At 38.1% G+C, this 66,160-nt stretch overlaps 1 protein-coding gene across 2 annotated transcripts; it reads right to left on the reverse strand.

The window, feature by feature from the left end:
- Nucleotides 1-2,902: 2,902 nt before the first annotated feature.
- LOC18438132 (SAP domain-containing protein) lies at nucleotides 2,903-44,037 on the reverse strand. 2 transcript variants are annotated; one of them, XM_011626607.3, is made up of 6 exons: nucleotides 43,901-44,037; nucleotides 32,243-32,288; nucleotides 21,656-21,785; nucleotides 10,106-10,185; nucleotides 3,401-3,501; nucleotides 2,903-3,219 (listed from the first exon to the last, which is right to left on the reverse strand). In XM_011626607.3, exons 1-6 carry the CDS (start codon nucleotides 43,976-43,978, stop codon nucleotides 3,142-3,144), a joined length of 513 nt encoding a protein of 170 aa, XP_011624909.1. In that variant the 5' UTR covers nucleotides 43,979-44,037; the 3' UTR covers nucleotides 2,903-3,141. The 2 variants fall into 2 exon arrangements, with proteins under 2 accessions (XP_011624909.1, XP_088724755.1); XM_088868629.1 differs by lacking the exons at nucleotides 32,243-32,288; nucleotides 43,901-44,037 and adding an exon at nucleotides 26,533-27,946.
- Between the last annotated feature and the right edge of the window lie 22,123 nt (nucleotides 44,038-66,160).

Genomic DNA, 66,160 nt, shown 5'->3' on the forward strand with positions numbered 1-66,160 from the left:
GTCTAATACGAGTTATCAATATATTTGTTAATCATTCACCCACACCCACTTTCGAAGATGGAATTGCCTTACAAAAACACATGCTTGCGGAAATTCAAATGTAGTGCAAAATTTGTGATCTCATACTTTTCGAATCATCTTTGATTCTCTTCCCAAGATCAATTAAGAGAATAATATGGCCTTAAAAAAGTTATCTTAATTTGCTTTTCCCTCAAAGTTTGGCTTAGAACCCTCCATTTGAGGAACAAAAGGTTTTAGCATTTTGAGCTCATGTACATTTGTCTTACCTAAATTGTCTTTGAAAATTTTAAGATGTTAAAGAAGTTTCCCCAAACTGGAGCGGCCACCTAACAAGTGGTGTAGCAGAAAGAAGACCACTTAGAGGGGAGTAATTTCGGTTTTATAGTTTTTAATGAAACAATCCTCAAAACTCATATTAGGATTATTTATTTGACCTTAATTTTTACATATACATTTTTTTTATTCTAATGAACAAAAAATTTGGAAACACAGCCTAAAAAGTGCTTTTCAGCTCATTTAGCATAGGCAGTTCATTTTAGTGAGACGCTTAAACCTAAGCCTTAGAAAGATTTTTTTTCCATTTTCAAATTTTTTAGAGGGTTTTATTATCATTTGATGAATAATATTAGAAAAAGAAAAAGTGATTTTATGTTTATAAATTTCTAAATCTTAAAATTTTCCAAATGGATAGTTTAAATTCATTGTTTGGGGTGGGGTGGGCTCATTTGAGCATATCTAAAGTGCAAATTAAATTTTATATTTTTGGGGATTGATTATTGAGATAAAGAGAGAGCGTGTGTGTATAATTTTTAAAGATATAAATACGGCAAATATAATTTTCTAGAAGTGTTGTCTCATTATATTACAATTGACATGTTAACGTGAAATCATTTCCCTTATTTAAAAGGGAATATTACAAAAAAAAACTCAAGAATAGACTTCCTACGCAACTTACCCCAACCAAACTTTTTTTTCTCACTTTTAACCCCAAATCTAACTTTTCTAGATATCCCCCAAGTCAATCAAAAAAGTCATTTTTTTTTTTACAAAAATGGCCATAGTGCCGGATTGCCCCCCATTTTGTGCCGGACCGCATGCCTTCCAAAAGCCCAATGTACCAGACCGTCCCATTTTATTCCAGAAGCCCAAAGTACCAGACCGTGCCATTTTATGCCCGACCGCATGCTTTCCAGAAGCAACGTTCCAAACCGCCTCCATTTTGCACCGAACCGCATGCCCAACATAACTGACCGCCCCTATTTTGTGCCAAACCACCCCCATTGGACCGCATGTTTTCCAAAGGGTATTTTGGTATTCATTTCACTTTTTTTATGACTTGAAGGATATTTGCTAAGACAGTTAAATTTAGGATAAAAAGTGAGAAAAAAGTTTAGTTGGGGGTAAGTTGCATATGAAGTCTATTCTTGTGGGTTATTGGTAATTTTTCCAATTTAAAATCAAGGGCAAGCCACCATGTGGATGTACAAGGCAACTCATAAAATTCTGACCATTATGGGTGGCAATGGACCCAACCAGACCCCAGACTCGACGAGTAGACCCAACCTCAGGTCCTGGAATGGGTCCAAATTTTTTACCTGAATACTATTCGGATCCAAGGTGTTCATATTATCACAATATTTGCAACATTTATGGTATTATTGGCCAAAGAAAAGAAGCTCATAGTCAAAATATATGATGGTTAAAAAAAAAGAGCAAACAAAAAACTCATATTCATAAGGCGGTCAAACCCAAGACCCAACGAATCCGGGTATGGGTCCAAATTTTGGATCCGAAAACCATTCGTATCTGGGTCCAGCCCGTTGCCACCCCTACTGACCACGCTTGCCAAAACCTCGGAAGCGCTCACCTCCGCATAACACCCGAATAAAGTTGCGCAGGCATTTAACGAGCTTCGGCATGCATTAGGCCTCTCCTTTTTCTAACTCAATACAATTACAATGGCTTCTCTCTCCCTCATCCATACACTGAATTTCTAACATGAGGCATCTTCTTCTTCTACCTCCTCCTTTGGGCAGATTATATAAGAAAATATTAGATAAGCTTTAAAAATTATATAAAAAAATATTAGATAAACTTAAAACAAAATGAAAAATGATGTTTTAAGAGTGAACCGACCGGTCGATATTGATACTTCTCAAAACCAATTCCATTCCAGCCAATTCCCTGTCTGGATTGAGAATTGCTGAATTTGCCTTGATGCGAAGACTATCTAATGATTTCGGGTTACATCTGAACTAGCCCTTTTTGTCGGAAAGCAAAAATTCAGCTTAAATCCTTGGTATTGGCAAATGTACAAACCATAAAAAATTTACCAATTCAAACAAAAAACCAGAAATCCTATGCCTTCAGTTTTTCAACACATCCACAATACTCCCTCAGAAAAGAAAACGACAATTCCCAACGTTCATTGAGACATGCTTGAAAATAGCTATTCATGCACCCAACATCCAGCCTTTTAAAATTGTAACTTAAATGTGGCAAAATTGTCACAAAAACAGAAATAATATCCAAAAAAGGGGAGAGAGTCTCCTGTATGTCAGTATGTTTTCCATCTCGGATGTTGTTTTCTCAACCATTTTGAAAACCAAAAAAAAAAAGTGATATGTAATATCATTTAACAAGAAACGTACTTCAAGTTACAAATTTTTGGAAAGGATTAAAATCGTTTTTTCACTTTGTTTTCTTTTAAATACTGTATTCTGTCTTTATTTTTTTCCTATAATTTTCTGCAAGTCACAAAAATTAATTAGATACAAACCAAGAATTAGCTCACCAAAAATTCATGACAAGAACTACCACTACACCACAAACCATGCTTGGAAATCAAATCTCTGTGAGACAAGGCACAAATAAACAGGACTATCCCAATAAAAGGCATAAATAAACAGGTGAGAATGGAAATGACATTTGTTTCATTACAAAATCCTAAGAAACATTCAAACAACCATCTGCCTCTTCCTATAACATCAGAAACACAACCTATAACATTTACACAATTACACAACAAAAGACCGACCATTATGAACCTACAGCAACAAAGATCACTCAAAAATTTGAAATCATATTGCTCATTGCCCGATTGTAGACCTCGTACCAAAACTAGTTTTCATCACAGTTATCAGATATCAGTTTGGAAGATTCTTCCTGGTCATTTTTCAAGCGTGCAACAAGTTCCTCCTAGCAGAAAAAAAAAAAGAAAAAAGGGGGAAGGAAAGTAAGTTATTTGCAGGTATAAACAAAGTAACAGCCCAAGCAAATGTAAACAAGAACTCTCTCAGTCGGACAAAAAGGTGAAACAAGAAAGTGATAAAAAAATCTATCAGGCCAGAAAAATAAGGAAATGGCTTTGTTCACTTGCCTTCTTGCCCTTGGTAGGTAAGTTTCTCTCTTTCAAAAGATAGCGCAACCTTTCAACAGTCAAATTTTGGATCTCTCTTTCAGAATAATTAATAGAACCCTCTGCAATAGCTCCAAACATTAGAAGGCCAAACAATGAACAGTAAGCAGTGGCATTATTTATTTCAAGTAAATGTGATATACATGTGCGTGTTCACATATGCAGTAATTCACTACACATGTATGTTAAGCAGCTAAACTATAACTACACAGCATCAGCATTGGAAGAAGCAGAATATATTTGAATCAATTAAACCATGACAACAAACAAAAAAAGAAAACCTTATGTCAAAAATAAAAAGAAAAGCTACCAAAAGTAGATAATAAAAAAACTCATAAAGAATATGGCCTGAGTGCAGTCTTAGAAGATAGTCCAAGTTAGGAGACATGGACTTCACTCTCATCTAAATAACTGTTAACTTCTAAAAGACTTGTGTACTTACCTAATAAAACAATTTGTGTTCTTACGAGTAGATTTGATCCTCTCATTTTCAGAAGTTCTCAACATGAGTATATTCAGACAGACTACTTACCCAAATTATTCCAAATTTTTAAGCTGAACGCTGAACATGACAAAAAGATAATTAAGGGAAACAATGACTGAAACGGACTTCTAAATATCAGAGTTTCCAAACATAAGTCCGCCAGTCAGTCTTTTCAGGTTTCTTCATACACAAATCATCTCAGAATATCAAATTAAATAGGGATTACAGAAAATGAGACTGTCACTACTAGTACACAATGACCACAAACACTCCAAGCAGCTGGAGATAACATCGGACAGCTGGGGTGTGCCATTTCCAAACACAAATTCTGAGGAAAAATTTCTCAGACAGCCTGATCAATGATACATGTGAGCAACATAATTTTACATTTGACAGCTAGAGGTGATTGTGACATTTTTCTATCAAAGGTAAACAGTCCTATTGTACACTTTGCCAATCAACCATTTTGATCTACCAATTATTGTTTTTCTTTTGATCCTCCAATACTTAGATATTGAATATTAAGTACCTTTTCACAATTTTAGAATGGTATATCTTTTTAATTTTTCATTTTTCTTCAACTTGGACATATAATATAGTGTCACCCTCTTTTGCTAGTACCTTGATGATGATGGCTGAGCAATAAGCCATTTGGATCTGGTAATGATGGGCCCAAGTTATGATAAATTGAGGAAGCTACTTTTAAAAAGAAATTTCAGTAAGCAGATAAAATTTTCAGATGTATAAAGAATTTTTTACTAACTATATGTCACATTATGTCAAACGTCGAGGCCAATCATAACTACAATGAAAGCAGAACCAAGCATAGATATATAGAACAGTATTATTCACTATTATTGAATCAGGGTCAATAGCATTTTTAAAATTTCAGGCTTACTGATATTTGAATAGTAGCATAAATGTATTGAATTACCCAATATATGTATCATGTCTAGAGCTGGAGAGAGAATCATTAGACACCTCGAATATCGCTAACCAGTGACTGGTTTGATTTGGCCCCCATTCACGAAAGACAAGGGTATGGACTGGGTCAAGCCTTAATTCTATAGCAGTGTCCATGTTACAGTGAAGTGCATTTCCATTCCCTAGTAGAGGCTACACTTTCAAGAGTAATGCTCTGGTTTTTCAACTATCCCCTGAGATTGCACTCTCATGGGCGCTTGGTACTATGAGAACCAGTTTTTTGGTAGTCAACCTTTTGGCTTGTTCATTGTAGGTGGCTCCATCCAGCTTTGTACTAGATTTGTGACAAGATGGCTTTCAACTCCTAGGGAATTCCTTTTCTTAGAAGATCATAGAGTTATGGTTCTCTAGGTCGATTTTTGTCATTAACTCCCTAGTGATGAAACTTGGGACTCTAGTAGTTGGACTTTCAACAAAACTTATCTAGTAACTTATGATGTTGGTGAAAGGAGATTGCCATTGTTATGATGAAACTTGGGACTTTAGTGGTTGGACTTTCAACAAAACTTGTCTAGTAACTTATGGTGTTGGTCGACAGAGATTGTCATTGTCATAATGTCATCTGTTGGACACACAAGCCATTCAACAAGGAACATCCAATTAAACTCATCGGCATCCAAAGTGATACAAATTCTGTGTGTCATCAAAAGTTGGGGCAGATGCTAGTTGTCAATTTGTCTCTTCTTTATCCTCTACTTGAAATGACCCCTCATCAGTTCTAGTTTTCTATTTGTTCTTTACTGTTGGGGAATGGAATAAATTTTCTTCCGAAATGTTTAAGATACTTGTATAGAAAAAAAAAACACTTATGGAAAATATGACTTGCATGTCCGGGACCATCTTGTGTCTCATGTGTAAAGAATGCAAACCCAGAATATGAAGGGGACCAGCACATCCATACAAGTATTCTAGCACTACAATTTACAAAATTCCAACAAATATGAAAACTGAAAATTTCGACAAATATAAATACTAAAAATACATGAAAAAATTATTCTGGCAACAAATTTTTAAATTTTTTCTAATAAGTGACTATCATTCATTTGTGTGGTACATCAAGTTGCACGAAAGATATAGAGAGAATGTAAATCAGAAGCCAAGGATTCAAGGAAGAGTGAAAAAAAAAAGACAACCTAAGGATTGGAGAAGTGTCTAGTCGAAGGAGGCCAGCAATCCTAAACTCTATACAAAGTGGTCTCACTGTAATCCTTGGCCAATTGATCTGCCTCTTTAGTATGTTGAAAAGATCTCCACCGTACATGCTAAAAGCGCGACTCCTCAAAGTAATCAGCCACCCCCTACTCAATTGTATAAAAAAAAAATTCGAAAAATAAAATAAAACTGCCTGTTTGCATTTGCGTATTATATGCAACAAACGCAAAATGTGACGTGCCTCATTCACTACCAGGTGACATCAGGATACCTACAGTACCCCAATATTTTGTGCAAAAAATGGGGAATATCCCCATCTTTCCCAGAAAGGTGTTTTAGAGCTGTATGTGTTTTACTTCATCAAGACTAGCCTAGTGCACGTATGCAAACAGGCCCTAAGTGTTTAAGTGGGGTTACTCACAAACTGCATTACCCAGACACAGGTGTTGGTTTTGGACATGTTTCTACGGTGTCTGACCCAGCAGCCCCAAAATCAGAACCAGGCAAGCGACGCCTGTACAACCACTTTTTCAAGAATTAAAAATAGTTCAAACAAAAAGTGAAGTGAAAAAGCAATAAAAACACTCTTTTTCAAGAATTAAAAATAGTTCAAACAAAAAGTAAAGTGAAAAAGCAATAAAAACACTCAATAAAAAGGCATAGGGCCATGTCGAACCTAGGATGGTAAAATTTAAAAGCACCAGAACTTGTAAGCCATCATTAAAATTATGCCACGTTTTAAGCAAAAATACACAATATATACGTTTCTAAATCTCTCTTTATCATTTCGCATACCAGACATTTTAAAACATGATATTTTTATGGCGTTTCTAGATAACACAGATCACAAAATAGTTATTAAGATATTCTAGGCAGGATACACTTTATCCAAATATTATTATGTAATCAGGAAGGTCTTTTATCATGAAATTATGAGAATTCATCATATTGGTAAAATATGAATTTAAAGTATAAAATTTGATTTCAAATTTCAAAACATCCTAGTTGCAACTTGTCAACTTATAAAATCTAGCCTTTCTTTTATTAATCATGTATCTTAAGCCACTATGGATCATATTTAACATGTTTTAAATATTTGCAGCCCATGCTAACTGTTTATTCTTCTACCCAGGCAAACCCATTCTTTACTAATTTTTGGGTGACTTGAACTTGCCCAACACTTCTTCTTCTTTTTCAGTTACCATTATGCTCTATCTATGTAGGCAATTGCATTATGCAACCTTTTAAGGTAACTTCAATAACATTATGTCTTCCTATATCTCAGAGTAACTTACTTTCCCAATATATTCTCCCTTAAATTACTTATTTGGTCCTATCAAATATTGAACAAGAAAGGGATGAACTGTAAAGGCCTATTTGGATACCCACAAACTTGTGGCCAAGCCTACCGGTAAGCAGTTATGCTCTTTGAAAGTGTATTGACTATAGAGAAACCCTAAAATAAGCCACCCATGTTTTGTGGGAACAATTTGCGATAAGCACAAATACGCGCTTATTGAGGCCGCCAAACTGGCAGTAATTGTTGCTTTAAATTTGTATTCACATGCGACGGGTTATACCTCATATTGGAAAGACAATATATTGTTTTAAAAATCCAAAGCTTCCTTTTCTAAAAGCCCACACGAATGGCACGCATGAACCATGTGTCAGGCCCCGTGTCAGGCCATGTCAACACAACAGCTTAAAATGGGGCGCCCATGTAACACATTTGAGCGAAAAAAGCTCAATTTGTAATTTTTTTGCTTGCTGCAATCAATGTTAGATAGGAGTTTGCTCTGAAGAAGAAATCCAACTTTTGAGAGACGCAAATTGACTTGACAGCACTTAGAGCAGGCCTCTGAATATCCACAAACCCAAGACCAACTATGAAAATGCAACATAGAGCTGAAAGCAAACATGCAGAACCAAAACAGGAAAACCTTTAGGCAATAAGTAGTAGAATTACTCTCTAAGGAATATGTGTGAATAACAACTTCATATCTAGAGAAAGATAAGGAGAAAACTTGATCAATTGTCACCTAGTCACCGGTATAATCATGGATCATCTGAGAACTTGGGTTGTGATAATTTCCCCATACACATGAATGTTTCTATAGCCACTATTAGTACAACTTGAAGGTTTCATGAAATATGTTAAATGTGCATGGAAAGAAAAGACAGAGACCTATTTTCATATTACAGTAAGTTAAAGCTTGTAATCAACATCTAGATGGTTTTGTAATACGCTTATCTGGTAGGACATTTTTTTAGAGGGTTAGCGTTTGTTAGTTCGTAACAATACATGTGTAATCATGATATTATACCATAATGTACACGTCCCTCTAACTTATGCATCACATGCACAATGTAGGAAAGGGGGTGTAAAAAGTTTTTTTGAAACTTTTAACTTTGAATTAAGGGGGGAGGTTCGGGGAGGGGAAGAGGGGGGTTGTAAAAAGTTGCATCTGCATGCTGTAGGAAAGCAGGGTGTAGAAAGTTGCATATGCCCAATGCACCAGTGTCGACATGATATGACACCAATACTGAAGCTGGAGACACCTAGGATATTTGTAAATAGAAAACAATAATGCAAATATAATAATATAAATATGACAAATAAAATTTGTCCACCATAATATGGTATGAGTACATCTATTTAGCGAAGTATACAAGGTATACTCTACTGTACGATTGAGTTGGACACTGCCGTCTGTATCCTGTCACAGATTTTGGGAAATGTATCCCACTCCTCATATCAGTGCTCACATCCGTATGTGTGCATCTTCAGTCCGTATTATGCTTACAACAAATGAGTCTCGACTGTTTCTGGCTCCCATTTTGGACACTTGCAAATTCATGCAGATATTTATGGAAATTATCTCATTCATTTCCCAGAATCACCCCCTACATTCACTTCCTAGTCTAGCAACCATGCTACCATTTTATTTCTTTTAAACAAAAAACCTACTTGCAGATGATGCTTTAGAAGTGGCCTAGGTGACCACCTAGGCAACCCTAGAGGTTGGCAATTGAAATCCACTTCCCCTATGCCAAAGCGACCCGATTGGGCCAAATTAACTGCAGGTGGCCACAGCAGCCCTCAATGGAACCCATGAGTATAAATAACCCTCAAGTAAGGGGAATATTGGTCCTTTCACCTCCTTTTAAGGAGGGATAAGGAGTAGGAGGGTTTTCCAAAACACGCATTGCATCTCTAGCCGACTTTTGGGCCACAAAGTCAGATCCTATTCAATTGTATTTTGAAAAGGTAAAGCACGTTTAAGTAAACAATGACATGAAGCCTAACCTTTTGGTTTCAAAACTTCAAAGTATCTTAGAAGAGGTGTGTATAAGATGTGTAGAGGCTATGTTTGCACCTCCAACATCCAAAATCTGGGATTACACAGAATGCCATACCCACACATCACTCACCAATATCATCACAGTGAGTTACATAAAACTACTAATGGTGTACTCAACATTTATTCAGCATACATGTAGCATGTATGCATACACAAATAAAGTTACTTTATTTTTCAAAATAATGCAAAAATATATGGAACCTTCCTTTTTCATTTCCTATTTCCGGCCACCTTGAACTACAGGTGCCACATAGGTTACCAAGGTGCTGCCTACAAAATTTTTAGTGCAGTGCTAGGGAAAAATAAGGGAGGTTAGCCAGAAGAGCTGTTTATCTCAATGGCATAACCGTAAATGATAACATTGATACGCATTACTTCTTTGCTACATTCAGATCAATACAAGCTGCACTGCGTTATCTCATACAGCAAACGCCATCCACATCGGCTGATTTAAGAGTATACATTATCAATTTATAAACAACTTCAGGATAGTTCAGCTATTGGTTTTTAGCCTCATCAGTACTTACAATTAAAAAAGCAAACTCAGCTTGAAGGTACATGATATTGAATATGCCGCCTTAAAGAAAGAGATTCACACCAAATAGAGCACTTCTTTAATAAACAAAATTGGATGACCATCTAATGTGTCAGAGGTTCAATTCTTAAGTTTTTTAGACAGTTTACCCTTTCTAGAACTACTAGAACCATTGGCTACATTTGCTCTCTTCACAGAAGTCCTGCTATCTACAGCCCTTTCTGCAGATCTGCCAAAAGCAACGCAAAGACGAATCAATAAAGGATGGCAACATTACCAATCAGAAGGAAAAAAGAAAGATGACAACACTATTTGATAAGAAAACGAAAATCAAGGGCACAATTTGATGAAATTGTGGCCACACAACATGCACACTCTGCAAAAAAAGTCCTATATGAGGTTCTCAGCTATAGAACACTAAATCTTTAATGAAGCTTGTATACGTCTCACTCTATAGTTGCAATAAACAAGTAAAATCTCCGAAACCTAACAGCAGTCCATTGTTCATTGTTGCATAAGTAAAATACTAAGTAGAAACAATTCCACCATCAATGGAGAACGAAGATTAACTCAAAAAACGTTATTTTTCATAATAGACTATGGGCTCATCTGGATGCCACCCCAACACATGTTTCAGCTTCGTTTGTTTGTTTGTTTTTGGTTTTTTTTTTGTGTTGTGTGTGTTTTTTTTTGGGGGAGCAGGGGGGGGCGGGAGATTTTAGGTCGCACCAAGTTTGTCATTGAGTGGCTCCTTCCATTGTCACTCTAGAATCCCATGTAGGAGTGGGTACATGGAAAATGCCGTTGTTCTCTAAGTGAGATGAAAATAAAAAATACTACTTTTCATCCCACTTGCAAAACACAGCATTTGTTGGAAGTCAAAACATACATTGTTCAAAATGTACCTTGCGGCCAAACGAGATAAAATTTACATTGCTTAGATAACCTTATTGGTGAAGGAGGAAACCATAACTATTTACATCATTTTATACACCAAGCACATGTTTCAGAGCTGATCAAAGAAATCATTAAATACCCAGATGTCAACAAACTCCCATAGCAAGCCAGTGACTAGAAGGCCCAAAATGATAATGTAGCTCACATGGGCACCTAAGGCACTACATTGTCTAGAATGTCAACAGCTAAAGCAGTTCTAAGCTAATAGGCATACGCTCAAAAAATTTAAAACTTAGCCCAAAACACTGAAAAATAAAAGAAAAGAACAAAAACGGGGAAAAAAAACAAGCATCAAACATATTAACAAGGACATGACTTCAAGGGGAGATCCTCTGAGGGATTACCTTTCATTTGAAATTTGAAATTGAAATCACAAAGCTTATAGAAATTGTGCAACTAGGATTTGGTCCGTCCATACAGCCCAACAAGTCAACAATGCATTGTCAGAGTAAGTGTAAAGAATGTGAAAGAGCACATCAATGTGGAGAATGGCCTAAGAAACATTATTGAGAAACTTAAGGAGTCTTTGTGTGTGTGTGTGTGTGTAAATATATATGTGTATGTATAAGTATGGAGTTGAGAACAAAGTACAAACTAGTGGTAACAGTCTTAAGTGTAGCCGTCGATATGACGACACTTCTAGGGCCATCCTCTCCTCCTGGCTCATTTCTTCCTTATCCATCTGTCTCCCCCGAGGTCATCTATCTTCCTTCAGTTTCTTCCTCTAACCTTGCCAAACAGTATAAATCCTCCCTGGTGGGGGTATTCCATCCCTAGAGAGACGACGCTAAAGGTATCAAGAGTTGGGCCAGGATGGGTGGCAGGAACCTGGCCGTCGATATGACTTCACTTTTGGGGCCATCCTCTCCTTCTGGCTCGTCTCTTCTTTATCCATCTGTCTCCCCCGGCCTCATTTCTATTCCTTTAGCTTCTTCCTCTAACCTTGCCAAACAGTTTAAATCTTCCCTGGTGGGGGTATTCCACCCCGAGTGAGACGACGCTAAAGGTATCATGAGTTGGGCCAAGGATGGGTGGCAGGAACCTGGCCTATCGTGTAGACAACTCTCTAATAAGTCTTTCTTGTTCTCCTTCCCTTCTGTGGAAGGAGCTCTATTCACACTTTGGAGCTCCACCAAAGTCTCTTTCAGGGGAGCTTCCCTATCTCTCTCTAGGTGGTCCGAAGATTAGGGTGCTTTTCGTTGCCAAAAAGTTTGGCTTTCGGCAACCTCTATCCCTCTCCACTCTTGGTGCCTTGACATTTTCAAAGCTATTGGTAACACGTGTGGCTCCTTTGTGGCTGTCCACTGGCATTCTATGGCAAGCGTCCTGCTAGGTTCTCTGTTGTTGATAGTAGACGTTTTAGACCCCCAAACCATCCTCCCTTCCTTTGGCTCGAAGTGGCGGGGGCTTACTTTCAGGTGCTGCTTTCTTGGTCTGTAGCCTCCCCACCTTCCCCTTGGTTTGTTTTGTCGTTGGACCATCACCTGAGCAGTCCAAACTCGCTGGCTCCTCCTTTGGATACTCAGGAGCCATGGATTGTTGTCTCGAGCAAACGTCGGATCAGAAATTTTGCTCATCGCCACTATCCTCAGCATCGCCTGCCTCAGGAGAGTTTGAATTAACCTGTTTGAGCTCCACCACGAGGTCACCCTACTCCCCAGGCCACTTGCACCGCCATCTCCGTATCTGCCCCCTCCACCTTGTCTCCTGGACAAACGGGCCTCAGACCCATTAGCCCCACCTCTGATAGCAGACATCACCACTGACCATGCCAAGACCGTTCCATTTTTGGACGACACACGTCGTTTCGAGGGGAACACAGTTGGGGGCGCCTCTGACATTCAGCTGCCCCTTTGTCAGCTTTCTTGTAATGTTTGTACCAGCCAACTCCCTTTCCGTGCTCCTTTCGTTGAGTACTCGTCTTTTTAGGACACCTTGTCAACCTCAATTTCCCACCCCTCAACCTCCATTCCCCTCCATCGGTCCCCTTGCGACCTTGTTGATGACATTGGTCGGGTGCAGGCTTTCTCTCCTGCCACCTTTCAACCCCTTGTACCCCACCCCAAAGCTACCTGTGCTGTTGGTCAATCTATGCCCCTCCCTTCCCTCTTCACCCCCATCCACTTCGGCTCCATCCCCTTTTATTATCACCTACCCCTCACCGATTTCGGCCTTCCCTCAACCTCGCCGCCTGATCCATCTTCCCCTACCACCCCTGTCCTTCATGCAGCACTACAGCTACCGTTACCTATGCCCTTGGGCGCCTCGCCGCCCTTTCACCTTTCCCTGGACCCGTTTGCTCCGTCACCCATTCCTCCTCCACCTCCTCCCCCTTTTCTCTCTCCCTTCAAGCGAAGTCCTTCTTGTCGCGTGCCTGCATCCCCTCCTCCCCTTATTGAATTTTTTCTCCAAGAACCCTAGCAGAGGAAGCCCACCCCCCCCCCCCCCCCCTGTGGATCCCGGTGTATCATCTATGGTGGCACCCCCAACCAATACGGATCCTCGTTTTTTCCCTGCCCCTCTTCTTCCTGTTTTGGTTGGGGTTCCTACTGGCCCTTTCAATGGGAAACCCACCCACCAACCACTATCCATCCCACCATCTCTTTTCGGAGAACCTTATCCCTCCGACCTACCCATCACCGCTATTCAATCTCCCCTTTTGTCGACTCCCCCGGACCCTTAGCTTTTGTAGGGTTCTGTCTCCCCCCTAACCCCCTTTGCACCCCCTATTGAACCAATTCTTCTCCCCGTTTTATCTCTGCCCCCTAAGGCCACTTCCCCCTCCTCATTCCCTAACCCTTCCACTTTTACCGTCCAGGAAGCAGTTGTCGATCTTCACAATGAGCCCCCTACCCGTCATGTCCTCACGAGGGTCCATGTGCAACCACCCGAGGTCTCCTTGGAGGACCATGGCAACTCTTTAGCAGAGGACCATGGAAACTCTTTAGCGGAGGACCCTTTCGGTCTCATATCTGGCATTTTCTCGCCCACCCCGACAAATGGTCTTCCATCCCTGGATCTGCCTGCCCTACCTTTGCCAGTTGTTGGATCGTCGTCACCTTCTCTCAATACTTCGTTGTCACCTTCAATGGACTATGGATACGTTGACGGTGTGGACCCAAGTCAGGGTAACATCCATGACGTCTTGAATGTGGTAGGCTTCCTCCACACAGAACCCGAAGGACCATTTCCTGAATTTTTCAAAGGCGTTACTCAATCAAAATTCCAGGTAAGCAAGAAGGGTAGTCACAAGCTCGCAAACTCGGCCTGCATCTTGAACTTTGACCAACCCTCTTCCTCAAACCCCTCGGTTTCCCCTATTTTAGCACAGCTTCCCTCCAAGGGGTTCCTGCTCAGACAATCCCTTCGGAACTCGCTTCTCTCTCTATCGTCTTAATGTTAATAGCCTCCTGGAACATTCAAGGACTCGGTTTGCCTAACAAAAAACAAGCCGTCAAGGATCTTAATCTTAGGTTCTGTCCTATTGTCTTGGCGCTGACTGAGACCAAACTCCCCTGCCTTCACTTTCTCATGTTAGACTTGTCTGGGGTCTCAAACCTTGCTAATGGGTGGCTCTCCCTGTTGAAGGGGCATCAAGGGGTATTTGGGTAATCTGGGATCCGACTGCCCACTCTCTGTGCTCATCTCTTGTAGCCAGATTTCTAGTTTCTATCTTGCTTTCTAAGATACCCGATGGTATGCTGTGGAAATTTACCGAAGTAGACCGGTTCTTTGGGATGAGCTCAATCTTGTTGCATCCCTCCCACACCCAGCTTGGTGCATTGTGGGAGATTTCAATGTTACTAAGTGGGCTTTTATGAGAAATATCTCCACTAGGATCACCTCGACAATGACTGCCTTCTCTGACTTTGTAGCCCATAACAATCTTCTTGACCTACCCATTCAAGGGGCTCAGTTCACCTGGTCCAATCATGCTTCCTCTCCTCTCTTCAAACTGGACCATTTCTTGGTCTCTTTACTGTGGGACTCTAAGTTTCTAGGGTGTGGCCTTACCCAAACCAACCCCAGACCACTGTCCCATTTTACTCAATTCTAACCATGCTGAGAGAGGAATCAACTTCTCAAGTTCGAGTTGGCTTGGTTGGAAGAACCCTCTCTTTTACTTAACTTCCCGGCTTGGTGGCAGCCACTGTCAGACATGGTTGAGGGCTGAAGTTGGTTACAAGATCCAACGCAAGCTCCAAATTTTGAAGGCTCACCTCAAGTCTAGGAGTATGCAGCTTCCGAGGTTTTTTGGGCCCCATAAAAGCTTGACCATGGCGGCTATCCAGGCCCTAGATACTGTGGAAGAATCAAGGTCCCTTACAGATACTAAATTTCAGCAAAGGGGAGAACTCAAACTTGAGTACCAAGCTATACTAAAAAGAGAGGAAATTTTTGGGTATCAGAGGTCCAGAATTAAATGGCTGAAGGCCGGTGACCTTAATACTAGCTTTTTCCATAAGACCACCAATTGTAAGTGTAGAGACAATACTATTTCACACCTTTTAGTGGGGGAAAACCTTCTAGACCAACCCCTAGAAATTGAGCAAGCAATCCTATCCTATTTCAAAAACTTGTTTTCTGCTCCGCATAACCCCAGACCCATCATGGGAGGGGAAGGCTTGTTGGTTGGAAAGACCTTTTTCAGAACCTAAGATACTTGCTGCCATTTCTTCCTTGGGCTCAGATAAAGCACCTGATGGGTACCCTTTAGCCCCTTTCAAATTCTTTTGAGAATCCTTTAGAGACAATTTCTTGGCTCTCTATGAAGAATTCCACTCTAGGGGGATAATCCACTGTGCTATGAACACCACTTTTCCTAAGACCGAAGGCGAAACCTAGCTTAAAGATTTTCCAAGGTCTTGGCCTCTAGGCTCAAATAGGTCCTCCCTTTGGTCATATCTCCAACTCAAAGTGCTTTCATTAAAGATCACCAGATATTGGATGGGGCCCTAGTGGCTCATGAATGCATACATCCCAAGCATTTGACTAAAGAACCCGGGATCATTGTTAAACTTGACTAGGAGAAGTCTTATGATCATGTCGACTAGGATTTACTTGAAGAAACTCAGTCTAGAATGGGCTTCGGTAGTAGGTGGAGAGCATGGATGAGAGCTTGCTACTCTCACCCTCATTTTTCCATCCTTATCAATTAATCTCCTAAGGGATTCTTCCCCTCTTCTAGGGATCTAAGACAAGGGGACCCCCTCTCCCCTTTCCTTTTTGCTATCTCAGAAGAAGTTTTCAGTCAATCGATCTCCAAAATGTATGCAGCCGGGCGCATGCAAGGTTTCTCAATCGGGAACCGAGGCCCTACGGTAACTCACCACCAATATGTGGACAATACCTTGGTCTTTTGTAATGCCTTAGCCGAAGAACTACACAACCTCTTTGTGTTTCTCAAGTGCTTCAATTATGCCACGTGGTTCAAACTCAATTTCGACAAATCCAAAATGATGGGGCTAGCAGTAGATCCCATCACCCTCTGAAGCTTTGCTAAAAGTTGGGGCTGTGGGGTAGAAGACCTACCCTCTATATTCCTCGGCTTACCTCTTTGCTTAGGGAAACCCAAAAAGAGGTCGTGGTCACACATTATCGACAAGGTGGACCACAAATTAGCAGGGTGGAAAGATCGTTTCTTATCTCCTAGGGGTAGGCTTACTCTGATCGAAGCTACCTTAGCTAACATCCCAGTCTACCAAATGTCTATCTTCTACATTCCGATGCGTAGATTTTTCGGGTCGGGTGAGGCCACCACTCATAAGTTCCACCTCATGGCATGGGAGAAGCTTTGCCAACCTAAGAAGTTGGGAGGGCTAGGGATCAAAAACTTGATAAAGGAAAACCTAGCTCTGCTAGGAAAGTGCTGGTGGACATTAGTCACCCTCAGGGAACAGCTCTGGATAGACTTCCTCAAGCATAAATATCGACTACCAAGTTCATCTTGGCCTCCTAGCTGCAGGCTTAATTACAGATCCTCTGGGACTTGGAGATCAATCTGCTCGATCTACCAGGCTTTTAAAACTCGCATCAGGTTCCACCTGAGAGCTAGTAACCGTGTCCTTTTTTGGCAAGATCTGTGGCTTTAGCATACTCCTCTTATGGATAGATTCCCAATTCTCTATTCTCTTGCCCAAAGTCAAGGAGCAACTATTGCAGAAGAGATGACTATGATAGGTTCCCGGCGATCCTGGAATCCTTGTCTTCAGAAGGTCTCTGAATGAATTAGAATTTCTTCTCTTTGCTGAACTTGCGGCTGAACTCCAAGTTATGTTCATCGCTCCCTTAGGGCCTGATCGTATTATTTGGGGCCCATCAGCTGGGACCTTCTCAGTCTCCTCTTTTTACCAGGATTTATCGCTGCCTCAAACTTTACCCGTCGCACCAACTTCTGTTGTAGTACAAGCCCCGAAAATTTAGGTCTTTATGTGGTTGGCCCTCTCCCAGAGGGTGCTCACAGTAGACCATCTTCAAATAACGGGCATTCCTCTTTCTAAACGGTGCGTATTGTGTTTGGCAGATGAGGAAACCAATGCCCATTTGTTCCTACATTGTCCCTACGCCTTCAATTTGTGGGGGGAACTTCTAAGCCTTTTCAATATCTAGTGGGTGCTTCCGATGTACCATCCATTTTCTCAGCTCTTCAACCTTTTCCTTGGCCTAAGGCTGGGATTTCGCTCAGGAAATCATCGGTGGCAGCATCGCTTTGGGCTATTTAGAGAGAATGTAACAATAGAATCTTTCGGGGGGAGTACTCTTTGTAGTACAAGACCTTCGCTAAGCTCAAATCTTCAACTGTGTTCTGGTCAACTAATCACCACAGATTCAAAGGGTTATCTACATCAGCCTTTTTTCAAGACTGGATTGCTGTCCTGCAGTACAGCCGCAAGCCCTTGCCTTGGGCGTCCTTTTGGAGACCTCCTCCACTCAGACATCTCAAGCTCAACTTCAACCTTCTATCTCTAAATCTATTGGTCTCGGTGACTCTATGGAGGCTGAGACGATAGCACTGTTGGAAGGGCTCAAGCTAGTCCAACCCCTCTCTTTTCGAGGGAGATACCAAGAATGTCATCTCTTGGGCTCAGGGGCCTTCTTCGTCCCCCCCACCTTGGTTCCTGGCTCAATATTTTAATGAGATTGACTACCTCTACAGGGATATGCACACCTCTTGGAGGCATATTTGGATCGAAGGAAACCAGGAAGCAGACACCCTAAGCAAAAGCAACGACGTCAATGGTCGGAAACTAGCAGAACTTTTAGAATGGACATCTTTTTTTGGGTTGCTGTCTTGATTATCACCTTCTAAAATAAGGATTTTTTATTTTGCCTTTATTTTTTCTTTTCTTTTTTCCTAATGCATCCGCCTGTGGATTGCCTAGCTCCTTGTACCACGATTCCTACAACTTAAGGTTAACTTTTTCGAAAAAAAAAGTACAAACTAAATAATTAGCAAGAGTTAACCAAACAAGTAAAAGAAAGTAAAACTGGAGATAAGCTTCGTTTATTTGGCAGTTTTGCACAGCATGCTCCACATGTAAGTGGGTTTAAACATCTATTCAATGAAAACATGATAGGCATAAAGAGTTAATTGGGACCTCATGACCCCTATATTACTTCTAATTATTTTTCATAAACAAAATATCATTAGCTCAAACCACTGGAACATTACATACATACACAAATTGAGGTGGGTAAGAAGACAGAGCTATCCCAGACAATACATTATTTAACAATAAGTGCAACTAGACAATGTATATGTCCCCTAAACGTAGTCTGTCCATAATCCAATGGAACTTAGATACATACACAGGTTGAGGTGGGTAAGAAGACAGAACTATCCCAGATAATACATTATTTAACAATGAGTGTAAATAGACCATGTATATGTCCAATAAACGTCGTTTGTCCATAATCCAAATGAGTACAAAGTACAAATACAGTTACTTGTCCATGCTTTAGACAAGTTTCAAAAATGTAATACTGTAGCAACACATGCCGCAAAAAGACGATTCCATAATCAATGTTCCTAAGTAGGAAGTATGCTCACAAGTTTCTCCATGTGCAGATCTCATCTATTGCAATATGTGTTTCAGGATTAAAGCACATAGAGGTACATTGTCACATTATTTCAGAAAGGGGATTGATAGAATTGTGAGGACTCCTTATACAAAAAGGTATGACTCGTTGACAGAATTGTTGAACATGTGCTTTTCAAAGGCATATGATTTGTTGACAGAGGTGTTCAACAGGTAAAATCCAAATTGATGGGGATTGGTGATGATCTGTCATTTTAGTAGTAGCACTTTATTATGATCTGTCATTTTAGTAGTAGCACTTTATTTTATAAAAACCTTTCTTAAATAGTATCTCTATGATATATCAGAAACTGCTTCTTAAAGTTAATGAGCCCATAAGTAATGAATATCATTCTATTGTTAGTATAACTTTTATAGTAATCTAAAAAAATGAGATTCTGACCTATGCCAACTGAAATTGTATTGGGAGGCTAGAATCAAGTACAGAATAAGGATTGGTAGATACAACGCTAGAGAAATGATGTGTGCCTAATTATCACTTTAGACAAAGCTATGATGTCTTTATACCAAGAAGATCAATCCCATTAAACAAAGATCACTTGTCCTGACCATGTTTTAGAGCAAGCAATACATGATGAAACCAACCTCTCCAGAAAAAATGTTTCTAGAATCTCACAAATACAACATTTGATCCACTCCCCTTCTATTTTTTTTAACATTGAGATAGGAAACCGTTACATGAAGTTGCTATGCAAAAAGCAGACAAACAGAGACGTAAAGAGTGGGGGAGATGAGAAAGAAAACATAAGTATCAAACTGCTGGGGGGCCTATCAAACAAAAAAGGTCACTCCTAGTATAACCATCATATGCTAATTAATCCACTCTGTCATTCACCATTCATGGTACATACTAAAAAGCGACCGGCTTCTCTTGACAAAGATCATAGAATCTCCTCTATAGTGTCTGCTAGCTTTGAAGGAGGGGCGCCATCCCTCCAGCCCAACAAATAAAAATTCGGGAATTAACTTCTGTTGGTGAATGATTTAAAGAAAAGACGCAACTCTGTTAGCATGGCCAAAACTTATGCTCTATTGACACCTCCAATCCCCGATAGACTTGCATAAGCAATACAATTAAATTCCACCTGATCTCTGATGACACCCCAAAAACCAGAGGGACAAGGATTACCAAAAGAACTCAGATGAAAGTTGAGTTTAAGTACACCAAGAGGGATGCCACCCAAAAGCATGAATGGGGTTGTCCGGCACACTCGACCTTTTGTCTTTTTCTCATCAAGTCCATCAGCAAATCTCTAAATTCCTTTTTAATAAGGGCAAAAAGATCATATCTCTTGATTGATTTCTTGCAGCACCCTGTCTAGAGAAATTCCCCTCAAATATCTGTTTGTTCGATCTCTCTCAAAAAAAACATCTCCCTGTTCGGCTCTAAGAGTAACCCCCATAAATGGTAACTTTTTTTCTCACTCCCTTGAGGCTATAAATTTTTCTTTTCCTAAAAAAAGTGTACATGCTTTCTAACCACAGTCCAGTTTTACCCTCACTCATGACAAGCCATTTTGGGAGACAAAGGTCCACATCAAAAATATGGAAGGCAATGATTTCACACCTACATTCATAAGGATTCAACCAATAGGTCTTGACATAGTTGTTGGAGGCAGAGGTGGGTTCGCGAGCGGGATCGGTTTGCGGAACACAGAACCACCATAATAGTGGAAGCTCCCTCAGGTTAGGATCAATGTTTGTACATTCAACAAGTTAAGGACGTAGATCCTAGGATACCTCGGAGCAAGATCGCATGTCATTGGGATCGAGGTTTTGACTTGAAGGGATCTAAGCTCAACTATACAAAAACATGATCATTTAACAATATATGATACAATTCGGATCAGGCCAATATCTGCTCGATCCATCATCATAAATCTTAGCCTATTACCAATGCCATAGTTATTGGACTTCAATTACTACAATAATACAGTTCAATAACATCATACATTTATTAGACTGTAGTTTTTTAATACCATAATTCCAGCATACCACGATATGATGTGCACCACAAAATTGACATATTCTACATAAATAGATCTATAATACCAAGGAGAGGAGAAGTAGTTCAAATTAAAAGTATCGCTCCTCTCCTTGGAAGTATCCCACAAGCATGTAAACCGAGATCCCATTTTATAAGGAGCGAGATCCCTATTTCTCTAAACCCAGCTCCCTCTAAGATCCCTTTGAGGAACTGTGGGAGAGAGTTCCTAAGGTGGGACTATGGCCTTACCCCCAAGGTTCCCTCAACTATGAGTCGTGATCTAAATGGGGTTAAACTATGGGCAGCTGATACATGCTCAGTAAAAGTTTGGCAGCCACTAGAGCTTCCCATACAGTGAATGCTGGCTTGGATGTGCAGAATTGTTACGGGTATTGCTAAATTGCCCAACATTTGAGTCCCCACATTGGAAAACTACAAGAGCTTTGCTTTACCAGGTTCAGTGCCATACAGTAGCTAAAGTTACAGCAGCACAAAATACAACAACAGCTAAAACAATGAATAAATTGTTAGTTTTCACCTTCAATATATTACACAAGAAATCAGATCTCTGGATCATCACAACTTGCAACTGAAGAGTCACATATATTAAGTGTATACCATATATCCAATTGAACCAACAAAGTTAGGTGGTGTACCTTTTCCCTTTGGCATTGTCAGTGCCCCCCTTGCCTTTCGTGTCCTTCACTTTGCTCTCACCTTTTTGTTTCTTGAGTGTTAGAGATCTGATCAATATGTTTGTCTGGTTCGTCTTTATCAATTGCTCCTCTGGAAAAAGAACTCAACATGTAATATTTTCACATTAACAATAACAATACGTATCCATTCTAAACGCAAGCCCATAATTAGATTTAAAAGTACCAGACAAGACAAAAAAAGAATTCCAAGTGGAAAGAAGAGCAAATAAAAAAAATCATTAAAATGTGATACAAAAACACACACCCAACAATTCTAGGCTCCAAACGAGCCAGTTGTGTTTCACCCAACATCACCAAGACCGCATTGGACTAGACGTGCCTATTTGGAATCTGATGGAGGGCAAATTATCCTTATTTTTTATTTTTATTTAATTTCCAAAGATGTATATTATAGTTTTAGTTTTAGGATTTATTTCTAGGGTTTTTTAGTTTTTTTAGGAATTCTATAGTTTTATATATATTTTATTTATTCCATGAGAACTATTTACAAGTACTGTTCACGGGGTACTATTCACAAGGGTAGAATTGTCATTACGAGTTTTAAGTTACGATAGAATATATGGGTCAATGTATTTTTGTTTGGACACTTTTTGTACTTGGAACAGTAAATTATAAGACATAAGAGGTGTGTGGGGCCTTGACAGGGTCATATTCCACATGACTTTTAGAAATTGAAAAAAAAAAAAAAGCTTAGGCTTTTGGGACCCTAACTTGGGGTATGGAGAATAAACCTTAGCTTTCTAGTGCTTATATTTGGCTTTGTTTCTTGCTGATTTTACTGTTCCCTCAAATTCTCCTGCATCAAATTGGTATCAAAGCCCGACAATCAGTAAGTGTGGTACTATAGCAAAAACTGTAGCATAGCACTGTAGCAAATTATTATAGTACGATACTGTAGCGTCGATTTTTGTGCCCTAAATCAACAACAAATCCTAAATCATATTGATTTCAGTAGGTTTTTGTTGATCAGCTACCTAAGGTTGTGATTTCGGCGATCCCATGGCAGCAAGAAGGGCCTAGACAAGGGAGGGTTTCGTAGATCCGCTCTATGATCCCAGATATTAGAGAATTGAGGAACTTGAAAGGCAAGTTCAGTAGCTGATGCAGCAGTTCGCGAGTCTCAATGATGGGCAAGACAATGATCTTTATCCCCAAGAGGATCTCGAGTACAAGCCTTTTCACTTTCGCGCTCCGTGTGTGGAATCGAGTGATGAGGATAGCAACCAAAGACCTAGACGTGGGGTGCATCACTCTTGCGTTTTCGATTTGAATGACAAGATTTTTTATTTTGACACAGATTGCATGAAAAGTCAACAACTAATAGATTGGGATTCACCACCAATCTTCGATTTATACTCAGATGAACAACAAGATTTCTTAGAAGGTCCAATCTATGAAAAAGATTAAGATGATTGTGAAGATATTTTGAAAGAGGGTGAAGAATATGGAGAGAAGGCAACAGGAGCACTAATCAAAATCATGGCCTTTGAAGATCTTATCACTTTTGAAGAGGTGGAGCGGTCAACAAATTTAGAGCATTGGAATCAAAGTATCGCAGTGGAAGTGTGGTCGACTCAACCACAAATAATGTCCCTGATTTCATAAAGTGATGAAATAGATGTCGAGAAAACCTCTAAAGGCCAAAAAATTGAGTTTGGAGTATCCTACATGATTTCCAATGGGAGTTCACAAATAGCCAAATTTAATAAATTTGCATCGACTCCTTAATATGCATATCGGATCCGTTTCTTAAGGAATTCTTTTTACCACAAATAATATTTAATACAACAAAAAAAAAGGGTTGAAGAAGGTGGTTTTGATGTTGAATTCATCTTAGCACACTTCCAAACTCAAGGACAAGTTTTCTCCAACCAGGGGAGAATGATGCAGAGCAAATTATCCTTATTTTTTATTTTTTATTTTTATTCAATTTCAAAGGATGTATATTATAGTTTTAGTTTTAAGGCTTATTTCTAAGGGTTTTAGTTATTTCAAGAATTATAGGATTTTATATTTTTTATTTATTTCATGAGTAATATTCATAGGTGCTATTCACCAGTATTGCTCACGAGTAATGTTAACAAGGGTAAAACTGTCATAACAAATTATAAGTTACGTTGGTATATATGGGTCAATGCATTATTTGTTTAGACACTTTTTGTACTTGGAACACTAAATTAAGAGGTGTGTGGGGCATTGAGGGGGTCATATTTCACATGACTTTTAGAAATTGAGAAAAAAAAATCTTAGGTTCTTAGAACCCTAGCTTGGGGTATGGAGAATAAACCCTAGGTTTCTTCGAATGGTGCTTGGGTTTGGCTTTGTTTCTTGATGATTTTATTGTCCCCTCAAATTCTCATGTATCTGACTCGAAACCCTGGAAGCGATGCCCGTACCTATTGGTCGAGAGTATCGTATCAAGGGATCTATCAAACCGGCATAGAATAGGACAATATGGGATTAATGCCTAGACCAGCAGGCTCAATAGGTCCAAACTGAAAAAGCCAGTCCCAATGAAGGTAAAAAATGACCCAATGAAGGTAAAAAATGACAGATAAGGATAGTTTGTTGGTAAAAAATGACAAATAAGACTACTTTTTTGGTCAAAAATGACAGATAAGAATACTCAACAAGTGGGCATCACTCTCTTCATCTTCAAAACACATCACGCACCTATTTGGGATGGGCAGACCCCTTGTTTGTAGCTGGTCAACAGTAAGGACCTCTTCAGAGGGGCCTACCAGTTGAACACTTGGATTCTTAGTAGGGCAATGGAGGACCAAGCTTGGACTGCAATGGAAGTGGGCGCTAGGGGCAAAGTAGGCGGTTGAATAAGTGTATGGTCAAAGGATGAGACCGTGAAGACCCCAAAAGGGCTTGGGGTCCAGATAATACCGTCAGTACCCTACTGAGAAAGGAAAGTATAATGGAGGGTGGAAGCCGGGCTAGCAAATTCTACTATTTCAAGGTCATTGGGAGCTCTTCTAAAAGTTGGGTTCCAGGTTCTAGAAGGCCCTGATATAATCATTACATCAGCCACAAAAAGCCACTTGGTCACGGGCCAGGCTAGAAAGGGAAGGGTAAAGATCTTTCAAAGGGGTATGGCCAATCCAAAGGTCGGACCAAAACTTAATTCTAGCCCACCGTTAGGATGGACTCAAATGAGGTTTTTGAAGAGGTTGTGGGATGAGAAAATGGATTTCCACACCCCCAACGATCTGTTGTTGGCCCTGCAATCAGGCAGGCGATATTTGTGCCGAAGGGTCTACATCCAAAGTTGATCTCCTTGTGTAGCAAGGCGCCACCACCATTTACCAAGCATGGCTACATTATGTTTCCTTAGGTTCTGGATGCCGAGTCCACCTAAGCGCTTTTGCGAGCATAGTTTGTCCCACGAGACAAGATGAAACTTGAGAGTTGAAGAGTCACCCGACCAAATAAATCTTTGCATGAGGTTGCTCAAGGTGAAGGGTCCCAGCAGCCAGCATGTGAAAAAGCGACATTTGGTACACCAAAACGTTTGCAAAGGTAGCCTTAATGAGAATAAGCCTACCTGCAGGGGATAAGAAGCGGCTTTCCAGCCAGCTAGCCTACAGTCTACCTTATCAATGATGTGGGACTACAATCTTTTCTTCGGCTTGCCAATGCAAAGACGCAGGCCTAAATAACTTGACGGCAGGGATTCTGCCTGGCAACCCCAACTATTTGTGAACTCCTGAGTAGCTTGGGGATCCAAAGCTACACCAATCAATTTGGATTTTTCAAGGTTAACGTTGAAACCCATGGCAAACTCGCAGCGCTTAAGAAAGATGAGGAGGTTGTCTACTTCCTGCCGACTGGCCCCACAAACTATGAGAGTATCATTGGCATATTGAAGGAGAGTGATTGTCGAGCCACAAGGACCGCTTTTAAAGCCATGTAGACGGCCGGAGTTGAATATATGCGAAGAGTTCATCAAGTTCCTCTTGCATAATGGAATACCTCTTATCACGACCCCGACCCCGACCCCTACCGTACTCGCCGGGCCTGTCGGAGGACAATAGGGTGTGGGATCGCAACCACAAGTAGCGAAGGCCACTCAGGTGGGAGTGCGCTCAACGCTTTAAAAAGAAGGAATCAAAGTCAACCACATAACCACAAAAGGCCGGACAAACAAGTCTCAAACTACATATAATAGCTCCAAAATATTACAAAAGAGTCCAAGGCACTAAAGCCCAACAACAAAACATAGTTCCAATACAAAGTGAACTATATCGCCAAACTGTTTGATGTTCTTAAAGGAAGTCCTTGTTTTCACATAAGAAAATCCAGGGTGACACCCTCATAGAAAAACGGTCATAACTTTCAAATCACAAGGAATTTCATCATGATTCCAAAACCATTTTCAAAATAGATTCGTCTATCTATCATTTAGAAGTGGTTTGATCTCATTCTAATATGTTTTGGTCAGTAAAATGCTCCACACAAAAACACATTAAATCCCTGAAATTTTATTTCATAAATCTAGCATGCTTCCGTAAATGGTTAATAACTACCAAATCAAATGAGATATCAACAAGGGGTCTTTTCCATGATAAAATAGATTTAATGGGCTACTTTCCCACCAAATTTCATGATCTAAGGAGATATTTAAGATACTCAAATGATCTCTCAAACAGATGCCACATTTCTGGAAATCAGAACACATTTTACAGGAATTTCAATAGCATGCACCCGCACTCACATTCACAACCATATTCATAATTGAGTTTCATACTTTGATTAGGTAAGGAAACATGCATTAACATAAGCAAGAAGACATAACTAGATCCAATTACCTGCACCAATAGAAACTCCAAAGGGTTCCATCCGCTTCACCTCAAATGCCAACAAGGATTGGGTTCAAGCTCAAGGAATAAGGCTTGGAGAGGTTTCAAAGGCTCAAGGGAGGAGAAGGAGAACGTGGGTGGAAGAGGGCAGTGAGGAGAGAGAGAGAAAATGTGATGGGTAAGAAGGGGTTATAAATAAGCATGGATGGTGGCAACATGCAATTGCCACATGGCACACAAGTGGGCATGGATGAGGAGAGAGAGGGAGCAATTATGGGAGACATGATGATGGGATGGAAGCATGCATGTGCCACATGGCACTCATGCATGGAGAGAGAAAGCAAGCATGAGAGAGAAGAAGCACCCCTAGACCACCATACACCACCCGCACCCAGCGGCGTGCTCATGTATCCGCGCTCTCAACACGCATCCAGCCATTCGTGCTCACCAGCACGGTCATCCATCTGCGCTCAACGGCACAACATCCATCCGCGCTCAACAGCACAATATCCATCCGCACTCAACGGCGCAATATCCATCTGCGCCATCGCCTCGCCGGCGCACTAAAATTACCCCGGAAAAGTCCCGATCCTTACAACCTCATCAAAAGTCTTGCCCACATGCCAGAGCAAAAAGTAATAACCAAGTACAAGCACTGTCATATAGCAAAATTGCGCTCATCATAATGCATATGAGCGGAGTCGCTATCGATCTTTGGAGTGAAGCATCTCATACAGTCATTTATCTTATAAATCCGCTGCCAGTAAGGTGCTTGGTGGACTGTTGCCTCATTATGTTCTCTATGGACTTCATCCAGATTATACTTTCTTGAGAACCTTTGGTTGCATTCGCTATTTCATGTAGACAGGACATTGCAAACTACATTTTCGTCATGGGCTGATGCATGCCAGTTTGTGGACTACACCGTGGATTATAACGAGAATCGATGTTTTAATCCCAAAATTGGCGTATTTAAATCTTTAGACATGTCATTTTCATGAGGGGCAGTTTCTTATGCCGATTGGACCAGCTGATCATGGCAATCAAGCTGCTAAAATTTCCACTCAGAAAGCTAGTTCTTCTTTGCAACAATCGATGACTATTGCCGTGCAACCTTTGTTGACTTCTAAAGGACAGTCATGCAGCAGCTACTCCTCGAGTTGTACATACTCTGGTATCGGACTTGACAGCAACTACCTCCAATAATAGTAGCCATGATGGAGTGGTTGATGATGCTAAGAAAAGAATCACAAGTAATGCAGGTGACAACGTGGCACCACCAATAACAGCAGCATTGTACCCATTTGCTGGGCTGATCCAGTCATCGCATATCAGCGCTCCTGATTCCCTACTCAGCCCTTCTCAGTCTTCTTCCACTTTGGCACCTGTCTTTGTTTGCGAATCTATGCATGCACGACATCCACTAAATAAGGGGGTCAGCTATGACACTTTCTCAGTTCAGCACCAAACCTTCTTAACAGATACAAAAACATGCCAAACTCTTGTAGTTTTAAATTCACATGAAGGAATTATCATTGGATCGAAGCGATGAATGAACAGATCAAAGTGCTACATGAATGCCAGAGAAGATTGTACATAGACCATCCGATAAGAATGTAGCAAGCTATAAATGGGTTTATAAAATTAAGTACAAGGCTGGTGGTAGCATTGAACATTTCAAAGCTCGCTCTGTAGCAAAGGGATATGCTCAAGAAGAAAGCTTGCACTATGATGCAACATTTAACGCCTTCACAAGATTGGGCACCATTCAAATTGTCCTCTCCTTAGCCCTCACTTATGGTTGGGATCTTCAGCAGCACAATCTTAAAAATGACTTTCTTCATAGTGATCTAAAGGAAGAGGTCAATATGGAACAGTCACCTATGTACAACATAGGAGACAAGAAACCCAAAGTATGCTGACTCACCAAGGCAATTTATGGACTTAAACTAGGTGCAATGAGCATGCTTTGAGAACTTTCACAAAGACATAACCTCTTGTAGTTTGAAGCACAGTCAAGTCGATTACTCATTGTTCATCTGTACTGGCCCACATGCGATCATGATCTTACTACTTTATGTCAATACAAGATAATATTGTTATTACCGAAGGCTTGTGTGGCCATCTTCAAGCCATAAAGGAACTCTGAAATGCCAAATTCCACATGAAAGATTTGTGTCAATACAAGATAATATTATTACTACCGAAGGCTTGTGTGGCCATCTTCAAACCATAAAGGAACTCTGAAATGCCAAATTCCACATGAAAGATTTGTGTTGGCTGAAGTCTTTTCTTAGCATCAAAGTGGACAGAACTACGACTACAATCATTCTCTAACAGCATAAGTACCCCTTAGATTTACTTTCTTGCAGTGGCATGAAAGACTGCAAGCCCATAATGACCTCTGCACCTATTCTTCAAGCAGAAGAACGTAAAATTGTCTCTGATCCCTAATAAGACCATAACATTGTTGCAGCACTCCAATACCTAATATTCATGCAACCAAACACTGCTTTTTCAATGAACTAGATCTCCCAATTTATGCATGCCCCATACTTTACTCATTTTGAAGCAGTGAAATGCATGAACTGGTGACGTACTACTATACTCTCGAGGAGATACTTTTTCCAATCCTCTTAAGATTGTTGCCTACTCCTATGCTGATTGGGCCAAACATCCAGCATTTCTTCACTCCATATCTACTTACTGTGTCTTTTTGGGACAAAATCTAGTTTCACGGAGTAGCAGAAAACAAAGAACCGTGGTTAGGTCAAGCACAGAAGAATACTGATCTATGCTAAAGCATCTTGGACTCAGGATCTGTTGGCAGACCTTGGTCAAAACATCTCTATCACTAGTAAATTGTGACAACTGAAGCACCATTTCAATTTATCTCAATCCAGTCCATCATAGGAAGACTAAGTCATCGAAATTAATCGGCACTTCATAAGAGAAAAAGAGTGATGATCAAGAAATTGTGGCGAGATTCAGCAGTACTGTAATCAAGTTGTGGATATTTTGACCAAGGTGCTCACTAGGAATCAATATGGTTTCTTAAAGCCAAACAGCCAAACTGTCCATGGTTCAAACCACAACAGAATTAGCGAGGGGGCATTAGCACTATGAGATGTTTTGTCCTAGTATTGGAGCATTCTTGTAATATTTGCTATTCTTATTGTTGGGTTTTTGTGGCCATTTAAAGGCCTTATGAGAGCATGTAATGAAAATATATAATGAATTGACTCCAATGGGAGTATGGTCCAGCTTGGACTGTAGGGCATTACCAATGCCATAGACTCACATGAGTTTTGACTAGCTATGACTCAATGTGAAGTCCAAAACCCGTAGTCATGGGCATCATGTAAGCACAACCAATAAGGGTTTCAATGTGGGGTTATCCCTAGATGAGGTCGGAGATGTGCCCATGACAGTTGGTCAGGGAACATGGATTTGACCCCTATGTGTGATGGATGTGGCCTGAGAGGACAAGGGCCTAAATCCTCATCAATACCATCACACGACATGTACACTAGATAGTCGTCCGGGAAGCAACCTTTTGGATAAGGGTGTGTGACGTGTACATGTGTAGAAGAGATGACTCCCTGCAACACTGGACTTTGTTGGAAGAACCCATGGAGCAAACTGCTTAAATGGGCATGGACTTGTCCTCAATGAGGGACCTATAATCCATGGTCAAGGATCGTATCTTCTCCACTTATTGGCTGACTTTGATGGTCTAATCACGAACCCCTACGATGGGTTGTGGGTCATGGGATCAGTTAGGTCATTTTGAAAAGGTGCAGTGAGATGCGGTCTCTAGAGAGGATGGAGTCCTCAATGTTTTTGTCTTAATGCTAACTCTATGTATCCAATTCCCATCAAAATTTTTTAGATATGTTTTAATTATTTTTCAGATAATTAAAATGAAATTTTAGACCTCTCTAGGTATTTTATTTTATTGAAATATGATTTTTTTTTAAACAAAGAAAAATCAATTTCTTGGATTTATTTTAATCAAAAAGAAAAATAAAATATTTGGAGGTTTTATAAAAATTATTTTATTATCTGAAAATTATTGGGGGCCCATTGGGCTCATTGGGCACACCATATTGTGGGGATGTGAGGCCCAAATGGCCGCCCACCTCGTCCATAGTTTCCTAAATTGAAAGATGGCAATTATGCCATATGTTGACTTGATATTTTAGAAAACCTTTTTGTATAGAGATTCGGATTGATTTCAAAATAGGAATGTGTAAGAAATTAATTTTGATTGATTGATTACTTTCTCTTCACAAAATATTTGATGGGAATGGAGTTATAGAAACTGAGGGATAAGGTTCTATATCATTCTTTTAATCATGATGGCTTATTTAGGGAATGAATGGTTGAGATCTCTTCATCCCATAGGTCTCCAAGATCAAAAGTCAAGACTAAACCTCATAACGATGGCAAAACCCTAACCCTAGAAACCCTAGCCTCTTGTATATAAATACTAGCTATGGGGGTTCTATTTCACATCTCTCTCTCTCTCTCTCTCTCTCTCTCTCTAAACAACCAAAGGGGGCACGCCTCACTCAAGCCTTCTCTCTCTTCTTCTCTCATCCAAATTAGAGTTTAGGAAAGAGTTAACCCTAAGGGGTGGCACGCCCAAGACACACAAGTCCTAGCCCTAGGTCCTTGCCTCAAGCTCATATGTTGAGCCTTGATCAAGGAAATGCCATGTGATGCTCTTTACGGTTTTTGCCTAGGCTTCCCTAATTGTGAAGTGCGTTTGTGAACCAAGATCTCATGCGCCATCGGTGGAGGAGACCGGGTTTGGGGTGTACAAAATCCTTAGGGGTAACCTGAGGCAAGGTACACAGTATTTCACATTTCGTGTTTTTGTTGCTTTTAATGCTTCCTTATGTGATTTTCAGTTCTACATGATGAATGTAATTTTCTTTTAATGGCATGCAAGTGAGAGATCTTGGCTACGCCATTAAGTCAAAATTGCAATTTGGACACTTGAAAGTGATCCGGGTGGCAATATGTATAAAAAGGTAGAAAAATTTTAATCGGTATTGACTTGCCCGGTCACCTAGTCCACCTTTCACTTATGTTTATTATTTTTGTGATGTTCCTCCTTATATTTCTCATGTATGTAACGGTACAAGAGTAAATGGTTCGTAACCTTAGAATGTGTATATTCATGCATATGGGTTTCCAAATAAGTTATGGAACTTATCTCCTTCTCTTCCACACATCATCTATGGGTCACCTCCTTCTCTTCCACACATCCTTTGTCTTCTTCTCCTCTTACTTTTAATAAAGTTTCACAAACCTCCATAACTAAGTACGAGGATAAATCATCCAAGTCATGAGTGAACCAACCATGTCACTTAAGTTACTGAACAAATCAACTTAGTCATATGCATGGGCGTGGAGGAGTCCACTCCAGCAAACCCTTGGCAATTCATGCAAAATGTATTGAGCATCTCACAATAAGATGATACTAAATTCTTCAATAAGAAAAACCAGTAATTGATTTTTAACCAATTCAACCCAACCAACTATCCAGTTGACAAAAAATACTAATCCTTCAAGTATCATCAATTTTGCATCATCATTTAAAAGTGGGATATAGGTTTCGCATATAGACCAATGTATAATAGTATCAACATGAACAGTGCCAGGAAGGCATGTCACCATATAGTACACTTGAAAAAGGTAGGAAACTAACCTGGGGGGGATGTGTCATGATCACAGATATATACTCGCATACTCCCCTGTGCAACAGTTTAAAGATGTCAACAAAGTACACTAGACATCAAAGCAAATACATTTAAGCTTTTGCGATACTATCAATTCTCAGATAGATTTATCTATAAAAACTAGATTAGATAAATTGGGCATTTCGAATTCATAACATAGACCATTATGCCTCCTAGCATGGGAAAGATTATCCAAACAAACATAAACACTATGCTGCATACAATTCAAAGTGTTAAACATTTACAGTTATTCATAAAATAAGTAACTTATAAAAGGCTGAAACAAAGTGCTAATAAGTACAATGTCCAAAGAAAGGATATGCAAGAATATCAGAAAAATTAGAAGTGCTAAATCCGAGTGCAGGAACTCTGGTGAGGGATAGGGAGAAGAACAAATAATTATTCAAATGTGTTCAGTTACAAGAGCAAACCTCGCACTAAAGCTAAATGTTTCTACCTTCTTGGGAATTTATAGCTTCCGAAGAAATTTGAACTCAGAGCACATGGTAACCAAGATTGATGCATTTCAAAACCAAAAATAAACGTCCCAATGTTATATCATATATATTTTTGAGAGAGAGTAAGATGACTATATTAAGTTCCGATATTGTTACAAAAAACCCACAAGATGCGATTATAGGACAGACCGGATACTCAGATTGTACAAACAAAAAGCAGCAATAGAACTAAGGGGTAATTATACAACGAAAAATTAGTAACAAAGCATCAAGATGGAATGCAAAGAGGAAAATAAGTAAAGGAATGTAGAGGGAAAGAGAAGAAGAAGATGAAGGAGGAGAAGAAGGGGGAGGAGGAGGAGTTAAGGAAAAATTGCAAAAAGAGAAGGGGAAGAGAAGTGAGGTGCCTGTCAGCCACTACATGAGAAGCCAAGAGTTAGAATAGGAAAGAGAGGCATGAGAAAGGTAAAAAGGATAGTTCAGAAGAAGAAAGTGAGAATAGATGACAGTGACAAATAAAAGGTAAGAAACAACACACTTAAAGGGGAAGAGGAGAAGGGGAGTAGTGCAGTTTTGATAGAGAAGGTTCAATGGAAAGCCACGAGAACCAGAAGGCAACGAGGCCCTGAGCGAGAAGAAGAGGTTAAAGAGTAGGAAAGGGTAGAGGAACGTAAGCAGAGAATGGCAGAAAAGAAGTATAGCATAAGGGATGTTTGGAGGAGAGGACAGACGAACAAGAAAGACTGGCGAGTGTGAGAGAGTGAAGTCTGGGAGCAAAGAAGTAGTGAGACAAGAAAGAAAACGGGGGGATGTCAGCCAAAGCATACATACACCTGCCAAGCTCTCGGCCACAACAACTACTTTGTGGCTGAGGGATGGGGGATGGGGGATTTCAGCCCAGCTAGTGATCCACCATAACCCGCCAAGGAAAGTACTTAGAATTAGGGAGAAAAATGGTCCCCTAATCATCTTCCTGCACAGGACGCCCAAAGTAAGGGCGTGGGGGGGAGCAACGTGCATAAGCATCATTCCTCCAACATCTGTTACATGGCAGCAAAGTTTCATACTCTCTTTCTCTTTTTTTTTAATTATTATTATTTTTTCTTTTTTACCTCTTTTTTCCATTTTTCCGCTTTTTTCCTTCCTAGTTTTTTCTATAGTACTTCTTATTTTGTGCTTTAGATGGCAAGAATGGAGAGGAGGGGGAACGAAAGAATGAGAGAAACGTAACAGAGAGATATGGGTCCTTAGAGGGTGGGGAAGATTTCCAAACTATGCAGGGGAGAGATTGTGAAAAAAGGAACAAAGTGTGATTAGAGGAAGCAAGTTAGAGAGACCCTCAACGAACTGAGAAAAGGAAAGAGAACTTCTATAGAGTGGATGAGAGTGAGGCAGCTGAAAAGTATTGGGTGAGGAGGATAGCAAGGACAAAGACCCCTTAGATTTCGGGAGACCAATATAGAGATAGTATGAGGTACCAGCTAGAGATAGAGGGAAGGGGTTAGAGACTTAGAAGGAAAAAGGGAAAAAGAGCCTTTGAGAGCGAGAAAAGAGGAAAGTCAAGATATAAACTATGATAAGAACACCATGCTAAAGCACCATCCTTTGCTAGCCTGTCAAGGTTGTGTTGGCCTCTCTCGGAATTTGTCTGAATGTCACTTGAATGGCCCTACAAAGGATGTTATCCAAGACATGAACTAATCTCCAAGGAGGCAGAGCTGTCTTAGATGCCTAAGCTTTGACATTTGAGAGTCTCCTTCCATAATGAGGTTACATATTCAGATGCTATCAGGATGGACCATTATGGACCTTCTAGAAAAGTCGCTGCTTCAACAGTATGAGAGCCAAAGAAGCCAATGGAACCTCAAAACAAGAGGATGATTCTTTCACTATTCACTAGCGTAACTCCAAAATCCGAGGGGCTAGGGTTTCCAAGGGAGCAACCACCAGTTTAAAGTCTGAGGGAACCAAGAGGAAAGGGTACCCAAACTGCCCAAATCCTGGGAGGTCTAGGGGACAGGTGTCAAGACCCCAACTTGGTGCATGTGTGCTGGTCAAGGGCACGGCCAGAAGCCTCCTTGACACAATCACCGACTAGCCAACTAGCCCCTCATGCTCATAATAGGCATCCATGCTACTTTGCAGCAAGTAGCATCCACTCGTAGTCACCCAGTTTTTTATATCTACATTCATATTTGAGAGGGTGGTGTAGCGGACAAGGAAAGTGCACATCATGATGCATGGGAGCGTGAACTTCCCCACCACATGGTGGCACTAATCGATGGTGGCTGACTGAGGCACCCGGCTGGGCAGGTGCCAAGTTTGAATTCAAATTCAAACTAAGCAAGGCATGGCTAAAGACATGGGCTGCGAGAAAGGGGGAGATGGTTACACAACTTGACCTATGCTGAATGGCCAGTGGCCTCACCCCAGGACGTGGCTTGAGGGTGGTGACTGATCATGCAGACTGTTGTAACTGGCCGAGTGATGACTCTTGTAACCGCCCAAGACAACGGCTGCATACCTACCTGCCAGGTGCCTTGGACCAAGTGCCTTTGAACAGGCCATGTGAAATGGCTAGTCACCACATGCATACCATTTGAATTTAGTCGGTTGTAACTTGGGATCTATATATACCCCTGGCCCAGGCCCTTGGTGCGCATCTATGGAAGTATGCTTTGTAACTGTACATCTTGAATAAAGTGGGCTACGGCCCTCAGCCCATTTGTCTTGCACTGTGCACGAGTGTGATGCACGTGTTTTCTTACTTGGTGCACACAGAAAGGCTGAACTTGATCCTTGATGACATGGCTAAGAGTCCGGGCTGCGTGGTACTAAATGAAAGAAATGGCCCTGTGGTCCTAGGGAGAATAGACTATCCCAGTTACTAAGGAAGGTAGAGAGACCTAGGTTACTATAGACCAGCAATTCCTGAGCCCAGAACCAAGTCTCGGATGTAATAGAGTTAGAGAGGGATTGAGATTCGAAAGATACTTGCATTTCACTCCTTCCAACCCTCCTTAGCAACGCAAAGACTCCACTGCCCAAAGATGTCTACCATTTTTTGGAATAGGAGGGGAGGGGAGGCCATAAATAGTTGGGATAGGGGTTCTGGCATTACCCAAAGTAAACCAAATAGATGAAGCAGATTTGACTACAGGGTGGAGGTGAACTGGAAAAAGAGAAAAAGATGATTAGTACATGGCACATAATATCAACAAGAAATGGCTAATAAATACCTAGAACTAAAATTACAATTTCACTTGAATAAAAGAAACGATCGAGATTACAGTCAAGATAATGAGATGGCCAGGGTCTTCAACCAACAACGACCAGAGCATCCATGTTACTTCCCATAGTGTACTCCGTATTTTTCATGGATCCCAACTTATAATATAAGGGTATAACCATTGCAAACAATTATCGATATTGAGACTATTAGGAGATATGGTCAACAACGCGAGACAGTATGGTTGTCTTTATCACAATATGTGCATTTCTTCTTTGGGCGACCTTTGGTGGCATCTTCATTAGAAGAACGGTCTCCCTATGAGGCCTTTGAAACGAGTAAAATAGAGGCCTCAATAAACTGCGGTTGAACATGCAAATCTTGTTGCTTTTACTTCTTGAAGAAGTAAAGCATATGCACACTGGAATGTGGGAAGGGGATCGATAAAACCTGGCTTCTCAGAGCACCATATAATTCGTATAAGCCCATTAAAAACTTTATTACTTTTTTTTTTGAGAGAAAGTTAACATAAAAAAAAAAAAAAAGTTGTATTACTTTCACACACTATTGGATATCCGCCATGGCCTTGGCCAAACCACAAGAACAAAGGGAAAGGGTATTATAAGATTGCAATTCGTCCCAATAAGCTTTGAGCTTTGTAAAATAAGATGCAATCGAAAAAGAACCTTGTTGCGGATTGCAATGTCACAAGAGCTTTGATAAATGTGAGGCACATTTTTCTGAGAAAAGCGATCATTAAAATCACTCCAAACCAGTGTTTTAAATTGCAAGATGCAGCCCAATGCGTTGGGGGGGCTGATGCGGCTCAATGCGGTCCAAATGCAAGTGCATCACCCCGATCTTTTCAATAAATATAAAAATATTCTAAGAAATCTAAAAAACTAGGTTAATGCATAAAAAAAAATCTAGAGGTGATTTATGTAATAATAGGTATTTAGTTTATTCATTAACTCCAAAAGTATCAATGATTGGAGATTTTGTATCCACTAGCCCCTGATAGACCATAGAAAACATTAGAAAGTAGAAAGTAGAAATTTGAAACTAGCTTCATAAAGCATTCAACAACCACAATCACAAATTTGCAACCACAAACTTTGAAGTTACAAAATGCAAACTAAAAGTCTACGAAGATTAAAGAGTTCAAAACTTGAAGCAAATATCGCTTTCTTCTCGGCCCTTTAAACCCTCGATTTGCTGTCAAAACTTCGCTAAAGCTGCCTCAAATCAACATCCAAAATAAACAAATCAACAACCCAAGATCAACCAAGACGAAAATCTATGAATTTCAAAAAAAAAAAATTTCCGCCACTTTTTTTTTGATTTGATGAAGCAAAGGCCAAGAACGTGGCTGTTTTTGGTAGTTTAGGGGGTTTAATAAACCCCCTAACCCCCCCCCCCCCCCCCTTCCAAAAAAAAAAAAAAAAAACCCTTTCCTCCCTTTTTCGAGGCTTAAAAAGTAAATACCCATTATCGAGGGCCTTTTTTCAGATCACTCGTTGGTCGTGTATGCGCCCTATGCGAGATGTAGCGCATATGCAAGCGTATCCCTCCAAAATGCATATTCATGCGATGCGGTTGCTAGCACATAACGCGTTATGCGGTCGCATATGCGACGGGGTGTGGCTGCATTTTAAAAGACCGCTCCAAACTTCACTGGCAGTTTCGGCATACATCACACTATCTCTAATGTCAGCATAGACAGAGTTAAGAATCCAAGAACATACCATATGATCACAACGTTCCCATTGAGAGAAGGTTGCATCAGATTTCGCAGGTTTGGGAAGAGATCCATTTACAAATCCGAACTTGTTCTTGGCCGTGAGAGTCATTCTCCTTGCCCTGAACCAAGTACAATAGTTGTCACCTACCAAGGTTTGAGAGACAATGACATTTCCTTGATTGTCTGAAGCATGGAGAAAGAAAGGTGCCTCAAAGGTTTCAGTAATTGAATCCATTGGTGTTTTAGCCATGTCGTGGATAATGGAAATGAAGAATAGGCAGTCAAGGAAGGCGAAGAATTTTAGAGAGAGAAAAAGGTTACGCAACTACAACCCATAAGCTCTAATACCATGTTAAAAAATTAGTGCTTGAACGTACTTGTTTCCATTGACATTTCTTAGTTAAATAGAAGTACAATGTGCAGGAAATCCCTTTGATTATGGGATAGAGTGATAAATATGATACAAATCCCTTTAATTATAAGATAGACAAGATCCCTTTGATTATGAGATAGACATGATACATATCCCTTTGATTTTGGGATAGACATGATCCCTTTGATTATGGGATGGACATATTTACAACATCATCATCATCATGATTATTGCCTTTTCTCAATTAATTGGGGTCGGCTACACGAATTCTGGTCTGCCATTTTGCTCTATTAAAGGTCATACCCTCAATGTGGGCATAAGTCCCCAAATTTTTTTGGACTACTTCCAACCATGTCCTTGTGGGCCTACCCCTTGCCCTTTTCAGTCCTTCTACTTGAATTAACTCGCACCTCCTAACAAGTGTTGTACGTGGTCGATGCCACACATGATCAACCCACACATATGTACAACAAAACAATACATTTTGTTGACCATATCTCCCAATAATCAAAGCTCAACCTTGCTTCTCTTGATTTATGGCACTGTAATTGGTCAAATTTCACATTCGAATAAAAATGTTTGCATTATTTGCCCTGTGGCAAAGAAAACCCGACTACCATTTACTTCTAGTGTCATTACTACAAAATATGCCTTTAGCATGAACCACTGTGACATATGGGGTGGATACCAAACTGCTTCACTCTCTGGTGCTCACTATTTCTCACCATTATTGATGATTTCACTCGTTGCACATGCATGTTTCTCATGAAGTTTAAATCTGAAACAAAGACACCTCCAAAATTTCTTTGCCATGGTTAAAACTCAATATCAACGTCAAATTCAGACAGTTAAAACTAACAATGGTACTAAATTTCTTTCCAATGACATGAACAATTTTTTACCAATAATGGCGTCGTACACCAACATAATAGTGCATCCTCACCCCTACAAAAATGGGGTGGTGGAACGGAAGCACAAGCATCTTCTCGAGGTTGCACATGCATTAAGGTTCATAGCAAATCTACCCCTTCAATTATGGGGAGATTGCATCGTTACTGTAGCCTATTTAATTAATAAAATGCCTACACCATTGTTATATGGTAAATCCCCGCATGAAGTCCTCCTTAACAGTAAACCTGATTATAAGCATCTATGTCAGTTTGGTTGTCTGTGTTATGCACACGTCACATCACAAATTTGATACTAGGGCTCACCCTGGCCTCATTGGAGATCCTTTTTGCCAAAAAGGGTATCGCATTTATGATCTTCGAAGGAAAACAATTTTCATGAACACATATTTCCTTACAACAATATCACTTTACATGAACCACCGACATCCACTGTTTGCCCCATGCCTGTCCCTATTGCCCCATGCCTATCCCTAACTACTTACCCACCAAATCTATTATCACCACCAAACCCAATATTATTGCGCCTACTCTTCACAGCTCACCACCCATACATGATGTTCCAAACTAGACTTCCCCACCTATACCACCCCGTTCACCTCCCCAATCACCTGCACCATGTTGATCCACTCTCACAATATACACGTCTTCTTATTTGCAAGATTACCATTGCTACCTGGCCAACGCTCTTGCCCATCCCTTGCAATCTTCCTCTTCAAGGCCAGGCACTACTCATCCTTTGACCATTGCTTTATCTTATGACAAACTACCTCCTACTCAAAGAGCATATGTGTAGCCTTATCTTCCACTAAAGAACCCTCATCTTTAAAAACTGCTTTAAAATCCCCTAAATGGTGAGATGTTATGGCTGCTAAGATATGCGCCCTTGAAGAGAACGAAACATGGATCATTACCATAGGGCCAACAACCCATTGGTTGCAAATGGGTCTACAAAATAAAGCATCACCCAGATGGCTCCATTGAATATTATAAAGCCCGCCTTAAGCAAAGGGCTATCCACAAATGAAGGGTCTTGATTATTATGAGACTTCGCACTTGTCACGAAATTGGTCACCGTTTGATGCTTGTTAGCTCTTGCCTCCATCCAACAATGGTCCCTTCATCAATTTGATGCTACAAATGTTTTCCGTCATGGTAACCTAGAGGAGGAAGTATACATGCAACTTCCACCCGATTTTGGCCCACATGGGGAGCACCGAGTGTGCAAATTATGAAATTCTTTGGATGGGCTCAAACAAGCCTCTCGCAATTGGTTTTCAAGGCTATCTGTTGCACTTCATGATGTTGGTTTTCTTCAATCTAAAGCCAATTCTTCCTACTTCACAAACTTATGGCCAACACCGTGTTTATGTTGTCATCTATGTCGATGACATCATCTACAAAATGATCCCATTGCCATCAACCTTCTAAAACAATTTTTGTAGTCTCCATTCCACATCAAGGATCTAGGCCCCTTTAAGTACTTCCTTGGCATAGAAGTGGCAAGATCTCTCAACAGAATTTTTCTAAACCAGCATAAACACATGTTGGAAATCCTACAAGATATGGGTATGCTTGGAGCCAGCCCAACTGCCTTCCCCATAGAACAAAACCTCAAGTTAAATTCTGAGGATGGTGACTTACTCGACGATCCCTCTTCTTATCGAAGACTCATTGATCACCTCATATACTTGACAATAACTTGCCCAGACATTGTTTATCGTGTTCATATCTTGAGTCAATTTATGCAAGAACCACGAAAGCCACATCTTGATGCCGCCATTCGGCTGCTTCATTATCTCAAAGCCACTCTTGATCACAGGATTCTTTTGTCATCCTCAAGCAAGCTCCACATCATTGGTTACTGTGACTCTAATTGGGCAAGCTGCCCCATGACCTGTCGATCAACAAGTGAATATTGCACATTCCTAGGTGACAATTCCATTTCTTGGAAAACTCAAAAACATAACACAAAATCTCGTTCTCGGCAAAGGCTGAGTATTGATCCATGGCACTGACCTGGTTAAAGTATCTTCTTTATGATCTTCGAATTCCTCATAACAACCCATTATCATGTTATGTGTTAACAAAGCCACTCTACATATCGCTGCTAATCCTGTTTTTCATGAGAGAACTAAGCACATAGAACTCAACTACCACTTAATTTGTGAAAAGCTCCAATGTGGACTGTTAAAAACCGCCTACCTCCATACTTCCAACCAAATCGCAGATATCTTCACCAAGGTCCTTGGACGAGAATGCTTCCATCATCTTACAGGCAAGTTGAGCATGATTTCTATACATGCTCCAACTAAAGAGGGAGCATTAGGATATATGGTCAAACAAATGCATTGTTTTGTTGTAAACATGTCTATCCCATAATCAAAGGGATTTATGTCATTTCTATCCCATAATCAAAGGGATTTCTATCCCATAATCAAATAAATTTGTATCATGTCTATCCCATAATCAAAGGGATTCCTACACATTGTACTTCTATTTAACAGTGAAATGTCAAAAGAAACAAGTGCATTCAAACACCAATTTTCTAATAGCGACAAACTGGTGAGGGAAAAACCACTCATCAATTGGGCGTCAGAAAATAAGTAGCACTGGGAAAAAGAAATTATGATGATGGGATTAAGAGGGCAAATTATAAACCTTATGACCAAAGACCATTGTGTTTGTATGGAGCTTACCATCTACAGTGCCATTTTCTAAAGCAAAAACAATTATAGACAAATGCTATTTTGTTGGGCAAGAACATTAGTGCATTGAGTGTAGCAGCCACTATTTTGGTTCCCTATTAAACTCTCCAATCTTAGAATCTTTCTATCAATCACCACTGCTAATTACTTTTTAAGCCAATGATACAAAATTGAAAGCTAGAATAAATAGGCATCTCACTGGCAAACAGAACCAGGAAACACCAAAGCATGCAAACAACAGGCGCTTATCATAAATTTTGATGGAAGATCAAAAAGACAACCGTTGACTTTATAAATAGAAAGTAATAGCACAGGGCATAACCAGATCAAGTGTAGAATACACAATAGAAGATAATCAAACATGACAAGCCAGTTTGCAAGAGATGTATTGGAACATTTTTGCACTTGATTTCACAATAAACCTCCCCACATAACTATGAACACAAGCACTCTTTGCATTCAACTAATCAAAATGTATTACTATTGCTGGTCCAACATGTTGGTTTGAAAAAAAAGACCTAAAGGTTGAGTTTTATCGACAAATAATCACGACCCAATACATAAACCATTGGCAACAGCATGGAATAGATATTTAGTACAAGTGTAACTAAATTTGAAGTCCGCAATTACACACAATACTCAAAGATCCATCTTTTGGAATAACATGTACAATTGCGAAGATTTTCTTAGCCATCTAGACCAACTTAAAGTGAAAACTTCTTTTTAAATTTGAGAATAAACTGTCAATAAAACTATGTACTATATCACAACAAATAGAACGCTTTAAACTGATCGAAGTAAACAAATAACAGATAGAAGAGGCTTTCAATTATTTTTGTTGTCTGATTCAGTTTGCTTACATCAAATCATGATATTTGGAGAAACATTTGGGGTGTCTGGTAAAACATCAAATGAACTAGAAAAAGCCACATTGATGGGCAAGGTGATAGGGGGCCTTTAGGCTAAAAATTGGAAATAGATTGGTGTGATGCCATGCCGTTTAGGAGTATTGATATTTTTCTATCTTTCTCTTATTTTAATCGATAAAGATCTATTTGAAGCTTAATTTCAACAAAAGCTAAAGCTAATGGACTATGTTGAAGATAATTTTGGCAAAAGCTTTAGAGAGAGCAATATAGCTTGGGCTTGGGTGGTTTGAAGCTGACGGTTAACAGTGCTATATCTCAAGTTCAAGTCCTACCACTAGACTACCCCAAAATGGAAACAAACAAAAACAAAAACCAAAAAAAAAAAGAAAAGGAACTCTAGAGAATGTAGACATACCCCGTTGTGTCCTTTGAGCTTTTTTTTTGGGGGAGAAAGACTAATTTTAATAAATGAAAATAAAATACCATTTATTAAATAAAAGAAGGCACAAGATGGGCGCTCAGACAACAGGTGGAGGGAGATGGAAAGAGAACGAGAGACAGTAAGAGAGGGGTAAAATAGCTCTCTTTTTTTTTGTTTTAGGAGCATAAATGGTAAATGATAGAAAACGGAAAAACGATCAACTATACTAGTATCATACAATCTATGCAGACCAATAAACAGGGTATAAACTATCTGTCCGCCTAGTAAACAATCAACATGGGGGACCACATTATAATCATAATCACATTTCCCCAAGAAAATCCCATTAAAACAGATTGGGTTAAATCATAAAATATTCGTAAATGATCCAAAAGAAGCAACTCATTTAACATCATGCAAGTACACCAAATATTAACAAATAGCACAGAAGAGGAAAGGAAACCCACATTGAATCAAAATACAATGTCATCAGCAAATAACCCCAAAAAAAAAAAGCCCATTCAAGAACACAAGAAAATTTATCAAACATTAGCAAATAATCCGAAAGAAAAAACCCGTTTAATTACAATGCAAATCCACCAATTATCATCAAATGACTGAAAGCACAAAGCTAATCACTACACATCAACAGAAGAAGGGAAAAAAATTACAGAGCAGCTTCAATGAACCCAATAGAGAATACTAATGCCATAGCCTAAACATGAAAAAGAAAGAAAAGAATATCACAGAGTCCAACAAATATGCATTAGGAAGACAAAAATAAGTAGAAATGATGAGAAAAAGCCATGAAATTCAAAAGAGCAAAAAATTGATAAGCATTAAGAATGAGAGAGAAAATTGAGAAAGAGAACTAAAACGCATTGCCAAAGAGAAAGAGAAACGACATTAGAGCACAATACCGGGTTAGTAGACTGGATAGTGGAGGAGAAGAGACCGCGGGAAGGAAGATCGAGAAGGTATTTAGAGGCTCCCGCCATTGTTATTACCTTCTGCGATGAATTTGGGCTTTCCTTTTCTTCTTGTTGCTATCGCACTCAAAACCAATGGTAAAAAGACATCATGCACAAATACCCGTACCGAAAATACAAAAAATAGAGCCAGAGTGTTTTGCACACGAGTCCTAAATTTTTAGCAAGCTCTTTGTCTCTTAATAAAATATAGTAGCCTCTTCTCTCTCTCATCCTTCTCTCTCTCTACCGGTTTTTGCGGTGCAACACTGGGCGAGGAAACCTCGAGAGAGGGAACGGGAGCACGTATATTCAACGTGTTTATGGCATAGAGCATCACTTTAACCACAAGATGTTATGATCCCGGGAGGAACATAATGTGTGTTTTTTGGGCAAGCTTTCAATACTTTCCCTACCGCATCAAACCATATGTTTCCCCCTATCCAACCGTCCATTCTGAATGGACGCCTGAGATGATCCTAATCGCAATGTTATATTTCTATATTATTCTTTTAAAAAAAATTAAAATTATTTTGACACCAAATTTGGGTGCCACTCCTCTCTTGAAATCGTACTTGTAGAAACTATAAAAAATATTATCTATAAATGAAATAACTAAAATACCTTTAAAAGTTTTAAATAGTATTTTGGTCATTATATTCAATCGAAAAAAAAAATTAGGTGTGCCTCATTGAGATGATGGTACATACCAATTTTTATATTCGTATAATTTATAAAAATAAATATTCTGAGACATCGAATCTAGATTAAACGGTCAGTGGCTCACTTAATCTAAATTAAACAACTGGGGGAAGAATCTTATATGCAGTAGGGGAAGTATAAAAACCTTACCCATATTTATTTTGTCAAGTAGATCTCTATGTAGGAGTATTTTTTAGACTATAGAATTTGGAGATGTAACCTTGTTTACCTGCGAGATCTACGCAAAACATAGAACTTAAAGCCCATTCTACTTTGATTATGTATAAACTTCTCCATCATCGTCAAAGTCTTTTTTTAAGCATTTAGGATCGACTACACGAATCATGGTCTGTCATTCTACTCTATTAAGGGTCATACCCTCGATGAGGGCCATAAATCTCATAATGTAGATTCAAAATTCCAGTATATTCAAAATCCATAGAAAGTTTTGGTGAAGTTTTATATTGGCTACTTATAGCTACGTGCCTAACAAAATCCACCTCCTTTACCTGAGCTTTAAGATGGGTTAAGAAAAAGTTTAACGTCCCCAGCCTTCTTATACATATTCATGTACAAAATTGTTATTTTAAATTTAGTAGAGATGCAAGGTCCCAACGAATTACGATTTATGAAAAATTAGTCTTGAAAGACCTTTTCTTTGCGAACCATCAACAGGTCAGTCTAGATTTGCACCGAGCCAAAAGAGAGTTTGAAATCAATGAGGAAATCAGAGAAATGGATTTTAAAAGATTTTAGAAACAGGAAAAAACAAGAGAAAATTACCTAAAAATTCGTTATAATTTATATTACGGATATACCAAATAGTTTTCGTTATTACAGTTGTATCCAATTTTTATCTTCTATAATGTTATTTTAAAAAAAAACAACTTTACCCTTTTTTGGATGTTGAACATCCGAATTTGTGGGTTTTTCGGATGTTCAACATTCGAAAATGGACGCAAGTTAAAACATTCAATTTGGTATTTTCGGATGTGCAACATCTGAATTTATGGTATTTTCGGATGTTGAACATCCGAAAATAGTTAGAGAGATAAAAATTTCATATTTTCATTTTTGGTTGTTGAACAACCGAAAATATGTTGAGTTCGGTTGTTCAACAACCGCAAATTTTCGGGCTAAATTTTCCCGCTCATGGCGGAAAGTTTATTTATTTATTTTTATAAAGTTGGGGAAAATAGACAAATGCAGTATCTTTCGCGCATCATACCCCTTGTATTGTCCCCTAATAAGTATCATTCGCGCATCATACCCCTTGTACTGTCCCCTAATAAGTATCTTTTGCGCATCATGCCCCTTGTACTGTCCCCTAATACAGTAACCCATAAAGTTGAAGAGCTTGATTCACTATTTGGACGTGATTGGTACGGTTCATATGATTGCCTTATACTGTTGATGAATTTATGTTTATTTTTGGATATTTTATATGATATTATATTTTGTCATCAATATTTGTTGTGTATTGTTGATTAATAAATAAAATTTATTTAATATTGATGAAGTTGTTTGTTTTATATAATTATTTGTTGTTTGTATTATGTTCATATATTGTATTCCTTGTTTTGGCTAAATATTGTTCAACTTGTTTGTTTGTATTAAAATTTGTTGTTTATTTTGTATTTATTTGAGTACTTGTTGTTTTCTTTTATTTATTGTTTACTAGTCACGTTTTTAGTAGTACACTATTTCAATCTATTATGTAATACTTAGATTTTATGAATCCTAAAGTAGCCAGAAATATCCAAAATTTTGGTATTTCTTATTGTATTGATTTTTTGTAACACAAAATTTGCTATTCATTTAATACAATAGCAACGACGATGGCTACTAAGGGAGTGCAACTGGTATTCCAATATGGGGGGTCACTTGAGACGAATGCAGATGATGAACGTTTTATTTATAAAGGGGGAAAAGTGAAGGTCACCAAGTATAATAGAAATAGTTCCTTGGAGGAACTAAAAAGTCATTTTAGTAATTCAACCAAGTGTGATCCAAACAAATTAGCTATTATGTACCATAACACAAGTCTATCTAGTGGGCTTGATTTGATTGATGTAAGTGATAATACAGATGTATCTTTTACGTTGGGAGGGGAATCTTCGAGAATTGTATATATATTGCCGCTACAATGGAGCCACAACATGAATATGTTGCTAATGGCCCATCTTCAAGGAATAGGTATATCTACAATTTATTTTTTCATCTGTAAATTGCTTTATTTTAATCTTACATGTACAGAAATTGTTGCTTCATCTTACACTCTATCTTTTGTCAACAGTCGACGTAACGCTTTACCTGATTAAGTTCAAAACATTCAAGTGGCCCCCAACTCTGAGCTTGTACCAGAGCGTGATATGGAGGATATTGAACCACTAGAGAGTTCATGTAGAGGAGTTGGTAACGAGGTTCAATTGAATGTTGGGCAATTTTTTGAAAATGTTAATGAATGTCAGCATCATCTAGTTGATTTTGCAATCCACAATAATTTGTTCTAAAGTTTGACAACAGTGATTGGGACGGGTGTGCGCAAGTTGCAAGGCAGGAGGATGTACATGGCAAGTGCGGTACTTACGAGTTGACTGTACCGCATACTTTAAAGTGAAGTCTATGGTTAAAGAGTACGAATGTAGTGGTCCAATGAGGAGGGTCCATCAGCCACTAGCTCGTAGTGATTTGGTGACAAAAAAGATTAAAGGCCGCCTTATTGACCAACCAAAAATTAAAGCAAAAGATATCGTAAAGGATGTCCAACGTGATCACGGGGTCAGACTTTCCTACATGCAAGCTTGGCTGGGAAAAGAGCTTGCTAGAAAGATGATAGATGGATCATATGAACAACAATACCATAACCTCCTCCTGTATATGGAGCATATTTAAAGAAACAACCCGAAAACCGAAGTTCGCATCTATACAGATGAAGGCAGGTTCAAACGACTATTTATTGCTTATCGTCCATGCATTATGGGTTTTGTTAATGGATGTAGGCCACTAATAAGTATTAATGTGACATTCTTAAAAGGAAAGTATCAAGGCATATTATTATACATCATCGCGCTAGATGCAAATAATGGGTTTTTCCCATTGGCATTTATAGTGGTTAAGAAGGGAAACTATCAGAGTTGGTATTGGTTCTTAAGTATATTGAGTGAGCTATTGAATGAGTGTCTTAATCTGCCTGTCTTAACAATTATATCATATCGACAGAAAAGCCTGTCATAAGCAATAGAGAAATGATTTCTCACATGTTTTCCATCATTCTGCATGCGATATATGAGAGAGAACTTCAGGGGCTTATGAATAAGTCAGCAAGTACCCGTAAAGCAACAATTGGTGGGTTTGAAAAACCAATGTTTGATATACAGTGTGCCGACCCAAAAGCATATGAGTGGATTAAGAATATTCCCCCCAATTTTTGGGCAGATGCCTATTTTTCAGGGTCCAAATACAGTCATCTTACCTCTAACATGGCCGAGCCTTTCAATGCTTGGATTTTATCTTCTCTCATTACAATGTGTGAAGAAATAAAGGTACAATTGATGACCAGATTTGAAGAGAAGAGGGTGTTAGGTAATACTTGAAGTGGCATGTTAGTACCGAAGGCTTAAGAATTGCTCGACTTGTGAAAGATAAAGGCTCGATTTTTGCACCCAGTTATATCCGCCATGGACACGCAATTTGAGATCCACTATCTTGGAAAGAAGTATGTTGTCGATTTAACGCATTGGACGTGCAATTGTAGAAAATGGCAACTCAGTGGCATTCCGTGTGCTCATGTCATTGCAGCTATTAACCATATGCATTTGGATCCCACTGCGTACTGCCTTAATTATTTTACAGTGGAATACTTTAAAAGGGTCGTTTAAACTCCCTTTGGGCCTGTCCCACATGATATTGAGTTGACACGTATGTTCAACCGAGACAGTATTGCCACCAAGGACTACACGCCTTCCCAAAAAGCCAAAGAAGCAATGAAGAATATCCAAGACTGAACAGTCAATCACTAGGCCTTTGAAGTGAAAACGATGCGGGGCAGTGGGTCATAATAAGAGGACATGCAGAGAACCGATAGAGTGAATTACTTGTTGTCAATAATTTATTATTGTATCGAATTATGACTGGAGTGAATTCGATGTTCTCAATATTGTGTTGTTATAGGTGACGAAACGAGAGATAAATTGGATGGTTATTTTATTACAGATCCAATCATTTGGTCATCAAGGAACAAAAACAACGGAGTAGATAAAAAGAATCTCTGTTACAACACTTAATTTAAATATTTATATCTCTCATCTTTTTCATTCCTTTCCACCCCGATAATTAGAATAAAAAAAAGGCGAATGCCAACGCATCTGAGAAGAAACGATTAATCTCTATCCGATTGGAATTTTGTGTTGTCGTAAATCTTCCAATGGAGAATTCGGAGCCCCTTCTGAAACTATTATGAGTTTGGCATTTTGAAAGCTATTTTAGATTGCAAGTAGGCTATGTTAATTTGTAAAGAATTTATTCAAAAAATGAAAAAGTTGCATATAGATGAGAAATGCAGAGCATTCGTAGCCATACGACTATTGGGTTAAATAATAAATTAGTATTCTCAAAAAAATAAAAAAACTTAGACTCCTGAAACTTGATTATATTAAGTAATTTACATCAAAAGATGAATTGACTTTATTCAATTTTTGGCTTCACATTTACAATTTCACATCAGCTCTCTAGGTTGTATATGAATGACATGTTTGCAAATGACTAAACAATAAAAGAAAATTGGTTTTTGCAACTTATAAGTGATATTTCACATATTTTCCGATGTTCAACATCCAAAAATGTCGTTTTTGGATGTCCCACATTCAGAAACTTGATGTTTTCGGATGTCCAACATCCGAAAATATCAATTTTCCGGATGTTGCACATCCGAAAACGTCACTGCAAAAATCTAGGAACTTCCTGGATTTTGGCCGTGTTTTTTTTAGATGTTCAACATCCGAAAGTATCAATATTTTGGATGTTGGATATCCAAAATAATTTTTGGATGTCCCACATCCGAGAACTTTATATTTTCGGATGTTGGACATTCGAAAATACCACTGTGAAAATCCAGGAAGTTCTTGGATTTTCGCAGCGACGTTTTCGGATGTGCAACATTCGAAAATGTCAATTTTTTGGATGTTGGAGATCCAAAATAATTTTCGAATGTCCCACATCCAAAAACTTGTCATTTTCGGATGTTGGACATCCGAAAATGTATATTATCAGAAGGAATAGAGCCCTTGGCTCTAAAAAAATCAAATTAGAGACTACCTTAAAAATAACACTAGATGAGGTTGTTTTGATGTCCACATATCCTCAAATTGATCGTTTAGACATCAAGATGTATGGACATGAGAAAAAAATGGATTTTATGTTTTTGAAATAGTGCATCTTGTAACACATTTTTGGACCATCAATTTTCAAGATTTTCAAGTTTTCATAGATCTGCTCGATCTACACTATTTTTTAAGCATTAAATTTTATATGTTAAGATGAAAATTTATTTTCTATCACAAAGATTTCCAATATTAAAATCATCTTTCTTGATACTATTTAAAGGTGCGCTCTACTTTGATTGTTTAGAGCTTCGGCTCCATACAAACTGCACCCATATCAGAAACCATGATTTGTTTTGCTAAGAGAAATATTCCTATGAGATTCTTTTAAAAGATTTAAACAAAAGTAGAAAGTCTTTCGCCGGTCTTGATACGAATCGTGCCAAGAAAGACTTAAATGATAGTAGAAAGACTTAACCAAATTCTACTTTACAATATTCATTCGACAAATTGGGTGGGTCAAAATGACCAATACATTACAACGGTCATAATGACCAAGTATTCCAATACATTATAAGGGTCAAAACCCCATTACATTAGTTGCCTTCTCTTAAGCTGATACTGTTTATTTGGTGTGTTATATTTTCTGCATTCCTCAACTGCAGGTTGTGTGGATGGAGCTAGGTCTTCTACTGCCCGACTACTTTCACCCACTACATCATGTCCGACCTTGTCAGGTACACCTTCGTCATTATATTAACGCTGTAAATTTTCTATCTTGGATTCTATGTCAATCATATCCACAGGCACAAACTTAGACAACGTTTCAAACGCGTTGTTAACACGATTATAAACTCCAAGATACCACTTCTGTCTAAGTGTAAGTGCCTCTGCTAATATGATTGTAGATGCTTGAACTGCACTAACCTGCAAAAACAAGATAGGTAATTAATATATTTAAACAATTTTATGGAACTAATAGCTAAGTACAAGACTATAAGAATTGTAGGTCAATATAAACATACCAACTGGTCCTCATAACCTTGAGGTCTCATTATATACTGTGGTTCATGAGCAAGAACCACAGCTTCTTCTTCCTGGTTATGAGGTTGGAATATGTCTTTGGGTGGGTTAGTGACATTATGTATTATAGGATGGGACCCTAGGTTGTACCAGGCCTCGTACACCTCTGAGGGCAACCCATTGTTAATATCTTATTTAATATCAGGCATCATGCGGTCATAACGAGTCAACTAATGTTGGATTTTGTCCGCATTAACAGTTCGTCAATCTCGCTGTCCACCTTGTCTGCTAGACCTTTTTCCAAAAACCAAGGGATTTCTAGCAGTGCCCTGTTTCGCTCCAAATTGTCGGTGTACACGATCTAGCATATACGACTCGTTAATATCATCAAATATGAGCATCATTATGCACATTGCAGATTGATATGCCTCCTGCATGTCATCTACAATGACCTCATCCGGCTTGAAATAGGGTATTACCTATTATGTGATATGCAATTAGTCAATAAACGTAAGAGAAAATACTTAAATACATTTGAAAGTAATCAATATCAAATTACACACTGACCTCATTAGGTTGGAGGTTATCAAATTCTTGTTTAATAGGAGGCATTAAGTTATGTGGATTGCCACGATAATTCTTCGATGGCTCCCATCTTTTGGCCTTAGGCATATTTGGAGGGATATTATGTGGTATGGGCCTCATATGCATAATATGTTCATACGATCAGCACTGCAATAAATTAAGATATGATAAATATTTAATACTTTAGGAAAACAGTCTAAACTATTACGCTTATGTCATATACCAAAAAAAAAGTTACCTACATGAGAGTGGTTAAACCACTAAAATGTCTTCGCTTGAAAGTACAAGCTTTTCCAAGTGAGCGATAGAGGAATGCAAGGGTTGCAGCACCCCAAGCATATCTGTTGGCTCCCTCAATATCTTCAAAAAATTGCAAGTACCTTGTTGGAATTATTGGAACTAACGCATCAACTAATATAGTGACACTGATGAGGAAGAGCATATATGCTTGAATATATTTATAAATTTCAACAGCGATTGCATCAGGTGGAAATTCCCTAAAATTCACCTTCAACCATGTATGCCTCAGGACTGTCAGGTTGCTATCAAGGACTATACCCAAATTGTCTTCTTTATACTGTCGTTGATCATTGATAAGACAACATGTAACTGGCTCGCCATTCACAGCCAGTCCTAATATCTCATATACATCAAAAAGCGTTAGTGTTATCTCACCAATATGAATGTTGTAATGCAATGTGTTGGTCTTATAACGTCACGTCTCTACATTGATTGAGACCAAAGGATGATCAATTCGGTTTGGCCAAATAATAGATAGCGCATTCAACCCAGACGCATTTACTAATTGGACTTGCTCTTTTGTTAGTTGCCATTCGTTTAATTAATAAGTCTTCTCATTAATTCTAATTTATTGTTTATCCTGAAATACAACAAATAGACAACATATTAGTCCCAATACATATACATGTACTTCCCATATGAAATATGATGCATGTTCGGGATGAAGTTGCAACAAACTAGGGTCCTGAGGACCTCCTGGATATCCTCCATTGGGATGTACATGATTCATATTCACTGAAATCCTATATGGTCACCATGTTAATCATAAAGTTACATATGCAAAACTTAACCGAATAACAAAAAAACAATAATGACATGCTATTATTAAACGGAAAAATTGATTCTTTCTTGAAATTGAATTAAAGTCTCTAGTTGGTCCAGGCCAACTTGGGAAAGTCTCTAGTTGGCCCAGTGGTTTATTAATGACTGGTAATTAAATATTTGCTCTGTCCAAAATTCATTATATCCAACCACCCTAAGACAAAGAAGACTAGAGAAGGGTAGATAAATCCATTGATGAAAGAAGAACAATAATAAAATGAAATTGCTATGCTAGTCCAACTTAGGATCCTATACTTGAAAATTGAAATCAATCAGTTAACATGGTGGCCAAAAAAATAATTGATTCTTTGAGTCAAATAGGTAACTAAGAAGAATTCAAAGAGTTCTTCAAAAACTTTATGAACAATTATGTGGAACACACTTATAATGGGAATCCAACCCAGCTCATCACCTAAGTATGCGATTATGGCATCACATCAGAAGGAACATTGTCATTGCCAAATCAACACATAAAATTATACACAACGAAAAAAAAAAAAAAAAATTCCAAGTTTTCAATTTATAAAAGCTTGCCCACTTGATCAAGTTTTTTTACTCAAAAAGAATTTTGTTCGCTGCGTGAAACCATCTCTAATAGCTGTTTAATACTTCCTGACCCAGTTTACCATCTTTAATCACCCAAATCTACAAAATAAAGAGAGAAGCACATATATCCCTAGTTTAATCCAATTCAAGCTTCTCAACCTAAAACTACTAAACAACTTCCATAATTACCTAAAGCGAAAAAGCAATCCCCTATCCAGTTCATTACCCATTGTAAAGAAAAAATATCCCATTCACCATCCAATACCACCCAAAAACCAAGTGAAAAAAAAGAAAAGGAATTCCTAAATCCATTTTAATATCTCTACTTAGAAGAACTAGTACACAGACCCCATAATTAACCAGATACTCACAATCCTCATCCACTTCTTTTATCAGTAACAAATACAAAACCACATGAAACACTGCACTGAATCCAATTCAATGGACCTCAGCTAAACAATAACTAAACCCTAGATGGATAAATAAATAAAAACACAGTAGTCCCCTTCCAAGTAACCATCCTTGTCCAAAAATCAAAGAATTCAACTTTTACGAGTAACTAAATCATTTCACCAGAATTTGACATTGATAAGCAACTAATCATTTCATTGTAAAGACAAGAATCCAGCTTTCATAGGCAACTAAATCATCCCATCAAAAACAAAGAATTTATGTTAGCTAAGTAACCAAACCATTAAAAAACAAAGAAGTTCAATCAAAAACTGAAGATTTCGATTTATAGATAGCCTAACGACTCCATCAAAAATTAAAAATTCAATTTCAAGAAACAATCAAATTATTGTTTCCATAACAGAAAACAATACTACTTATAATACAAGCAGTAGATTAAAGCCAATAATATGGTCACCTATCTATTGATAAACAGGAGCAAAAAAGACGTCAAGGACATCAAGAGGTCCTATTTGATTCAAAACCACAATCTGTAAGAAACACACCCAATAAGCATAGACCCAATTATTTTGTGCTATTAAGAGTATAAGCCCCCAAATTAAAAAAAATTACGGTTCTACAGAGACCACAAAATTTCAAGTTCTCATAACCCACAAATTTTAAAAATCTAATTCAATCACAATAGAGCCACAAATTAAGTCAATCTATACCAAAATCACATGAAATAACTATTATGCTTGAGTATAAACCCTAACAAAAAATCAGGTGGCAATCTAAATATCAAAAATCGACCCACATACCTTCGCTTTGTGAAATGGCTTCAAAATCTAAGAAATATTGTCTATCAAAGATATACACTGTTGAAAATCAAAATATATGAACTATCTACTATTATTTACCAATGAGAGATCAAATAGGCCCACAAAAGCACTCACACAGCAAGAACACTAAACCAATGACCAAAAACGCAGAAAGCAAGGAAGACGAAGTTTAAATTTACTGTCGCACTGTTTTCGGATGTTCAGCATCCGAAAATATCATAAATTCGGATGTTGAACATCCAAAAATACCACATTGAATGTTTTAACTTGCGCCCATTTTCGGATGTTGAATATCCAAAAAACCCACAAATTCGGATGTTCAACATCCGAAAAACCCACAAATTCGGATGTTCAACATCCGAAAAAGGGTAAAGATGTATTTTTTTTAAAAAATAGCATTATAGAAGATAAAAATCGGACACAACTGTAATAACGGAATCTATTTGGTATATCCGTAATAACGCAAAGTATAATGGAGTTTTACGTAATTTTCTCAAAAAGCAATCTATAAAGAGAAATAAATAAAAAATATAAAAACTAACTGGTAAGTCGTGTCTCTAGGCCCATCACCCGAACTTGGGGCCCATATCACACTGAAGATACGAGTCATCTAGTTACTTGACCTTCTAGTTTTGCTGAACCACAGTTTGTTTTGAATACTCTGGGGGATTTTTGCCTAGGAATTTGCTTCGGCATCTTTGGTTGACCTAATAAGGATGTTCTTCTCCATTTGAAATTTGTAGAAAATTTAGGGTTTTAATTGGATTAGCTGCACCAGACACATCACTAGGCTCATTGCCCTTAGCAGCGAGATTCAGGTCGTTGCCGCCTACCTAGCTCAAGTCTAAGGTTGCCAAATTCACTAAGCGTTATGTCAAATTTTGCTTTTTGCGAGGGCTATTTCAGCTATTTTGAATATTTTCTCACTTTATGCTTATAACATACCTATTGTGGATGTCCGGCTCCTAAAATGGGTTCTAAATAATATTTTAGAATATCTTATGGTTGGACTATGGTTCAAGTGTAGACTACAATTCAGTTTGTCGTATAGTTCACTAAGCTAGTGTGCTTCAGGGTTCAGGCTATAGGTTTCTGGCAAGTTTCTTAGCCAACATTTAGGGGGTAAGTCTAAATCTTCTCAGCTTAAATTGCAACTTAAAAAAGTTAATGGGTCAGGTTTGCATAAGATGTCAACCTTATATTATTGAAGTAAGATGCACTTCAAAGCTACACTTCAAAGCTATGTCAAAAGATTCAAATTTAGTGCCGAAAAGCTTTGTAATAACGTGAAAATCTATTTGTCACCTTTAGTGATAAAATTTAAAGCTAAAAAAATGATGCAAATTAGACATATCTATACACAACTAAAACTTTTGAAAATAGATGACCCAAATAATACATTACAAGATATGCTATTTCATGAGTTAAAATATTTGTATTTCCATATTCATATATCTCGAGGTTGGTGTGATCAATTTGAGGGGTTTATAGCATCAAAACGACCTATTTTGATGAGTTTTTTAGATGCTCCTCACTTCGATATTAACTTTTTCCAAAGTTAACATACACTCCGTAAAAATAAATTCCAGGATTAAATATAGAATATCCAATTCTTTGGACAAACGGATTTAAGTGTATGGGAACAAAAAGTTATTATTTGGTAAGAATATTCATATGGTGAGTGTGGAGCACACACACTCAAGAATTCAGTTTTATATGAAAGGGAGAAAGAGGACGAAAATGCTTTAGCTCAGTTGCAGTTGCATGCTATGTACAAGATGTGCCGACGTTGACTTGGTGTCACCACATATTGTGTCATCTTTTTCTCTCGTATGGCATAAAATTTGTTGGATTGTTGGAAATATGTATAGCAAGAAAGAGGATGAGGTTGTGGGGTAGCATGCCCCATTTAGTTGTACATCGTGCTCTTCATATCCACTGACAGCTTAAAAAAACCTAACAATTTAATAAATGGGTAACGCCAGTATTCCCCACTTAATTACCTGATATCAATATTTTCACTATTTTAGGAGCTCTAGATCAAGTTTTAGAGGCAAAACTGGATTTGCAGTATTTATGAGGACTTTGGGATCCTCCATCCATGGACTCTTTAGTTTTTGGGTATGGGGAAGGGGAGAAGTAGGGGTAAAGGGGTCTTTGGATAGCCACACCGTACCAAATCTGAAGCCAATATATTATGCTCTATCAAATATATGACGATCGAATGCTAGGGTACTTCCTGAACTATTTTTAGACCGTATTCTTTCATGAATAGACACAAAATTCAATTGTTCTGAGTGTATTTCAAATTAAAATTAATGTAGCTTGATGATCATCCATTGGGGGCTTAGTAAGAAGTTGGGAGAACTTTATCAAGGTGGAAGATCATCACGGTTTCAAATTATGTAAGAAGCTTCAAGCCATCAAAAACAAATTAAGAAGTTGGAGCATGGAGACTCTCCTCTAATAGTGTTATTTCGGAAAAGTTCGTGCAAGTGGATTTAGGGATGTTTTGAATCAACTCACTTCTCAAGTCACGTAAATGGAAGCCCCAAGGTTTTCTCATTAAAACTTCAAGGGCTCCCTCTCTCCCTTCTTATTTTCTTATGATCGATGAGTATTTTAGAATGTTTCATGGAGTGATTGTTGGAAATTTTTAAGGCTTTCTAAAATGGGTCAACTATCTCGCATCTGCAATATGAAGATAATAATTTATCGTTTTGTGACGCAACAGATGCCCAAATGAGGAACCTTTGGCTCTACTTGAGGTTTGCAAAGTGGCCTTAAGTCTCTCAGTTAATATGAACAAAAGGCTATCAAAATTTACTTTCAGGAGTTATCCACCGCCAACGTTTTTGAAGATGGATGGCTGATAGATAGAACTTCCAAATATATTCATGATCGTGGTCAATTTGTATATGATTGTAGCTAATGTGGCCTCAAGTGATGCACTAACATAGTTTGGAATATTAAACTACATTGTCTGCAATGAAATGCTAGGAAGATAATGATACAAACCATGTTTTATGATCTTTAGTTTTTGTTTTTTTAGAAGTAATAATGTGTATATAAAAATAAGATGTATAATTTTCAGTTGTTTTTTATTGTCATTGTAAATTTGTGTAGGGATAATGTAGTCTACATTAAATTTGTATTTGTATATAAACCCTATTAGGGTTTCTTTCATCGTTATTGCGAATTGATCCAACTAAGATTGTCTTCTCTCATCTCTCTACACCTTGTTGTTTCTCTCTGATTCTCTCCGATTATAAGATGGTACCAGAGCAAGGTTCAAATAAGTATTGCTGTGAAATTTGATTGACAAAAATTATATTGTCTTCATCATTGTTTCTCACAGATTAGCGATCTCTGAAGGTCAGTTTGCCCTTGTTTATTTTACTTTTGATTAGCTAAAGATTTTCGACAACTGCCGAGTATCTCTTTCTCTACACTCATGAAGTGCGAACGTCTTTTTTTTCTTCCGTTTACCTAGTTACTGCATATATTCAACGTCTTTGCTTCCACTCTTGCCTTCAAAATCTTCTTCTTCTTGAAATTTTTTATCTTATTCTCCTCATCCCACCCTGGTTTTGTCTTCTTGTTGTTTGCCTTTAAATAATGCATTGTTTCCTCCATTAGAAATTTCCCAAGGAGCAGCAATAAGCACTTTGTTACTTTCTAAGTATACCTTCGTTCTTCCTACATTACCCTCGTTCTTATTTTCTTATTTTGTCTTCTTGGAGTAAAAAAAAAAAATTTTTGGTGTATTTTGGCTAATATTGAATCCATCGAGTTGGAGTTGTTATTTTTGTGTTCTAGTAGTTGTGCTTTTAGTTCTTTTATCCTCTTGCAACCTCGTGTACTTCTTGTCAGCCATACCTTTTATTATCATGGAATCCAAGAATAATACAGAAAGTACTACTATTTCTGTGCATCTTGGTGGGAAGAACTACTGATTGTGGTCTTTTCAAATGAGAAGTTTTCTCATGGGATGGAAGTTATGGGGATATATTGATGGTTATGTTCCCCAACCTAAGGATGAGAATAGGCGTAGTGATTGGCTTGCCATAGATAACTCTATTGTGACATGGATTATGAACTCAATTGAGCACAAAATTGAGCGCAACCTCACGTATCAATCTAGTGTCAAAGCAATGTGGGATTATTTACATAAGATTTATTCTCAAGCAAATAATGCCCATCTCTATACCCTTGAACAGGAGAGCATGAAGACATAACAAGGGGACTCATCAATTCAAGATTATTTTAATACTCTTTCAGGTATATGGAATGAGATAGACTTGATGGAGACAAAGTCATCCACTGAAGCTATTATTAAAGCACGAAATCGGTCTCGTTTATTTCACTTTCTTATGGGGTTGCGATCGGAGTTTGAAAGCATGAGAGCATCAATCCTTCATTGTACTCCCACTCCACCATTAGATGATTACCTTTCAGATCTCCTTGCTGAAGAAACTCGCTTAAGCTCTCTTGGGGTTTGCAAATCCACATCACAAGATGTCACTGATGTGGCATTAGCCACGTCCAATTTCCCTAACAAGGATACCAATTATGTCCAAGTGCAATGTTACATATGCAAACAAAGAGGCTACACAGTCGATTGGTGCAAGAAGCACATTTTTTGCAATTATTGTAAGAAGATCGCGCATGTATTAAATGATTATAAAAAACGCCCTCAGGCACGTGGGAAACCTCGTATACCTAGTCAGACTCAATGGGCTGCAATCACCTCCATTCCTAGTCCCACCAGTATGGAGGATGCCACTTCCGGTAACTCTCATTCTACTTCCATCTGTTACCCATGTATCCATGCTAGATCTTTACTCTGTTGACTCAATAACAATCACGTGGGAAGCCTCCTGTACCTAGTCAGACTCAATGGATTGCAATCGCCTCCATTTCTAGTCCCACCAGCATGGAGGATGCCACTTCCAGTCACTCTCATTTTACCTCCACATCTGTTACCCCTGTATCCATGCCATATCTTCACTCTATTGACTCAAATACACTCCAACAATTTGCTCAAGTTTTAGCTGCCATGGGTTTTTCAGATAACTCAAATCTTTTATCAAACACTTGGATGATAGACTCAGGAGCATCAAATCATTTGACAGGACAACTTTTTGCATTTATCCTCTGTAAAACCCCATTATGAAAATATGGCTTATTTTACTGCTAATGGATCTCCACTTCATGTTACCCACTCTCGTAATACCAGTGTCCCTGGTCCATCTGGTAGCTTCTTAGCATTGAAAGATGTTTATCATATTCCCAACCTTTATTTGAATTTAATATATGTTGGCCTCAAACAAGCTCCCCATGCGTGGTTTGAGCGTTTTCGGGCTGTCATTCTTGTAACTGGCTTCACTCAAAATAAACATGATTACTCCATGTTTATTCGTACCACAAAGCATGAAATTTATATTATTTTATTATATGTTGATGATATTCTTATATCTGGCAATGATTTCAATTCCATTAAGGATGTAAAGCTACAATTGTAAGAAGAATTTCAAATGAAGAATCTTGGGGAAGTATCTTATTTTCTTGGCCTTGAGATCTCTCGCTCTAAACGTGGTATTTACATCCATCAACAGAAGTATGCACTTGATCTTGTTTTCGGTGCCCGATTGAATGATGTGAAGGTTGTTGATATGCCCATGGAACTCAATGTTAAACTTTTTACACATGTTGGAGATCCTCTTCTTGAGCCTACGATGTATCGCAAACTTGTCGGCTCCCTCATCTATCACACTATGACTCACCTAGATATTGCATATGTTGTCCATGTTGTGAGCCAATTTGTTTCAGATCCTCGACAACCACATTTATCAGCAGTTCATCAATTTTTACGCTATGTTCGATATACTTCCATTCGTGGATTATTCTTTGACTCCACATCCTCTTTAGATTTTTGTGCATATGCAGATGCAGATTGGGCAGGTGATCCAGACATTTGTCATTCTACTACATGATATTGTGTATTTCTTGGGCTATCATTAATATCATGGAAGAGCAAAAAACAAGACATTGTTCCCAAGTTCAGCACTGACGCTGAATATCATGCTATATCTTCTGTTGCTAGTGAGATTGTTTGGGTTTGTGTTCTTCTCAATGAGTTTGGTATCTCTATTTCAAATCCCACACGTTTATATGCAGATAACCAAAGTGCAATTAAGATTGCATCTAATCCATTTTCTCATGAGCGAACAAAGCATATTAATGTATATTGTCATTATGTTTCTTTTACTGTGCAAACGACTGATATTTTCACCAAATCTGTTACTAGGAGCCGTCATGATTTTCTAGTGAATAAGCTAATGCTTTCTTCATGTCTGCATCAGCTTAAAGGGGGGTAATAATGTGTATACAAAAATAAGATGTATAATTTTCAGTTATTTTCAGTTGTCTTTTATTGTTATTGTATATTTGTGTAGTGATAATGTGGTCTACATTAAATTTGTGTTTGTATATAAACCCTATTACCTGTCATCGTTAATGAGAATTGATCCAACTAAGATCGTCTTCTCTCATCTCTTTACACCTTGTTGCTTATCTCTGATTCTCTCCGATTATAAGAAGAAGATTAAAATTTAGGTTTCAGATTATATTAGGTTTTAAGTTTCGTTGCGGGTTTTTTTATCTTTTTAATTATAGATAATTGAGTGGCAGATTCAATAGTTTATTTTTTTCTTAGAGGAAGGGTTATGATTGTATTAGACTTTATTAGGGAACAACTTAGGTTTCAGGTTTCTTTTCTTCTATAAATATGTAACTATTCATTTAGAAAATGAAGTGAAGAGAAAAAGAGTTTGGTAAGAACCTCCCCATCAAAAGATTCACTCTTGTTGCATGAGGTTGCATCAAGCGGTGGAAGGCTCCCAAATAGGGTGCTTGAGTCATGACACATAGTCCACTGCAGGGGCTCATGGTTAGACCACCAAAGTCAACCCTACTCCAGAAACATTAAGGTTGGATACAGGTTGGAAATGTAGCTCTAGCTATGAGTTACTTTTTCAGTATGATAATGAGTAGTGTTGTGGAAAGTAGATTTTGTCTTGATTGTTGGTAGTATAAGACCAATGGGCTAGAAATGCAATCCTTTAAAAAATTTCCATTAACCATAATACATATATTCTAGCCTACAAACATAGTTTATACACATTTGAATAATAAAAATTCAACCCTAATAAGTCCCTTAAATTTTTTTTTACTAAAAAATACAATTAAACTCCATACAATATTCAAATACTCACAATGTACATCTCTATAGCATATTACATGACTTGCACTCGTAATTCTTCATTATATTTAAATTATATGACAATTTCATCTTCATTTTTCATCCTCATCATATATCACAATGTCTTATATACATCATACACTTGATCATAATAATCCAATGAGATTTCAATTCGCATAAACAATACAGCATAACATTAAAGCTCATACCGCAAGATTAAATAACAATCTTAATATTTACATAATATACTCAACTCTATCAATTATGAATAGCTAAATAACTGTAAATATATCAAATTAACATACAAACATACATGGTGGAAGTCATGGTTCGAACCCTTTGTGTCCGGGCTACGAACATACCTTTTGAGGACTTAATTTTGTCTTATTGTCCAAAGCACAGGTGATAATAATGACTCAATGAGATCAATCAAATGGGAAGAAAATTATCACTTTTATTTCACTTAATGATGATCAAATCATGAGAAACAAGTATCAAAATAGCTCTTCAAAGTGTGAGATAGATCCTATACAAAATAAGGGAGTTATAGTAAAACTATACTATGTGGTCCTTAAGGGACCACACAAACTTTTCAACATTAAAAAAAGAACTCAAGAGACTATTTCATATGCTCAAATATGATGAAATAAACCTCTTATTAGTTTTATATTCTCAGCAAAAATTATAGAAAAATAAGATCAAGAAAATCAAGATGAAACTACTAAAGATCATTAAGTAAGCAAGCTAGTCGACACATGCCATGTGTATGGACTATATTATTTCTTTGAGACTATTCAAATATCAAATTTTCATGACAAAAAATGAAGAAAACTAATTTAAATTAAGAAATATAGCAAGCTTTGATAATGGAAATGAGGTAGGAATTAAAATATAAGAAGAAAAATCAATACCTTGGTGAAGCAATAGTATGAACTTGATCACACACATGAGGGACTATTCCATGAATTCAAATGAAAGCTCAAGGAATAAGATAGTCTTGGCCACATTTTTGTCAAGGGGGCTCGCTCTTTCTCTTTGAAGTAAATACTCAAGTTAGGGTTATAATTGATCGCATAACTTACTTTTATTATCTAAACTTACTTTTAAACTTAGATCATAAAGATGGATTTGATCATGATCCTTGATGCCTTAGATCAATGACACATGAGAGGCTTTTATCCAAGTCACTCATCCATATCTTTTTACCAAGATCAATTGATGAGCTTTTTCTATCCTTCACTCCTCAATACCTAGGTTTATAATTATTTTATCTCAAAGCCCTTAGCTCCATATTTTATTTCCCATTGAGTTCAAATTCATCTTTAAACTTATGCCAATGAGTTTTAAATAATTTGTGAGAGTCAATAAAAGACAAGCGCATAGGCATAAAGGTAATACGTGACATCCACATATGTGAATAAAATATCTTATGTAATAGGATTTCAAAAATACTAAAATTTCACATGGGTCAAGCCTATAAGGTGATGCAACATAAGATATACCTACATGCCACAAAATCATATATGGATAATAATATAAATCAATTTAATTATCAAAATCCCCTGACTTCATATATGCCAAAAAATAGTACATGTGAGCAAAAAAGAACATCTGACTTAAATCAACCTTAAGTCATAACAATATATAATACTATATATAATAAGATAATAAGTTATAACACAATACCATAAAAATAACTAATGACAAATAGGGGCCATTTGGGATCCATGTGTCATCCCCTTAGGATGTCCTTTTCGGTATTTATGTCAGACAAATTTAAAAATCACATTTTTTTTACTATTTAAAAATTTTGAAAAATTCTCCAAAAATCTAAAAAACTCTCCAAATGATTTTTCAACATTATTATACATTTTTTCATTAATGTAAATTCTTTTCTCATCAATTTTATATTAATTTAGGTCAAAGGCAAATGAGATATCTAGACTTATAATACTAGTCGGAGTCTTTCACTAGGCTAATCCGAATGACGTTCCATCAGTATCTCAAGCCGATCCAACAGAGCTATGCTCTATAGTCTATGGCAGAAACACATAATCGATCACATCAAAATTGCTTAGCCAAAGCTTCCCATCACTGGGGGTTCAATAGATTACTGATGCACCCCTGTGGGATATGTTTATACTCAAATAAAATGGTCATCTCAAAGCACATGTACACTAGCTTTTTTAAGTCGGATAATACTATAGAAGAGTGACTACCCTATACAACTATGGGTGTACATGCCATGAAACGATCTCGTGTCAGGATACGGGCTCATGTCCCATGAGCCAACCATTCTATATATGGCAAATACTATTTTAAATACTCCGATTCTATTATTCTCGTTTGGATAATCCAATTCTTGGCTTATCGTATCAACTATGAGGCATTCCAGCCAATATAGTCCTGACTCGGAGGTGACCCTATCTCCTCGAGAGATTACTCTCTCAAAGCGCAAACTCTCAATGCCTCATAAAACTCAGAGTATTTGAATCTGAGCCTCAATGCCCCAAGCACCCAAGTTCACTCTCTCTTTCTAACTCCCACTGAGCAAAAGACTTCTGGCTTAAAGGCATTGAAAGGCTACATGGCCAACACTGATTTGGGGTCAAGGATATCTTTGTAAAAATGCTCAATGTGTCTCCATCAGGGATGAAGCATTTCGATCTTGGTTTTCAATTATGTGAAGAAATCTTGGGGTTGGACTCCCCTTGCATACCTTGAAAGAAAGTATATTCTCTCAACCTTTTTATTTTATTTTTGTTTTTCTTATTTATTATTTTTTCCTTACGTTAGTTGATATCAAAGCCCATAGATCAGGCTAGTAGATAAGAGCTTGAGATTCATAAAACATAATGCTTTCGCAAACAACTACTGATCCTGTTATGGGGCATGTGGATCAAATAATTAAGTCAAAGAAGACCTTATACAAGGCCTTCACAAAATAATGCAAAAACAATTATAAGATTGGCTTAAAAAATGGCAATAAGAGGAAGAAGACTATGAAGAAGAAACTCTCATAGCGAAATTTATTGATAACTATAAATTTTAGAAATTTTGGCAGCAATTATGAAAAAGAAGATACATAGTTGGAGTATATGAAGTACTAACCTTTTATCTTGAAGGAGAAATCAAGATTAAGTTGATTACTTTAGAGGTTCATTACATTGGATATCAATATTTGATCAATTGTTTCATTGAAAAAGACAAGGTACCCGGACACATGATGGGACTTCATTACCAATTATTGAAATGGTTTTTAGAAGCTATAATGAATTCAAGAAGCTTGGGGTTGAGTTTCTCCCAACACCCAAAAAATGATATAAACAATGTTTTTATGATTTTTTTTAGGAGATTAAAATTTAGGTTTTGGATTTTTAATTTCTTTAATGGTGTTGATGTCTTTTTCAGTTGTAAGGAATTGAGGGATAGATTTCGGAAGTTTTTTTTTTAAAAAAGATAACGGGTTAGGGTTTGATTAGGGTTTCTTATGTAACAAGTTAGATTTTGAGTTCATTTTATTATATAAATATGTAACTATTGGTTTAGAAAAAGGATTGTTTTTTTATCTTACAAGAAGGCCTTTGGGGTAAATTCCTTTACAGACTCTGAGAGATGGTATACTCTCTCAATTCTTTAATTGTATTTTTATTTTTTAATTTATTATTTTTCTTTCATGCGTCGGATAGTTTAGTTTGAAAGCCCTCAACACTAACCATAAGCGGCAAGCATCTGACTAGGCTGATAGGACTCGTACAATATGAGAGCCCAAAGCTCAAAGTGATTTTCTAATTAACTCTTGTTTCCTGCAGGTGGAGGTATCCCAAATCCAATGGTATTCAATGTTTTAAGGCTCCTTAGCCCCTATAAGATAAAGCCTTCTTGAGGCTCGCAATAATAGGTGGATCTTGACCCTAGACCTTAGATATAGAGGCCATTACTATATTTGCAAAAGGATATATTCGTCATGTTAGGGCAACCCATAGCAAATCGGGGACTATCAATAAATCGGTTTACCATAAAATCGGAAACAAATCATTTTTATTTTTAAAAGTTGGATAAAAAAATCTGGTAAAAAATACGAATCAACAAAAATACTTCATGTAAAGATATAGCCAATATATCGGACTAAGCTCAAAAATTTGGAGTAAAAAAATCGGATAAATATGCGTTTAATTTGTATTATAGTTTTCTAACATGGTAGCTTAACAATAATCCCAATAATGCTTTCTAATTATAGTATAGAAGTACACTATGATTCTTAGAGCATATAATTTTTTTGTCTTCATTTTTGTGAAATGAATACTGTTAATAAAATCGATACATTAATACTTCCTGCCCTCTCATGCAATGACTTGAAGAAGCTTACATCAGGGCTTGGGCAGGGCAACAATTGAGACTTTGTTGTTATGGATTT

This window comes from Amborella trichopoda, chromosome 6 (assembly GCF_054954075.1).
Source record: "Amborella trichopoda isolate Santa Cruz 75 chromosome 6, AtrichopodaSantaCruz75HAP2 v2.0, whole genome shotgun sequence".
NCBI classification, from domain to species: Eukaryota; Viridiplantae; Streptophyta; class Magnoliopsida; order Amborellales; family Amborellaceae; genus Amborella; species Amborella trichopoda.

Excerpts from the sequence above, each read along its gene's own strand:
- LOC18438132 (XM_011626607.3), bottom strand. The coding sequence starts at position 43,978 with ATGGCGGGAGCCTCTAAATACCTTCTCGATCTTCCTTCCCGCGGTCTC. Across the intron at positions 3,502-10,105 it reads TTCTAGTAGTTCTAGAAAGG|AGGGTTCTATTAATTATTCT; the intron begins GTAAACTGTCTA and ends GAGCTATTGCAG. Across the intron at positions 3,220-3,400 it reads TACCTACCAAGGGCAAGAAG|GAGGAACTTGTTGCACGCTT; the intron begins GCAAGTGAACAA and ends TTTTTCTGCTAG.